Here is a 54,445-nt window from a genome sequence, read left to right as displayed (position 1 = left end):
CATGGAGAAACTCCGGCCTACACGTCAGAACCTCATAGACCTACCTGCTAGGAATGCTAAAAGATCAGCACGTACATTCCTCAACCTCCATTACTCCAACTGCAAAGGATTAAAATATAAGTCCACCTACGCAACCAGCTTCTTCTACATTTGCACACAGCTATGGAACGCACTCCGAAGACCATAAAGACAATGCAAGATCTAACCATCTTTCGTAAACTACTGAAAACGGACCTATTCAAAAAAGCATACAACAAACAATCGTCCTAACCTCTAAACAACAACAACGAAGAATAAGACCGAAACGACATAACCACTGCCCAACACTATTACTCTCACCATAATACCATCATCTGAGCAACTACATAAAGCCAACACCTACACAAGACCACAATGTATTCTTCTACCACACATACATACGCACTTGACTGCAAAACCACGTGTTAACAGTACGCAAGCACACAATGCATTCTTCAACCATGTATGTACGCACTTGATTGGCAAAATCATGTGCGTATCTAAAGTCCGGAACGGCAATCGCCATAACGGCAAAATGTAAGCCACATTGAGCCTGCAAATGGGTGGGAAATGTGGGATACAAATGCTACAAATAATAATAATATAATCCTCTTTCACATTCATCGTTCCAGAGTTCCTTTCAATTGACCAACTAATGACCAATCAACCTCCTTGCTCAACCCAACCGGTTTTACTGTGTTCCACCTAAAAAATGATTCTCTGCTCTTTAAGCTATAACACCTGTGACGTGTCCCTGCCCCTGACTGACTGTACTTGTAAAAACACTACAAACCGCAAATCCGATGGTCTATGGTAGACGCAAGGTTGCTCAAATGTTGGGCAATTCTGTGTTAATAGGGCACACCATCTTTCACTATACACCATTTATAACAAGGGCACACTACTCCATAAATCAGTCAGTGTTTGATCTCAAATAAAATTGTTTCTGGGTAAGGGGAATCGCTACTACTGCAGTCTCCATACACAGATGGCAATAAACACTTACCACACCTCCGATGTCCACATGATTAGAGGTCAGTGGCTCCGAGTGTAAGCAAACCTGGGTTGATTAGCAAACTGCCTATGCAAGGACAGTACGGGCCAGTGTTTACACCACATCTATACCTTATCAAATAAGGCAAAACACAAGTTAACTGCTGGTCACCCAATGTATCCCTGGCACTAAACAGTCAATCCCTATCAGTTTGCCTGTTGATTACTCTAAAGGCTAACTAACCCCTTTCTCAAAACCTCCTTCTCTAGTAGATGACGACGGCAGAAAAAGACTGCACGGTCCATCCAGTCTACCCAACAAGAAAACTCAATGTGCTACTTTTTGTGTATACCTTACCTTGATTTGTATCTGCCATTTTCAGGGCACAGACCGTAGAAGTCTGCCCAGCACTAACCCCTCTCCCAACCACCAGCCTGCAAGTAGGTGGGAAAATGTGGGATACGAATGCAACAATAAATAAATAAATTCCTTTATGTTTATTCCACGCATGTTTGAATTCCGTTACCGTTTACATCTCCACCACCTTCCGCTGGAGGGCATTCCAAGTATCCACCACTCTCTCATACCCCTGGCTTGAATTCTAAAAGTATTATCTTCTGTACACAATCGTTTTAAACGAAGAAATTGTCCTACAGGGATACTTTCCTTAAGCTGCCGTGGACTTCTCCGTCATAGGCAGTCAACTCTGGAACGCCATACCAAGACACATCAGAACAACTAACGAACATCTACCCTTCCGAAAGCTGCTGAAAACATACCTCTTCAAACAAGCCTACCACGACCCAACTTAATTTACGAACCTAACATTAACACACCTCAATCCTTCCCCCCACATCTCTCCCTCTTGTCCTTCTCTACACAATTGTGTTATCTCTGTGATACTCTGTACCCATACATTGTGTTTACCTCTATGACACTTTGTACCCATACATTGAAGCCGCACTGAACCTGCTATCGAGCGGGGTATAAATGCTAATAAATAAATAAATGATAACTCCTAGAAGTATTTCTATCCATAATTTTACAAAAGATTGAGTAATGAATCTGTCCTCAACATATTTAATATTAACGTCCAAATAATCATCTCATCCTACCAATCACATTTCGAACTCAGTCATGTCCTAACGCATGCTTATTAGGTGTATCTTTATGCAAACACTGTATTACATCTCTGGTATTTGAATTCCGTGCTGTTAAATGTGTAGATTTTTGATACTGTTCATGGTAGTTCTGTTTTATGGTTTCAATTTACTGTTTTCAAGTTTAACTCATTTATTGTATTTATGTTTATTCTTGGTTATTTTACTATTATGTTAACAAAATTGTAAGTTTTATGTTAAACTGTACCTACTGTACACCGCCTTGGTTGAATCTCTTCACAAAGGCGGTTAATAAATCCCAATAAACATATTTATAAATGATCTAGAGATGGGAATAACTAGTGAGGTAATTACATTTGCTGATGAGAGACAAATTGTTTAAAAATCGCAGGAGGATTGTGAAAATTGCAGAGGACCTTACGAGATTGGGAGACCGGGCACCAATGGCAAATGTAAGCAAGTGCAAAGTGATGCATGGGGAAAGAACCTGAACTATATCTACGTGTCCCCGACCAGGAAAAGGATCTTGGCGGCGGCGTTGATGATACGTTGAAACCTTCTGCTCAGTGTGCTGCAGAGGCCAAGAAGCAAGCAGAATGTTAGGATTATTAGGAAAGGAATGGAAAACAAAATGAGAGTGTTATACTGTGTGACTGTGCTTGAATACTGTGTGCAATTCTGGTCCCGCATCTCAAAAAGATCTAGCAGAATTAGAAAAGTACAGAAAAGGGTGACAAAAATGATGAAGGGTGTGGGGATGACTTCACTATCAGAAAAGGCTAAAGCAGCTAGGGCCTGTCACCTCTATGGACTGATTGATGACAATTGAATGTATTAGGGTCAGTGCTTCCATGAAAGGTTGGGTTTGGGTGTTTCTTTGCAGTGGATGAATAGTCCGATACGTCTCCTAAAAAGGTTCTGCAACTTCTGCACACTTTCTCCCCCTTTTACAAAGCTGCGGCTGCCGGTGAGGTAGTGCTGATACAGCCCGTTCAAAGCGAATGGGCTGTGTCGGCATTGCTGCAGGGCTTTGTAAAAGGGGGTGGGGTTATTTATCTTTTTTTTTTTTTGTGCAGATTTCCCCTTGTACGGTCCTGTGCCCTGAAAATGACAAGTTACAAATCAAGGTAATATACACAGAAAGTAGCATATGAGTTTGTCTTGTTGGGCAGACTGGATGGACCGTGCAGGTCTTTTTCTGCCATCATCTACTATGTTACTATGTTTTATGTTACTATTATAGGGCTGTCAGTTTCCCATGCCTTTCATTCCTGCACACATACCATCCACCTTTTTTCTAGCTGCACTCCCTGCACCTGTACTCTTATCTACATTTTTCTAGACCGCTTCCCCCCCCCCCCCCTTGCATATTTTTTTTTCTTATTTGTTACATTTGGATCCCACATTTTCCCACCTATTTGTAGGCTCAGTGTGGCTTTCATAGTACCGGAGAGGCGTTTGCAGACTCCGGTGTAAACAAATGCAAAGTGATATTGTGGTAGATCAAGTTCATGTGGCACAGCCACACTAGGGAATCGTACAACGGAAGAGTTGTGTTACGTCCATTACGTTCTTTAGTTTTGTTGTGTTGCAGAGATCAGGCATTTATGTTGGATCGGTGTTTTCCGGAAGTTTAGGTGTTCGTATGTCATTTTTAAGACTTTTGGTAATGCGTTCCACATTTGTGTGCTTATGTAGGAAAAGCTGGATGCATGAGTTGTTTTGTATTTAAGTCCTTTACAGCTTGGGTAGTGCAGATTTAGATAAGATCGTGTGATTCGGATGTATTTCTAATTGGTAATCGATCAAGTCTCTATTTAAAAAAAGAGCAACTGGCAACTTGGATGATTTGTGGTCATATACATACTAGATGACGGCAGAAAAAGACCTGCACGGTCCATCCAGTCTGCCCAAGAAGATAAATTCCTATGTGCTACTTTTTTATTTGTACTGTCCTCTTCATGCACAGACCGTATAATTCTGCCCAGCACTATCTCTGCCTCCCAACCACCAACCCGCCTCCCACCACCAGCTCTGGCACAGACCGTATAAGTCTGCCCCGCACTAGTCCCCCTCCCAACCACCAGCCCCAGCACAGACCGTATAAGTCTGCCCAGCACTATCCCCGCCCCCCACCACCAGCTCTGGCACAGACCATAAAGTCTGCCCAGCACTATCCCTGCTCCCACCACCGGCTCTGGCACAGACCGTACAAGTCTGCCCAGCACTAGTCCCCTCCCATCCCCAGCCCCAGTACAGACCGTATAAGTCTGCCCAGCACTATCCCCGCCTCCCACCACCGGCTCTGGCACAGACCATATAAGTTTGCCCAGCACTATCCCCATCTCCCAACCACCAGCCCGTCTCCCACCACCAGCTCTGCACAGACCGTATAAGTCTGCCCAGCACTATCCCCGCCTCCCAACTACCAGTCCCGCCCCCACCACTAGCTCTGGCACAGACCGTAAGTCTGCCCAGCACTATCCCTGCCTCCCACCACCGGCTCTGGCACAGACCGTACAAGTCTGCCCAGCACTAGTCCCGCCTCCCAACCACCAGCCCCAGCACAGACCGTATAAGTCTGCCCAGCACTATCCCCACCCCCGCAACCACCAGAAGGAAAGAGTGTTCCATATGAATAGTACTGACTAATGGAACCAGGCTGTCACAAAGTGTAATCGGCCTACATATACTTTTAACAGGATGGTTAGTAAAAAGTATGCTGTAGATTATGAAGGATTTAAAATTAATCTATTGTTTCGGATACTCACCAGTCCAGCATGGTAGGAGGAGGAGAAGCTGCAGAGCCACCATGGGGCTACCTTAGGGGAGCCCTGGTGGTCTAATAATGTCCTCTTCAGGGGCAAGAAAGAACCCCCTGTTTTCTGCCCGTTGCTACTGCCTGCCTGGTCGCTGCTTCTTCAAATGGCTGCGGGACACTCTAGCACACATTGACTAATACAGAAATTAAAATAAGTACAACAATATTTATTTACATTTCATTTATTTATATATTCTTTGCTTCATGCTGAGCATTGCAATATTACTACTACTACTACTTAGCATTTCTATAGCACTGCCAGGGTTACGCAGCACTGTACAAGTTTAAACATGGGGAAGGATGGTCCCTGCTCAAGAGAGCTTACAATCTAAAGGTAACAAGCAATGTAGTCAGTGTAGAGTGGCTAGGCGCCAAAAGCAAGGGGAGAAGAGATGGGCTTTGAGTAAGGACTTGAAATGGGCAGGGAGGGCGCATGGCGTATGGGCTCGGGAAGTCTGTTCCAGGCATAAGGTGATGCGAGGCAGAAGGGGCGGAAGTCTGGAGTTAGCGGTGGTGGAGAAGGGTACAGAAAGGAGTGATTTGTCCTTGAGAGCGGAGGTTACGGGTGGGAACATACGAGGAGAGGAGGGTAGAGGGGGTATGGGGGCTGCAGATTGAGTGCACTTGAAGGTCAATAGGAGAAAGCTTGAACTGTATACGGTAGCGGATCGGGAGCCAGTGAAGCGACTTGAGGAGAGGGTGATATGAGAGTATCGGTTCACGCGGGAGATACAGACCGTGCGCGGAATTTTGGACAGTTGGAGGGGGATAGATGGCTAAGCGGAGGAGACCAGCGAGGAGGAGGTTGCCATAGTCGAGACGAGAGGTAACGAGTGAGTGGACGAGGGTTCGGGTGGTCTGTTCATAGAGGAATGGCGAATTTTGCTATTTATAGAGGAAGAAGCGACAGTCTTAGCTGTCTGCTGGATATGGGCAAGAAGGAGAGGGAGGAGTCGAAAATGACTCCGAGATTGTGGGCTGAAGAGACGGGCTGAGCATTGCGATATTGATTAAGCCATAGTAATGTGTGGTAATATTGCTAATTGGGGGCCATTTAGTAAAGGTTTAAAGGGGTAGCGTGGGATTGGCGCGTGGCAAATCTGCTCTACCACTAGGCTCGCACAGGAGCCCCGCAGCAATCCCCCTTTGTCGTGTACCTCTTCTGGCGCTGGGGGAGGGGGGGTGCTGCCTGGTTACCGCCAGGTTAGCGCCAGAATCCTTACTGCCGCCTAAATAGCTTACCGCATGGCCATTTACTAATCCTCCTGAAAAAAAGGCCTTTTAACGACAGCAGTAAAAGGTGGCCTCGGTGGACAGAAAACCCACTTGCGGATTCCACCGCAGGCCACCTTTTACCGCCGTTTGGTAGAATGGCCCCATTATGAGAACAAGGGTGTGCGATGATGGTTCTCATCTACTCAGTCTCTTTGTGTGATGACTGTATTGTGTGAACTGAGCACTGATTTCAAAAATTTTTTAAATGTATTGGATTCATAGTAACATAGTAGATGACGGCAGAAAAAGACCTGCATGGGTCCATCCAGTCTGCCCAACCGAAAAACCTATAAGGTTATACCTTACCTTGAATTTGTACCTGTCCCTTTTCAGGGCACAGACCATATAAGTCTGCCCCAGCAGTATTTCCCGCCTCCCAACCACCAGTCCCGCCTCCCATCACCGGCTCTGGTACAGACCGTATATAGTCTGCCCTCCCCTATCCTCGCCTCCCAACCACCACCCCCCTCTTCCCCCCAACTGCTCCACCACCCAATTTCAGCTAAGCTTCTGAGGATCCCATTCCTTCTGCACAGGCTTCCTCTATGCATATCCCACGAATGTTTGAACTCCGTTACCATTTTCAATCTCCACCACCTCCCGCGGGAGGGCATTCCACGCATCCACCACCCTCTCCGTGAAGAAATACTTCCTGACATCTTTCCTGAGTCTGCCACCCTTCAATTATATGAATTATTAGACGTTAGATATTTATTATTATACATTACACATTTATATTATACAGGACTTCTTGTCAGGAAATACCAGCATTTTAGTTCAGAGTCAAGGAGATATAATTCCAGAAAATACAAAGCCCCAAAGGAAACAAAAGCAGGAGGAAGGTAACATCCAGGGTATTGTGAAATTAAAACAGAATCTGATAAGCTAACTGTTCATAAAGCAATAATTTTTTTAGCTGCTGCGGCTAGGAAAGCGAATAGAATGTTGGGTATCATTAGGAAAGGTATGGAAAACAGGTGTGAGGATGTTATAATGCGTTATATCGCTCCATGGTGCGACCGCACCTTGAGTACTGTGTTCACTTCTGGTCGCGGCATCTCAAGAAAGTATAGGGAATTGGAAAAGGTTGCAGCGTAAGGGCGACTAAAATGATAGCGGGGATGGGACGACTTCCCTATGAAGAAAGACTAAGGAGGCTAGGGCTTTTCAGCTTGGAGAAGAGACGGCTGAGGGGAGACATGATAGAGGTATATAAAATAATGAGTGGCGTGGAAACAGGTGGATGTGAAGCGTCTGTCACTCTCTCCAAAAATACTAGGACTAGGGGGGCATGCGATGAAATACAGTGTAGTAAATTTAAAACAAATCGGAGAAAAGTTTCTTCACCCAAGCATAATTAAACTCTGGAATTCGTTGCGGAGAACGTGGTGAAGGCGGTTAGCTTAGCAGAGTTTAAAAAGGAGCTAGACGGTTTCCTAAAGGTCAAGTCCATAAACCACTACTAAATGGACTTGGGAAAATCCACAATTCCAGGAATAACATGTATAGAATGTTTGTACGTTTGGGAAGCCACCAGGTGGCCACTGTCGTGGACCAGGGTGCTGGGCTCGATGGACTTTGGTCTTTTCCCAGTGTGGCATTTACTTATGTACTTAAATAGAAAAGTTTTGAGAACTTTTCCGAAAACTTGATAATTCCTTATCAAATGAATCTCTAAAGGAAAAAGTTTCCACACAGAGACAATCCGGTAGTACAGCGAAGAATCAAAAGTTTCCTTGCTCTAACAGACGGAAATTTTAGCAACATTTGATTGCGAACTTTCATACTATTATTTGAAGTATGAGTAGAAGTTCCACCAGGTCACACAAAGTGGTGCAAAACGATAAAGTGAAAAGCCGTAGTGCAAAGTTTGAATTTTGCCCTGGCCTCCACCGACAGCCAATGCAAGCTCCTCGGCGGTGGACTGGCTGATGTAAATGGCCAAGTGAGAAAATCAGACGTACTGCTGTGTTTTGTATGAGCTGAAGGGCGAAGGGCGACGAAAATGATAGTGGGGATGGGACGACTTTCCTATGAAGAGAGGCTGAGAAGGCTAGGGCTTTTTAGCTTGGAGAAGAGAACGGCTGAGGGGAGATATGATAGAAGTGTATAAAATAATGAGTGGAATGGATCGGGTGGATGTGAAGCGACTGTTCACGCTATCCAAAAATACTAGGACTAGAGGGCATGAGTTGAAGCTACAGTGTGGTAAATTTAAAACGAATCGGAGAAAATTTTTCTTCACCCAACGTGTAATTAGACTCTGGAATTCGTTGCCGGAGAACGTGGTACGGGCGGTTAGCTTGACGGAGTTTAAAAGGGTTAGATAGATTCTAAAGGACAAGTCCACATAGACCGCTATTAAATGGACTTGGAAAAATTCCGCATTTTTAGGTATAACTTGTCTGGAATGTTTTTACGTTGGGGAGCGTGCCAGGTGCCCTTGACCTGGATTGGCCACTGTCGGTGACAGGATGCTGGCTAGATGGACCTTTGGTCTTTCCCAGTATGGCACTACTTATGTACTTATGTACTTATGTACTTATGAAGATGTCTGATAAGCGTCTTTGTGCAACCATTAAAAATAATATTACAGTAGTCAACCTGGACAAGGTCAAAGCTGAACCAATAATCAGGTTCAAAGTATTTCCAGATTGTTCTCAGTTTTCTCAAGGTGTGGAAGGACTTTACATGGTTTCCAATATCATCTCTATGCTGACGATACCCAGCTCTATCTCTCCACACCTGACATCACTTGCCGGAAACCCAGGCCAAAGTATTGGCCTGCTTATCTGACCTTGCTGCCTGGATGCCAACTGCCACCTGAAACTGAACATGGCCAAGACCGAACTTCTTGTCTGTCCCACCCAAACCCACTTCTCCTCTCCCTCCACTCTCTATCTCAGTCGCTAACACCCGAATCCTCCCCGTCTCATCTGCCCGCAACCTCGGAGTCATCTTCGACTCCTCCTTCTCCTTCTCTGCGCATATCCAACAGACAGCCAAGACCTGCCGCTTCTTTCTTTATAACATCAGCAAAATTCGCCCCTTCCTCTCTGAGCACACCACCCGAACTCTCATCCACTGCCTCATTACCTCTCGCCTTGACTACTGTAACCTACTCTTCACTGGCCTCCCACTTAGCCATCTATCCCCACTTCAATCCGTCCAGAACTCTGCTGCGCGTCTTATCTTCCGTCTGGACCGTTATACTCATATCACCCCTCTCCTCAAGTCACTTCACTGGCTTCCGATCAGGTACCGCATACAGTTCAAGCTTCTCCTACTAACCTACAAATGCACTTGATCTGCAGCCCCTCATTACCTCTCTACCCTCATCTCCGCTCACAGGACAAATCCCTCCTCTCGGTACCCTTCTCCACCACTGCCAACTCCAGGCTCCGCCCTTTCTGCCTCACCTCTCCCTATGCTTGGAATAAACTCCCTGAGCCCATACACCAAGCCCCCTCCCTACTCATCTTCAAATCCCTACTCAAAACCCACCTCTTCAATGTCGCATTCGGCACCTAACCATTATACCTCTATTCAAGAAATCTAGACTGCCCCAACTTGACATTTCGTCCTTTAGATTGTAAGCTCCTTTGAGCAGGGACTATCCTTATTTGTAAAACTGTACAGCGCTGCGTAACCCTAGTAGCGCTCTAGAAATGTTAAGTAGTAGTAGACTAGAAAAAGTGAGTAAACTGTCTACTGCCACACCCAAAACTCTAGAGCAAAAATCAAAAAGAAGATATTCACTTCAATAAAAAATTGCAGAGGAAATTCTGATGAGTCAAATGGACCCAGTCAGAGGAATTTTATTTTTTCTGGTTTTAATTTAAGTCTATGAATTGAGGTCCAATCCTCAATAGCCTGTGCATGACTCTTCATTTCTGATAGAGTGCTACTCTAATCCCCAGTTTTCAGGAGAAAAGGTGATAGCATCTGTATAAATAAAAAATGGTATTCTAAGTCTTTTCAGCAATGAATCCAAAGGCTGGAGCAGCACATTAAACAGCAATGAGGACTGCGGAGAGCCCTGTAGGACCCCACAACCCAGGTTCCAACCTGCCGATAGATTGCCTGCTTTACGCACTTTGTAATTTCACATGGTAAGAAAATCATTGAACCAACTCGAAACGTTCTCCCTCAATCCTATAGCATTCAATCTCGACAACGGTATATTATGGTTGACAAGGTCAAACGCGACAGATAAATCAAACTACACTACAGATATATTTTTGTTAATTTAGTAGTAATCTGTACCATCGGCTCTTTTGTTTCAATTTGGAAGTACGGTTGTTTATTATATTTACTCCTAGTTGTGAATTTCTATGCTTTGCACACCTACACGTGCAAGAAAAACCTTTTCTATAATAACTCTCAAAGTCTTTGCTTTTGTGATCTGAAGCGAGAATGGAAAAGGATTCACTGAAAGGTTGTAATGGCCACTGAAAATGTTTAAAAAGGTCATAAAATGTCTCCATACAGAAGAAGTGAGAGTGAGAACCTCTCTCCTTTGGTTACTAATGGCAGCTTCTCATCCAGGTCCTTCTAAGATAGATAGGTTCATTTGAAACAATTGAATAAAAACAAAATTGAAGAGAAACAGATTGAAAGCAAAAGACAAAATGTAAGCAGGGTGAAGCCTCCTGTGCCCCCTGACCTCCCTCGCATCCATTAAGTCTCTTGTTGAAAACAATTCGCATACATCTGTCAGGGTAGGGGAGCTGCAAGATGAATTGCTCGGCTTTGTCTAAGGAAATGAAAGTGGAGCCTTTCCTTCTGTCTGCCAACCGCAGCCAAGACGGGGCATTTTTGGAGCGCATGCTTGTGCCCTGCCAGGCTAAGCTAGGTCAAAGGTTGCCTTGCACGACCAGTCAAAGCTTTTGCCCAACCCATTCAGCTGGGAGCTTGCTTCTCAGGCCAAGAAGATGATGGGACAGAGCACAGCAGAACCCACGAAAGCCTGCCATCAATCTGGCGGGTTCTCTTGCCTCAAAGATGCCAGGCAACCTGCTCCTTGGGAATTTCTCAGTTCCCTCAGGTACCATCCTGTGCCTTAGGTCTCCCCCTCCATCATAAATTGTATTTCCAGTCCAGGGTGTCCACCTCCCTGTCCCATGTTCAGTGTGGTCTTGTGATCCATCTAAATGCGAAAAAGTTGTTGCCGTATGGAATAAGATTAGCAACTTGACACAGAGATCTCTGGAGACCACAGACTGGCTCCTGCCACCACCCACCCCATTGCTACTGACCATACGACAGGCAGAATTGGGTGGCTTCAGTCAGTAGGAGGTTGCCCTGTCCTTCCAAAACGGAATTGGACCTGGGTAATATCAGTGCTGCAGAGGGTTTAACTGAATTCATATTCAATCATGCTTATGGGTAATTCCCCCTTTCAGCTGCCCCCTGCCTCTACTAAATATATTTTATAACCTAACGGCATCATAAGTACATAAGTAATGCCATACTGGGAAAAGACCAAAGGTCCATCGAGCCCAGCATCCTGTCCATGACAGCGGCCAATCCAGGCCAAGGGCACCTGGCGAGCTTCCCAAACGTACAAACATTCTATACAATCAAGCCATTGTGACATCACTAATGAGGTTGGCTCTTATTGGTGGAATGAGCCACTATGACATCACAATAGGTTAAATCACTGCTCTATGTAATAAAAGTGAGCCAAGTAGAGGACATAAGTACATAAGTAATGCCACACGGGGAAAAGACCAAGGGTCCATCGAGCCCAGCATCCTGTCCACGACAGCGGCCAATCCAGGCCAAGGGCACCTGGCGAGCTTCCCAAACGTACAAACATTCTATACATGTTATTCCTGGAACACGTATAAAGGCATGGAAATGAGAACGCTTCTGTCCACAATCACAATGCAGAATAAATCCCAAGAGGCGAGGTTCTTCCTTCTGGCAAATTCACATGAATTACTTGTGTGGAAAGGCTGTTCATTCAGTCCCACTACTCTGTCCCTTGCTGACCATCACTGGCCCCCGATTAGCTATAGCAATCAAATTTTGTACACATCCTAATTATCCTAAGTTAAGATCCACTGCTTTGTTTTAAGGCAGTCAGCCGTAGAGCTGCCACGTTTCCCAGTTCCAAGAGGGAGATTTTGGGCCAGTCCTGGATTTCTGATAACCCCCCCCCCCCCCCCCCCCCCCCCATTATGAGACCTGCTGCACTGATTTCAATAGAGTCAGGGACTACAAATCCCATGCTGCTGTGGGATGCAAGTTCAAAACCTGGACTGGCTTAAAAGGTCTCCTTCCTTGAACTGGAGAACCTGGCGGGGCTTTGCAGTTAGACCCATGTCCAAAGAAACGGACCAGTGCAGTTCTGGTTTTTGCCTCACTGCATGCATGGACTTGTAGTTCCTGTTTTCCTTAGCAAACTACAAACTACACCTGCATGACTGGAAAAGGGGGTAAAACCAAGACTGGATCAGAATATTCCATATGACATGGAGCTAGTTCACCTCTAGCTAATGTAGAGCACCTGGTTTGGCTAGGACTGCCAGCCTAGCTCCATGTCTGTGGTTTCAGACCATTTACTCTTACACCAATCAGAACTGCACTGAACGAGCTGATAATTATGATGGAGGAGGTAGACTTTACTGGAAATCCTAGCTGCAGCACCCCAAAACTAGACAGTTCCCCTGAAAATAATCCTTTAACAGGCAGGAAATGCACATTCTAAAGTCTTGACTGGGTGCTTGCAAGCTAAAACCTGAATTTAAAACGTCAAAAGAAAATAGGCCCTGGGAGTTTGGAGCCTGATGTGAATGGAAGGTGTGCAGTGAGAGCTCCTCAGACGGATCACTGTGTGAATATTGTAGCCAAACGTCTTGCATTATACTGGCTGTTTCTAACGTGCCTACTTCTGGATACGGCAGAGAATAAAAATCCGAAATCTGATCGACAATTCTCGATATCTTCAAGTTTAAAAAGCCTGAAAACTAATCCACCAACGCCGGATGAGATCATGGCAGATAGAGAGACAAATCAAAGCCACCCGATCCTATTCTTGCAGAAAGTCAGCTGAAAGATATGCTTAAAATGCGACTGGAACTGACCAAAAATCTTCAAAAAGAATGAGAGAGCTTGAATTCAAAGTTTAACCTTGGCTCAACACCAACTGAACAATTTGGAACAAAGAACGGTAACGCTGGAAGTAAATGCGCAACAAACTTAACAAATGGAACGGCTGTTCAACGAAGTTTTGTCTAATCGCAATCACTGAAGCAACATTAGAATTCTGGGTCCTCCTGAAACATCGGAAAGCTGTGATATGATTGTTTTTCTTATACCTTGGCTCCCAAAAATACTGGATCTTTTCTTTGAACCTCGATTGGAAATTGAAAGAGTCCACAGACTTCTGTCGAGGCCTATTCCTCATGCTGAACAAGTTTGAAGTGTATTTACATCTCGATATGTTGCCTATGAGCGAGCCATCTGAGCAGTTTACAACATAGTAATAAAATACTGAAATAAAAGCAAGAAGGGAACTACAGTTATCCTGTCTAGAAGGAATGGATCCACGGAATGTTAGTGGAGATTGGGTGGCAACACCAGTAATTGGGACGCAAAACCATTGCTGGGCAGAGCTACTGTCTACGCCCTGATCGTGACTGAATAGATACGGATGGGCTGGAGTGTAAATTTTAAGGGGCTTCGACGTTAGCTTCAGTACAGAACAGTGTTGGGTAGACGTCAACGTCTATGCCCTGAGAAAGGCAAGGACAAATCCAAACTCGGTATAAAGTATCACATACCATGTAAAATGAGTTTATTTTGTTGGGTAGACTGGATGGACCGTTCAGGTCTTTATTCTGCCGTCACTTACTATGTTACTATATTAAAGAATAAAAGAGGCCAAATGTTGGCAAGAAGTAGTAGCTGATGTCCTGATCCTCAGAGGGGCGAAGTCATGGGAACCAAAAAAAAAAAAGACACAACTCAGGTTTTTATAGTCGACACTTCCAATATGAAACGCGTCTCTGAAATAGAACATGTCTTTAGAGCTGTTTAGAATGTTGAGTAGGAAGTCTGATCATAGGGATGTTGTTAGTTGGAAGTCCATAAAGTTGGATGTGCGACACTAAAAATCCAGAATCGGAATAGCGTCTAATCTTATAATTTTGGAAAGAAGGAATTGTTAAATGATTGCTGTTGATAATGTAAAGAAGGAGTATAGAGTATCAAAAGTCGAAAAAGATATAACGGTTGCTCTGAATGATAGATTTTGTGGGTAAGTACTAGGATCTTGTGCACATCTGCTAACCAATGTTCTTTATACAATAAGGGAGTCACGTGATCAGATTTACAGGAGTTAGCGAGAAGCTTTATCACTGAATTCTGTGTGATCTGTAAATGTTTGTACATCAAAAGCACAAATGCCATGTAAGTGTGTGTTACATTGATGGCTGCCCAAGAGAGGGGGGCAAAATTCCCCTGGGCCCGACCCTACTACCTACTACTACTACTTAACATTTCTAGAGCGCTACTAGGGTTACGCAGCGCTGTACAATTTAACAAAGAGGAGGACAGTCCCTGCTCAAAGAGCTTACAATCTAATAGACAAGGTGATACGGTCGGTCGATAGGGGCAGTCAAATTGGGGCAGTCTGGATTCACTGAACGGTAAGGGTTAGGTGCCAAACGCAGCATGAAGAGGTGGGCTTTAAGCAAAGACTTGAAGAGGGCAGGGAGGGGGCTTGGGTAAGGGTTCAGGAAGGTTGTTCCAAGCATAGGGTGAGGCGAGGCAGAATGAGCGGAGCCTGGAATTGGCGGTGGTGGAGACGGTATGAGAGGAGGGATTTATCCTGTTGAACGGAGGTTACGGGCCGGGAAAGTAAGGGGAGATGAGGGTAGAGAGGTAGTGAGGGGCAGCAGACTGAGTGCATTTGTAGGTAAGAAGGAGAAGCTGAATGACTGCGGTATCTGATCGGAAGCCAGTGAAGTGACCTGAGGAGAGGGGGATATGAGTATATCGGTTCTGCGGACTATGAGACGTGCAGCAGAGTTCTGAACAGACTGAAGGGGGGATAGATGGCTAAGTGGAGGACGGTGAGGAGTAAGTTGCAGTAGTCCAGGACGAGAGGTAATGAGAGCGTGGACGATGAGTGCGGGTGGTGTGTTCAGAGAGGAAAGGGCGAATTTTGCTGATGTTAAAGAGGAAGAAGCGACAGGTCTTGGCTACTGCTGGATAGCGCAGAGAAGGAGAGAGAGGAGTCAAAGATGACTCCGAGGTTGCGGGCAGATGAGACGGGGAGGATGAGGGTGTTATCAACTGAGATAGAAAGTGGAGGAAGAGGAGGAAGTGGTTTTGGTGGAAAGACGATAAGCTCGGTCTTGGACATGTTCAGTTTCAGGTGGCGGTTGGACATCCAGGCAGCAATGTCGGATAAGCAGGCCGATACCTCCAAGGGGGGCCTGGTGCCAGTGTCTCTCTCTCTCTCTCCTGCTCCTGATGGGACCCGGGTGATCGCGTCCTGACAGGAGCAGGAGAGAGGAAACCTCTGGTGCTGGATCCCCCTTGGAGGCTGCGGAGGAGCAGACACAGCAGGGCTTTGGGCCAGGGCCTCTGGTTTGGCTGGCATCAAGCTGTTACTTATAGACATAGGAGCAACTTTTCAAATGATTAGGGGTGCTGAAATTTTTTTTTTTTTTTTTTTACAGGTGGTGCATTCCCCCCTCCCTCCGAGTTCCAGGGTCCCCCCTCCCTCCCAGTTTCAGGGTCGTCGTCCCTCCCTTCGAGTTCCAGGCCCCCCTCCCTCCCAGTTTCAGGATCGTCGTCCCTCCCTTCCTCCCTCCCTTCAAGGTCCAGGCCCCCCTCCCTTCAAATTTTAAAAGTCATCTATCTTACCTCCTTAGGGTTATGGCTGGCAGCAGCGGTTAAAAAGCATGCCTTGAGAGGCTAGGATAGGGGAGGGCAGACTTATACGGGGTCTGTGCCAGAGCCGGTGTGATGGGAGGCGGGACTGGTGGTTGGGAGGCGGGAATACGCTGGCCAGACTTATACGGTTCTGTGCCCTGAAAAGACAGGTACAAATTCAAGGTAAGGTATACACATATGAGTTTATCGTGGGCAGACTAGATGGACCGTGCAGGTCTTTTTCTGTCGTCATCTACTATGTTACTATGTAATAGAATTGCACTGTGCAGTCCAGCACAGTATGATATAATCGTTTGATTGTTTTTGTCTAGACAACTTAGACTTACGTATTTACACTCAGTTTTGGTTAGACCTTTAATCAGCAAATTAATTGTTGCTAACACAACATGTTACAATTTGTTCTGGATTATTGACACTTTTGAGTGCATTATGACATGTGGAGGGGGCATTTTTCGACACGATGTCTAAATCCGATTTTGGACGTGTTGCAGAAGACGTCCAAAAATCCAGTTAGCAAACATGGCCATTTCAAACCAGAAAAACGTCCAACTTTTTGTTTCAAAAATGACAATTTGCTAGATGTTTTTGTGCTCAGTGGGTCTTTTGCAAAGGCACGCTAAAAATATGCATTCACAAAACGCTAGAGATGTCCATATATTCCTATGGATGTATGAGGGGCCAGCATTCTTAGCAGACTAGATACACAGACATCAAGTGGTGTGCTGGAGCAGGCTCTCAAGAGCCGGTGTAAGTTTTTAAGAATTTTGGGAGCCGGTTGTTAAAGTAGGGCCCTCCATGGCTACTTTAACAACTGGCTCCCAAAATGTGGGCTTGAGCACCCTGCTGAATTCTCTTTTACTTTGCTGGTGGGGATGCTGAGCCCTGCCAGCCAAGTAAATACTGCTGCTCCCCGCTCCTTGTTTCAAGCTCTGGGCAGCAGGCTGGGACTTCTCCAGCATGTGAGAGAAGTTCCAGCATGCTGCTCAGAGCAAGACGTTGGGAGTGGTGGCAGTCCATTTATTAGCTGCCAGCAAAAGTATGCCTAGCGTGCCCGCACAAAGGGAGGGAGGAGAGAGAGGCAAGTGTTACTCCCCCCTCCACCCGGCCACCCCTGGCCCTTCCACTGCAGAGCTGGCTACGTCCGGAGAAAGAGCTGTTGTTAAAAATTTACCAGCACACTCCTGCAGACATCCCAGCACAGCAGTGGAGCACCCTATGGGCCACTGCAGTGGACTTCAATAAAAGGTTCCAGTACGCATCTCACCATTAACCCCTTATGGGAAGACTCCAAAAACCCACCCAAGACCTACTGTAGTCAAGTGTACATAGCCCTTACGTCTGCCGGTTTCACCTCTATGTGGCTACAGTAGATTTTGGGTGGGTTTTGGAGGGCTCACACTTTCCACCACAAGTGTACCAGTTAGAGTGTGATATGGGCCTGGGTCCCCTTCTCTATAGTGCACGGCACTGACCACTAGGCTACTCCAGGGACCTGCTTGCTGCTCTAATAGGATTGGCCATAACATCTGAAGCTGTCACAGAGGCTGGTATGTACTGTTTATTTCACATCTTTGGGGGGTGGGAGGGAGTTAGTGACTACTGGGGGAATAAGGAGGGGGAGGGTCATGCCTTAATTCCTCCTTTGGTCATTTAAGGCACCTTTTTTGTGATTTACTTGTGATTGAAACAGGTCTAGACTAAAATGTCTAACTTTTAGCCGTGGAAGTTTTTGCTTTGTTCCATCATGGCCGAAAAATGTCCAAGTTTTAGGAACACCCAAATCCTGCCCCCCACTCCCTTGTGATTTGGATGCACTGCAGATGAACTGCACTGAAAACGGTCTTAAAAATGGGCTTTGAAAATAGCGATTTGGAGGTTTTTGCAAAACAAAAAGTCCATCTGCTGCTTTATGGACATTTTTCAGCGTAAAGATGATACTGAAAACCATGGGATGAGATCAGAGTACCAAGGGAAGACGTATAGATGGAGAAGAGAAGAGGTCCCAGGACAGATCCCTGAGGTACACCAACTGACAGTGGGATAGAAGTAGAGGAGGATCCACTAGAGTATACACTAAAGGTACGCTGGGAGCGATAAGAAGAAAACCAGGAAAGAACAGAGTCCTGAAATCCAAGTGAGGACAGCGTATCAAGGAGCAGGCTGTGATCAACAGTGTCAAAAGCAGCAGATGGATCCCGAACATTAGCGGCAAATGAGAGGAAGCCCATTCAGTTCATATGGGCTTCCTCTGATTTGCCGTGTGGGAATCGCTAGCGCAGCTTTGTAAAAGACGACCTCAGTGTCCTGTAGGGTCAGTAGAATGGGTTTATGCAAGTTGTTTGACAACTTTGCTGTGTTTCATGTTTACAGCTTAAAAATTGCAAGTACCTAAAATGTGGTATGTGATTCTGGGGTTAATTATCCTTTATTAAAAGATGTAATTAGTCCATATCAGAGGATGAAATTTTGCAGGATTATGCAGTTGAAATCCCTGTATCTTGCGGTATAAATAAGTCACGTACCCCACTTTTGATACTTTTTCACTCAGCAGGTCACAATTTAATGATCAACATTTAAACAATGGCCGGTGTTTTGGTTTTTTTTTTCAAACACCAGGCCATGGTGTTAACTTGTCAGGCATCTTCAGCATCATTATCCAGACAGGGAGTGATGCTGAATATTGGCACAGCGTGGTGAGCGGTGATACTGAATCTGCTATCCATACATTGGCTACATTTAGGACCTGCCTTTTTGTGCTATTCTCACTCTAGACGGTGCTGGGGCAATTTGCAATCAGTTGCATTTATCCATACAGTGCCACTGAAAATTCACAGAGAGCGCCTCCTAGGGAATTTATCTGGACAGCAGCTGTCGATTTCTGGTTAAATACTTTTTAAGGTTAAGGCCTTACATTTTGGGCCAGTTGCGTGACTCAATGGCAATGCTATGTTCTACCACATTGCCTCTCCTTGGGACACACCCAGCCAGTCAGGCTTTCAGGATATCTACAGTAAATATGCATGAGATAATCTCTCTCATGTATATTCATTGTGGATATCCTGAAAACCCAACTGGTTGGGGGTACCCTGAGGACTGGTTTGAGAACCATTGCTCTACCGTACGGAGGGATCAGGGTCTGATTCTCATATCAGATCTCCAGGCCCCAGGTTAACCAGAGCTTCAGACCCTGGGAGGGGGGAAAGGGGAGTCCTAATCCTCGTTTAGGGGCAACACTCCAAAAAATCCAAATACAGTGGATTTTATATCCAGGCTGCAAATAATCCTTCAATGTTTGATAAGTAATGTTGGTTGTAATTTAATAAACTATCATTCTTTCATCTTTTATTCTACCCCCACCCCTACCCCCAACTCTGGTCATAGTAACGTAGTAGATGATGGCAGATAAAGAACTGTACAGTCCATCCGTTGCCGTTTTCATCCTCACCACCTTCCATGAGAGGCATTCTAGGTATCAACCACCCTCTCCATGAAAAAGTACTTCCTGACATTCCTGAGTCAGCCCCCCTGCAACCGCAGTTCATGTCCTCTAGTTCTACCACCTTCCCGTCTCTGGAAAAGGCTTGTTTGTAGATTAATACCTTTCAAACATCTGAATGTGTATATCATATCACCCCTGTCTCTCCTTTCCTCTCAGGCATACATGTTCAGGTCCTCAAGTCTCTCCTCATACGTCTTGTGACGCAAACCCCGTACCGTTTTCATAGCATTTCTCTGAACCGCTTAAAGGCTTTTTACGTCCTTCGCAAGATACGGCCTCCAAACAGAACACAGTACTCCAAGCGAGGCCTCACCAACGACTTGTACAGGGGCATCAACACCTCCTTTCTGCTGGTTTTACCCCTCTCTGTGCAGCCTAGCATCCTTCTGGCTATGGGCACTGCCTTCTTGCATTGTTTCATCACCTTGAGATCCTCAGACACAATCACCCCAAGGTCCTGCTGCTGAGCTGTTCTTATCAATTTCTCTCCTCCTATCTGGTACATCTCTCCTTTGGATTTCTGCACCCCAAGTGCATCACTCTGAACTTCTTTGCATTAATGTTAACTGCCAGATCTTTGACCATTCTTTTAATTTTTGGAGATCCCTTCTCATGGTTTCTACTCCTTCCAGGGTATCCATTCTATTGGCTATGTTCAAGTCATTCGCAAAAAGGCAAACCTTTCCTTCTAACCCTTCATCAATGTCTCACATAAATATATTAAACAGAAACAGCCCCAGTACCAACCCCTCAGGCACTCCACTACTTACCTTCCACCCTCAACCAGTCAACCAGTTTCCAATCCAGTTCACCACTTTGGGTCAGCCCTCTCAACTTAGTCATGATCATGAGTGCCCCCCAAATTATATGCTTTGTACCTGGTTACCACAGTACTAAAAATCTATGGATGAGGAAAAGTAATTTTTAAAATACAGAGAAATGCCACAAAGATGATGAAAGAGTTTAAGACATTTATTGCGGGGTGGGGGATCCAGGTATTTCAACAGTGTACGTTCAACACAGCGTTTGATTCTAACAACCACAAATACGGTGAGGTGGGGCTTTCTTTCATTTTCTCATAAAAATATTAAGAAATAAATACTTGCAAAAAAAGACAAACTTGAGATATAAGAAAGAGATAACAGGATGTATTCCACTAGTAAACAAACATGAAGAATACAATTTCACATAAAAGATTCCAGATCAGACATAAACAGTTCCTATTTTCTCCTTTCATTGTTTCTGTTTGGTTTGTTTGTTTTTAAAAAAAATTTTTGTTCTGCCTTCCTTATGTTCTGGAGATAGGGGGCGGTGGAGTGTACAAGTTAAGAGGCAGGAAAAAGCTGAAACGTTTTGAATACCCAGAAACATGGTAGTAGACTTACTACTCTATGGAAGAGTTGATAAGATACACTGCAATAACCCCTAACTCTGGTGCCTTTCACTCAGTGTCTCATCCCTCCCAGCTCTGTGTATTATGACAGTCTAATTCACACCGCTCCCTCTCTTGACTACTAATGTCGGGGGGAGAGGGGTGGGGGGCTATAGTGGCTGCTACGTAGTCACAGTAATGCAAGTGGGGGCTAGAGCGTGAGCATATGCTTGCCCCAACAACTCATACAATCTCACCTTATCTCATCAGGCTCAGCTCTTCTATGGTCACTATCAGGGGCGGACTGACAGTGATCTGGGTGTTTGGGCAATAAGGGTCATGAAGAAAGGCAAAAAGCATCTAGGGCTCTTCAGCTTGGAGAAAATATGGCTGATGGGGAGATTTGATAGAGGTCTATAAAATAACGAGTGCGGTGGAATGGGTAGACGTGAATCGTTTGTTTGCTCTTTCCAAAAATACTAGGACTAGGGGGCATTCAATGACGCTACAAAGTAGTACGTTTAAAATGAATCGGACAAATTGTTTCTTCACTCAGCGTGTAAACAAACTCTGGAATTGGTTGCTAAAGAATGTGATAACGGCGCTTAGCTTAGCGGAGTTTAAAAATGGGTTTGATGGCTTCCTAAAGGAAAAGTCCATAGACCATTATTAAAATGGACTTGGGGAAAATCTAGGATAAGCAGCATAAAATGTATTGTACTGTTTGGGGATCTTGCCAGGTATTTCTGACCTGCATTGGCCACTGTTGGAAACAGGATGCTGGGCTTGATGGACTTTCGGTCTGTCCCGGTATGGAAATACTTATGGCCCCTGACCACCTGTCAAAAGTAATTAAATGAGATGGAAGCTAGGAGAGATTGGGTCCCCTACTGCTGTGGGCCCTCAACCACTGTCCTATTGTTCCAATGATCAGGCCGCCCCTGGTCACTATAGTCCACCCCCTTCTAACTGAAGACCGCTGTTCGTGTGTACCCTCAAGGTGGGACTGCCCTGGCCTTCTACCAACTACTAGCCTAGAAGGAGCTTTCCATGTGATTCTAAACTAGGAATACCGACAAGCCTCACTTCTGCTGCTCAGGCACATCCAGGCCTGGTTTCTCCCCCACTGCATGCTGGGACTTGTAGTCCACATTAAAAATCAGTAACTACATTACCCAGACATGCAGTGGGTAGGACCGGAACTAGATCAGCACTGTCTGATGGTTCCTAAGCAACATTCCAGCTAAGGCATGGGTTATCAACCTAGTCCTCGGCACCACACCAAGTCAGTCTGGTTTTCAAGACATCTATATGCATAAGATTAAGCTGCATACGATGAAGGCAGAGTGTGCATATTTCTCTCTTACATGTTTATTGTGGATTTGTGGATATCCTCAAAACCCGACTGGCTGGGTGTTTCCCAAGGCCTGGGCTGAGAATCCCTGCTCTAAGGCGTGCAGACGTCTGCCACCATTTTCCTACCATCAGAGGAATGACGCAGCGATATTACAGTTTCAATCATGAGGTGGGAGCAGGTCCCCTGAGCATCCCAAAGAACTTGCCTGCTGAATCACCATGACATTGCTGCACCACCACTGCCAAAAGCAGTGGCAACCCTACCATTAGGCCACCAAAGGCATGGGCCTCAGACGCCACTCTTCCCGGAGCGGCATCTCCCCCTTCCTTTCTCCACCCCCTTCCCCAAGGCGGCAGCAATTCCCTGCCGTCAGCACCGGCCTCTTCTATTTACTGTGGCCCCGCCTCTCTGATGTAACTTCCTGTTTCATCAAAGACGAGCCGCAGTAGGAAGAGGCCGGGTACCCTAATCGCTACTGCCGCCGCCTTTTGGAAAATGGGAAAGAGGGTAAACTAGGGAAGGGGGTGGAGAAAGGAAGGGGGAAATGCCAGACCGTGGCCCGGGGGGGAGGGGTTTGGCGCAGCATCTCAGCCATGCCTCAGGTGGCATCTTGCCTTGGGCCACCACTGCATAGCTTAACGGGAACTTTGCACACATGTCATTGAAGACTATCTGTTTCATAAATTGATGTATTCATCATCTTCAAGGAGAACCATGCGTTCATATTTCAAATTTCAATAATCTTTACAAAGAAAAATGGGTGCATGTTTAGTTTTAAGATGAGACCCCCCCCCCCCCCTCTCCCAACAGTTGGAGCAGTTCAGTTCCTGAAATGGGTGGTTCTGGGTGAGGGAAAGCTGGATTTCTCTGAAGAGATACTTGAACGACTTCCATTGCGGGAAGACATCGGAGGATAAACACACTGAAATGATGGTTAGCCACCCCTGCAGCTCCCTGCGAGGCAACAAACGCCAAGAAAGTCCGGCTTGGTTTCGATGGAGGATGGCTGGTGGAAAAAGTGTGAGGGAGAGGGCACTGGTCCTTTTCGCGTGCTGTAAACAGGGCACTCTCTGCAGGACTGGAAGGGTGTGCGGCCTTGCCCCCGTGCTTCGTCACCTATTTGCCTGCTAGTCCGGATATAAATCCTTGTACACACCACATCGTCGGCCACTCATGGTCTGCAAAGAGTCAAGAGAGGGGTATGAACAAGAACGTCCAGTGATGGCACCACAGCTACTGCTGGAGAACAAATTATCGTTACTCACAAAGAAGTTCAGTCTTTAGCCAACTATCAACAGACACACACACACAGCTCAGAGCTAATGAAAGCCATTCATGATCTATTCTAGACAGAAGAACTCCCTAAAGAGGAAAGAAGGGCTAGGAGATACATGATCCAACATTCAAACATTTAGCAGGCTTCAATAACTCCCAGCAGGAAGCATTTTCCAGTTCACGAATGAGGGGTCTTCAGATGACGGTGAAGGGAGGGAAGCTCAATGGGACAGGCACAAGGACCGTGGTGGCAGAGGGAAGGAGAACAATGTAGAGGGAGTAAGATCTGTGAAGACAGTAACGGGCACAACGGTCTCTTTCTGCCTAATCTTCCGTTTTAGAGGTTCATGACTTTGTCTTTTGAAGGGTTTCTAGAGGTTTCCATCATTTCTGCATTAAATCTTCCGTCTTCATACTGCAGAGTTAGATATTAGTAGGGGACCTAACTTGCATTCAAACATAAACTGACTGGCTGGCTAAAAAAAATACTTGAAGGGGAAAGGGACTGCCTTTCTGTGGGTTTTGCAATTACGTTCAAAGCGGTTTACATAGTATATACAGGTACTATTTGTACCTGGGGCAATGGGGGTTTGGTGACTTGCCCAGAGTCACAAGGAGCTGCAGTGGGAATCGAACCCAGTTCCCCAGGATCAAGGTCCGCTGCACTAACCCTAGGCTACTCCTCCACTCCAAAACTGATTCCACTTTGACAGACATTTGGGGAAAAAAAAGCCTCGAGGCTGCTAAGAGCAGACCAAAAATGCCAAACCCATGCTGAGAATGAGTTCATCCATCCCAAATCAGGATTCAAGCTGAGATGCAGGCGGCTCACCTTGTACCCAGTGATCCTGATAGGTCAAGCAATTAAAAAAAACACCAAATCAGATATATTTTTGTATCTCCTTCCAAGTGGATGACTCAGTGAAACTGAAACGAGTGTGGAGAACTGTCAGTACCTCTCTATGTTGTCTGGGTAGTGAATGCTAATTTTACTTAGAGGGGAGGGTGGCTGGGAGTGGGATTGGGGGTATCCTTATCTTGACTGTTGTAGCTGGTGCTGTGACCTCATATACTGTGAGTGAGATGGTACAAAATATATAGACTTACAGATGGATCACCTAAGTTGGGAGGGCAAGCAGAGGCACTAGTCTGAGTCTGATAATCGTGCATAGGGTCTGGTGTAATGTCTGCACAACACTTGCATATTTACTCGTTCCAAAGTACAAAGACTAGGGGACACACAAAGACGTTACACGGCAATACTTTTAAAACAAATAGGAGGAAATATTTGTTCACTCAACGACTAGTTAAGCTCTGGAACTCTTTGCCGGAGGATGTGGTAACAGCGGTTAATGTATCTAAGTTTAAAAAGGTTTGGACAATTCCTGGAAGAAAGTCCATAGTCTGCTATTGAGGGAGGACATGGGAAGCAACTGCTTGCCCTGGGATTTCTAGTATGGAATGTTGCTACTCTGAGATTCTGCATGGAATCTTGTCACTCTTTAGGATTCCAGAATCTTGCTATTATTTGGGGTTCTACCATGGAATGTTGCTACTCTTTGAGATTCTGCATGGAATCTTGTCACTCTTAGGAATCCAGAATCTTGCTATTCTTTGGGGTTCTACATGGAATGTTGCTACTCTTTGAGATTCTGCATGGAATCCCGTCACTCTTTAGGATTCCAGGATCTTGCTATTCTTTGGGGTTCTACATGGAATGTTGCTCCTCTTTAAGATTCTGCATGGAATCTTGTCACTCTTTAGGAATTCAGAATCTTGCTATTCTTTGGGGTTCTATATGGAGTGTTGCCACGATTTGGACTTCTGCCAGGTACTTGTGACCTGGCTTGGCCACTGTTGGAAAACAGGATACTGGACTAGATGGACCACTGGTCTGACCCAATATGGCTACTCTCATGTTCTTATGATATAAAACTAATGATAAGATTTTGGAAAAAAAAGTAAGTCTTTAAACTTTTACGAAAGTTGTTCTAAGAGAAATGGGTAAAGAACATAGTTTGATAGGGAAAGGATAATTCCAAAGACTTCTTATATCTGACCCCCAATAGGATGGAAAATAAAGGAGTCGAGACATGCCTGCTCTTGAAAACAAGGTGACGAAGGAAAAGAAAAGTGAAGATACATACCTGTAGCAGGTATTCTCCAAGGACAGCAGGCTGATTGTTCTCATGATTGGGTCGTCGTCCGCAACGGCCCAGGAGGACCGGCAAATCCCTAGTAAAAAAAACAAAAACTTCTCGAACGCACCGGCAGGCAGAGTGAACTGGCCACGCGCGAACGGCTTCCCGCCCTCGGCACGAGCATGCCCTCTCAGTTTAATAAAAAGCAAAACAGAGAATAGAACAACTCCAAAGGGGAGGAGGGGAGGGTTTGTGAGAACAATCAGCCTACTTTTCTCGGAGAATACCTGCTACAGGTATGTATCTTCACTTTCTCCGAGGGCAAGCAGGCTGCTTGTTCTCACGATTGGGGTATCCCTAGCCCCCAGGCTCACTCAAAACAATGACATCGGTCAATTGGGCCTCACAACGGCGAGGACATAACATAGATTGACCTGAAACCATAAACAACTAACTGAGAGTGCAGCCTGGAACAGGGGGGTGGAATTGGATTCTAAACCCCGAACAGATTCTGCAGCACCGACTGCCCAAACCGACTGTCGCGTCGGGTAGCCTGCTGAAGGCAGTAGTGAGATGTGAATGTGTGGACTGATGACCACGTTGCAGCCTTGCAAATCTCTTCAATGGAGGCTGACTAAGTGAGCCACCGACACAGCCATGGCTTTAACATTATGAGCCGTGACATGGCCCTCTAGAGTCAGCCCAGCTTGGGCATAAGTGAAGGAAATGCAATCTGCTAGCCAATTAGAGATTGTGCTTTTCCGATGGCGACTCCCCTCCTGTTAGGGTCAAAAGAAACAAACAACTGTCGATAGGGCTTTGTCCGCTCCACGTAAAAGGCCAATGCTCTCTTACAGTCCAAGGTGTGCAACTTGTCCTCACCAGGGCGGGTGTGTGCACAGGGAAAAAAATGCTGGCAAGACAATTGACTGGTTCAGATGGAACTCCGACACCACCTTTGGCAAGAACTTAGGGCGTGTGCAGAGGACTACTCTGTTATGATGAAACGATATAAGGTGCATTCACTACCAGGGCTTGGAGCTCTCTGACTCTATGAGCTGAAGTAACAGCCACCAAGAAAATGATCTTCCAAGTCAAGTACTTCAGATGGCAGGAATTCAGTGGCTCAAAAGGAGCTTTCATCAGCTGGGTGAGAACGACCTTGAGATCCCATGACACTGGTAGAGGTTTGACAGGGGGCTTTGACAAAAGCAAACCTCTCATGAAGCAAACAATAAAGCCAGTCCCTTGCTTTTGCTGGGGAGCCGCAGGGGCCTTAGTTGCACGCCGTTGATGGGAATGAGCGTGCTGGGACTGAGCCTGGATAGGCTGCCGAGAAGCAGGAGTGTACTGACGCCTATTGTAGGAATAGGGAGCACTCCTCTTTCCTCTAAAAAACCTCCTAGATGAGGAGACGGTAGCAGAAGATGCCCGGCGGGAGAGAGAATCCATAGCATCATGGTGCTTCTTGATCTGATCGACCATGTCCTCTACTTTTTCTCCAAAAAGATTATCCCCCAGCAGCAAGGAACATCCGCCATTTGCTGCTGGGTCTTAGATCAAGGTCAGAGACACGCAGCCATGAGAGTCTGCGCATCACTATACCTTGAGCAGCTACTCGGGATGCCACATTAAAAGTGTCATAAGTACCCCTGGCCAAGAATTTGCAACTCACCTTCTGCTGCCTGACCACCTGGTGAAAAGGTTCAGCAAGCTTCGGAGGAAGTGCTTCAACCAAACTGGACAGTTGCCTCACCGAGTTCCGCAAGTGGATGCTCGTGTAGAGCTGGTATGTTTGGATCTTGGCTGCGAGCATAGCGGCCTGATACGTCTTTCTCCCAAAAGAATCCAAGACCCTAGACTCTCTGCCTAGAGGCGCCGAGGCATAGTCTCTAGTACTCTTGGCTCTTCTGAGAGCAGAGTCCACCACCAAGGAATCGTGAGGTAGTTGGGCCTTCACCATTACTGGTTCTCCATGGACTCTGTATTGGAACTCAGCTTTTTTAGGGACCACTGGATTAGAAAGGGGGACGACCAGTTTCGTATAAGAACTTCCCTGAGCGTGTTATGCAAAGGGGCCATTGCAACGTCTGTGGGCGGAGAAGGATAGTCCAAGACCTCGAGCATCTCGGCCCTGGGCTCATCCACAACCTCCATAGGGAAGGGAATATCCTTAGACATTTTCCGAACAAAGGAGGAAAAAGAAAGACTCTCAGGTGGCGACATCCTTCTTTCAATAGGTGGAGTAGGATCAGAGGGGACCCCATAGGACTCTTCTTCAGAAAAGTATCTAGGATCTTCCTCTTCCTCCCACGAGCTCTGATCATCGGTATCGGACAAAAGCTCTCTAAGAGCAGCCCAAACCCAAGCCTGTCTCGACGTCGAGGAATGACAGCCTCAAGGGGGATGTCGAGAAATCGACTCCTGCCTGGACTGCGGCGAAGCTTCCTCGCCGACGTCGAGGGAGAATCGACCCGAGTGGCGGCCGATGCTGCAAGCGGCACCGAGGATGGAGACCTCATCACAGGTGAAGGCCCAGATGCCGCTTCCACAGTTGATGCAGAAGGCGCAAGCACCCCTGGCACCGAAGCAGACTGGTGCAGCAATCCCTCCAGAAGCTCTGGAAGAAGGGCCCTGATGCGCTCGTCGAGAGCTCCATCGGAAAAAGCTGCGGGGCTGGTGCAGGAGCCAGTGGCAGAATCTGAGGGGGCTCGAGAGCCGGTACCAAACTGCCAGAAGACCGACGCATCGGCACCTCCTGGATAGAGGATGAGTGGTCCTCTCGGAGCTGACGCTTCTCGGGTGCCAAATCCCTCAGCTCCCCGGAGCTTGGTACTGCACATGGAAGGAGAACGATGACGGTGCTTCTTAGCCTTCACTCGACGCCCGTCATCGTGACTCCTCGGTACTGAAGAGGAGGACGTGGAATCCTCACGCCTCCACGGGGCCGGGTCCGATGAAGGTTGGTCCCGGGGGGCCTGCATAGCAGTAGGCCTTGAGACAGGTGGAGACCCATTCGATGCCTCGCTGCTCCCAGCGATGTGGTCATCAGCCATTATCTGCACTCTCGAAGTCGATGCTTCCCTCGACGACGACCTTGGTACCGATGTCGATGCCGACGTCGAAGGACCGGACCGATCAGCAAGAAGTCTTTCACTTGAGCCCCTGAGACACTTGGGTCCGCTTTTTTCATTAAAGAGCACAGCTTACAAGCAGCTGGCAAATGTTCGGGCCCAAGGCACTGGAGACACCACGCGTGGGGGTCGGTACCCGAGATGGTCCGGTTGCAGCGACTACAACGCTTGAAGGCGCTGAGAGTCCTCAATGACATGGATGGAAAAATAGCGGCTGCGAAATTAAAGGACTCGATCGTGCCGAATAAAAAGGCACAAAAAACGAAAAGAAGACCTGGCCGAGCAGCCTAAAAGGCGGCCGTGACAAAAAAGGAAGGAAACTTAAAGAAGTGACGAAAACTAAGAAATTAAAAGCTAACTCTTTTTTTTAAATTTGTAATAATCTACTAAAAGAAAGAAAAAATGGGGGAGCGGTAAACGCTAAATAAAGTCTCCTGAGCCGAACAAAATTGAGCGCAGTCGAAAAATACGTGTCACTCAAGATCACGGACAAAATGAAACTGAGAGGGCACGCTCGCGCCGGGTGGGTAGCCATTCGTGCGTGCGCAGTTCACTCTGCCCGTGCACCGGTGCGTTCGAGAAGTTTTTGTTTTTTACTAGGGATTTGCCGGTCTCCTGGGCCGTCGCGGATGACGACCCAATCGTGAGAACAAGCAGCCTGCTTGTCCTCGGAGAAACAATTTTACCAAATATTCTGGACTAGATCCATCGAACATTTTGTCAATCAAACATGCCAGTTTAAAAGAAACCCTCCCCCCCCCCCCCCCCAAATTTTGGGTTCTGGCCCCAAAGGTCTGCTAGTTTGGCTGGTGGGGGTCCCCAATCCCTGAAGCTTTCCTGCGACAATATTCGGTGCCATGCTGCCTATCCTGCTTTCTCCCTCCCCCACGCACATGCTCGGTTTTAGTGAAATTGAGCACGCAAAGCTTCGTGCATGCTCAATTTCACTAAACCCAAGCATGCGTTGTCATGGCGGGCAAGCGGGACCCCCACCAGCCCAGGTATGTGGGGTTGCAACTGGGATGAGAATGGTGGTAAGGCGGGACAAAATATGCTCCCCCGCTTTGGGCTCAGGCCTCCCCCCCCCCCCAAAAAAAAAAAAATTGAGGTATGGCTACACCTCTGGTTGTTGCATGCCGTTAAAACCGAAAATTAGCAGAAAGAAACACAAACACTCACGTTTTCCATTTACTTACAATAGGATGCAGTCTTTTGAAAAAGGACGCACTATTTGGAAAAGGACGTATATTTCTGATGGAGCACAAACTCTTTTCCGATAGTGCACCACTGTGCATGATGTGAACCATTGCACACGTGCAACACTGTGCATGTACATGATACCAGGAAAGGAGTGTGCCTGTTTCTGAAAGAATGCGTCCTTTTTCCAAGAGTGCGCACTCCATGACTTTGCCTCCCAAGAAGAAAAACATGGCCAGTGAAAGGGTCGAATTAACACTCCAGAAATTACAAAGGAAACAACGTGAAAAAACATTTCTGGCTGCCCGTTGCTACTTCACATACAAAAACGAAAGCAAAGGTCTACATAAAACAGATTACTAAAGGTCTGAAATGTCAGAGTAGGTGTGTGGCTGATGCTGGAACTGTTGAAAAAGAAAAACAAAACTAATAACGTTTCAGACAAAGCAGACTTTAAGAGAAACCAACCCAGCAAGCAGTGCCCAAATCAATCACCTGCCCACATAAGAGCCAACTCTGTGGGTGCTGAGCACCCCCCAGTGTTGGGCAAGCTCCTTAATTGATTTGCATTGTGTTTGGTACCCCCAGTCCTTTTGAAATGTTGGCGGCCTACAGTCTGCCTGCCGGCTTCCCCCTTCCTTACCAGGATCAACTCGCCATCATTGGTCATCTCCCTGCTCCAAGAGGTCTTGGGCCCTTCGCCTTTCAACAGTCGCTGCTCGCCTTTCAACAGTCGCTGCTCGCATACCATCTTGTTCTCGCTTTCCCATCTGGCTAAACTCTACAATCAAAAAGAAATCCCCCCACCCACCCCCAAAAGAAAAGAAGTCAAAGACAATCCAAATAACTGAGGCACATTTACATAACAAACAACCCATGCAGTACCTTGCCCAATCCATCATTTCTGAAGACAGATGGCTCCCTGTGGACTCCTTTGCTGGAGAATGCTAAGCTGGCGAAACCCACTTCCATAATGTGAAAGAGCAATGGGGTGTCAGGAGGGGGGGGGGCGGGAGTTAAGAGACCTTTATGGAAAAGGTTAGAGAGAGGTTGACTGTATTAGGCACAGCAGAAACATCAAAGATACAACCAGGAAGAGGAAAGCCGAAGCATGGAAATGTAGATGATGGAAGGGAGGATGGGGGAAGGGAGAATGAGGAAGGGGGCATAAAGCGCCCTCCTTCCCCTACATGGACCCAACTGCTCTTCATACCAATGATTAGACTTGTTACTGTCTTTTTGCATAGATACAGGCTAGGGGGAAAAGAACGGCTTAAGAGTCAAACACCCTAAATGTAACTGTCTGGTTTCATTAAGTTGGGGAAGACGCAGCCAGCTGAAAACTGTGCAAAGGAAATGGATCTGTCAGTGCTGTCCGTTTATAAAACAGACCCTGTTGTATTCTAGCTGGTATTTGTAAAGTGTGGATAATTGGGGGTTTTAAGGGGAGGGGGGGGGGGGGAATGAGACCGTTGTGCTCCTACCTTGCAGGGTCTTCCATCTACTGTCTGCTCCTCAAATCCTCGCCAATTTTAAGTTGATCTCAGTGGTTCGGACCGTCGTAGAAGTCTTGATGTAGAAGCTTTCCCCTTCTTGTTTAATCTCCACGGCCGGCTTGGAGGCTGCTGCCACGGCAATCTTTCTCAGCATCACATTCACTCCTTAAGAACATGAACCCATTGCATTACTCGCTGAACCTCTTACACGTTCACTGAGTTAAAGTACGTTCACACCTGATGTGTTGCCCAGAATGCGCCAACCCAAAGTGAGGCACCCTGGTACTGTTGTAGCAGTAGGTGTAGCCAGAGTTTAATTTTTAGATGGGCCTGGAGGTGGACTGGGTGGGCACAGGCCTCGCATTTCCTCTCCACCCGCTACCCTCCCCCCCCCCCGACAGTCCCCTGCACATGGTCAGTTCTGGTCATTTTTACTGACCTGAAGCGCCGTTCTCCCTCCAGCACCGGCGATTCCCATAGCCAGCCTTCTGCCAGCGCGCGTCGTCGGCGCCTCTTCTCAGGCGCGTCCGCCTACTCTGCAATTTCCTGTTTTCCGCAAAGGTGGGACGCAGGAAGTTGAAGAGTAGGCGGGACGTGCCTGAGAAGAGGCCCCAACGATGCGCGCAGGCAGAAGGCTGGCTATGGGAATCGCCGGAGCTGGAGGGAAACGGCGCTTCAGGGCAGTAAAAGTGAGCAGACCACGCGGACGGGGACAGCGGGCAGAAGAGGCTGGGCGGGCCTGGAGCAAAAGTGGCTGGGCCTGGGCCCGTCCAGGCCCACCCATGGCTACGCCTCTGTGTTGTAGTGGGAAGTACATTTGTCACCACTAAGGGGCCCCTTCAGGAAGAATAGGGAGAAGGAACCCCAGTGACTATACATCAGTATCCTTTTGGTGCTGTCAGTGCAGGTACAGTGTACACCTTTGATGATCAGCCCCGACAGAGATCCTTGTCTCTTGGTTTTAGAGCTACCAAGTTCCAGGCAGGAGATTTTAGTCCAATCCTGGATTTCTGACAACCTTATCCTAGGTAGAATCAGGGACGACTACAAATCCACTACTGCTTTTGGGAGATGTTGAAAAACTAGGAGTGGTCAAAACGCTTCCCTGTTGGAACTTGATAACTTGGGCAGCTCTAAAATTTCTCGATGTTGACTCGGGTGTAGAACAACAGATGCATTTATAATAGCCAGATCCCAAATTCTCCGCTAAGAATGTCAATGTAACGCCTCTAGCACACCTGTTGGTCATTTGGATGTCTTTCTATTGATATAAGCAGAAACCTAGATTTGTGTGAAATGAGACAGGTAGAACTTTTCACAGAAATATGTGTGCAGTGAGGCAGGGAAAGGGGAATAAAGAGGAGAGAGGACATTATTATTTATTTTTATTGCATTTGTACCCCACATTTTCCCACCTTTTTGCAGGCTCAATGTGGCTTACAGAGTATTCTTATGATAGAGTCGTTACATGATTTAAATACAGTCAATCATAAGCAGAGGTGAAAGAGGATTTAGATGGAAGGTGTTAGGTAGGTCGTGTGAGAGGTGTTTTTGGTGTACTTGGGTGGTTTAAGGAATGATTTGTTCATTGAGGATGACTTTTGTAGGCTTTGTTGAAGAGGTGTGTTTTCAAAGCTTTGCGGAAGCTGGTTAGATGTTCATGGTTTTCAGGGCCTTGGGTAACGCATTCCAAAACTGTGTGCTTTTGTACGCAAAGGTCGTAGCATAAGTCTGTTTGTATTTCATTCCTTTACAGCTGGGGAAGTTCAGATTGAGGAATTTGCGGGCCGATCTTTTGGCGTTTCTGGGCGGTAGGTCCACTAGGTTTAACATATAGAGTGGGGCATCTGCGTGAATGATTTTGTGTACGGTCGTGCAGATCATGTGTATATGTGTGGTGTGTGTATACGTGCATGTATGTAACATAGTAGATGATGGCAGATAAAGACCTGTACGTCCATCCAGTCTGCCAACAAGATAAACTCATAGCATAAGGTGATACTATATATGCGTACTTGACCTTGATTTGTCATTTTCAGGGCACAGACCATAGAAGTCTGCCCAGCACTGGTTTTGCTTCCCAATTACTGGTGTTGCCATCTAATCACCGCTAACCTTGTTTGGATCCTTTCGTGTTTACCCTCACATTTTTGAATTCTGTTACTGTTTTCATCTTCACCACCGTTCACAGAAGGGCATTCCAGGTATCTACCACCCTCTCTGTGAAAAAGTACTTCCTGACAACCTCAGTTCATGTCCTCTAGATCTACCACCTTCCTGTCTCTGGAAAAGGTTTGTTTGTAGATTATGGACCAAGAAAGGGATCTGGGTGTCGTCGTTGATAATACACTGAAACCTTCTGCTCAGTGTGCTGCTGCGGCTCAGAAAGCGAATAGAACGTTGGGTATTATTAGGAAAGGTATGGAAAACAGGTGTGAGGATGTTATAATGCCGTTGTATCGTTCCATGGTGCGACCGCACCTTGAGTATTGTGTTCAATTCTGGTCGCCGCATCTCAAGAAAGATATAGTAGAATTGGAAAAGGTGCAGCGAAGGGCGACTAAAATGATAGCGGGGATGGGACGACTTCCCTATGAAGAAAGATTAAAGAGGCTAGGGCTATTCAGCTTGGAGAAGAGACGGCTGAGGGGAGACATGATAGAGGTATATAAAATAATGAGTGGAGTGGAACAGGTGGATGTGAAGCGTCTGTTCACGCTTTCCAAAAATACTAGGACTAGGGGGCATGCGATGAAACTACAGTGTAGTAAATTTAAAACAAATCGGAGAAAATCTTTCTTCACCCAGCGCATAATTAAACTCTGGAATTCGTTGCCGGAGAACATAGTGAAGGCGGTTAGCTTGGCAGAGTTTAAAAAGGGGTTGGACGGTTTCCTAAAGGACAAGTCCATAGACCGCTACTAAATGGACTTGGGAAAAAGCCACAATTTCGGGAATAACTTGTATAAAATGTTTGTACGTTTGAGTAGCTTGCCAGGTGCCCTTGACCTGGATTGGCTGCTGTCGGGGACAGGATGCTGGGCTCGATGGACCTTTGGTCTTTTCCCAGTATGGCATTACTTTTATGTACTTATGAATGTCTGTATCATATCACCCCTGTCTCTCCTTTCCTCCAGGGTATACATCTTCAGGTCTCTCAAGTTTCTCCTCATATGTCTTGTGACATAAATCCCGTACCATTTTTGTCGCTTTTCTCTGAACACCTTCAAGTCTTTTTACATCCTTAGTAAGATACAGCCTCCAAAACTGAACACAACACTCCAAGTAAGGCCTCACCATCAACACCTCCTTTCTTCTGCTCCTTTCTATGCAGCGTAGCATCCTTCTGGCCACGGCCACTGCCTTGTTGCATTGTTTCATCACCTTGAGAGCCTCAGACACAATCGCCCCAAGGGTCCCTCTCCTGAGCTGTGCTTATCAATCTCTCTCTTCCTATATGGTACATCTCCTGTGGATTTCTGCATCCCAAGCTCATCACTCTGCACTTCTTGGCATTAAATTTTAACTTATACGACAAAGCTCAGTATTTTATCCCTCTAATCTAAATAAATTAAGTAAAATGAAAACGTGCTTAGGTCTAACACATTCTTACCATTACATCTCCAGGGGAACATTTGGTAGAATCAAAGGAACCAACATCGCACATTTAGACATTCCTGCTTCATAATAAAATAATGTTGCACGTACAAGTCTACCCTCTGCTAACTAGGATGCAATGAACAAGTGCATTCATTTTTGTTTAGTACAATGCAATGCCTAAACTTTTGTGCTAAACTATCATACAGTGGCGTACCGGCGAGTGGTTACAAGTCAAAAGCAATGTTAAAGAGGTGGGCTTTCAATCTAGATTTAAAGATGGTTAAGGATGGGGCAAGACGTAGGGGCTCAGGAAGTTTATTCCAGGCGTAGGGTGCAGCGAGACAGAAGGAGCAAAGTCTGGAGTTGGCAGTAGTGGAGAAGGGAACAGATAAGAAGGATTTATCCATGGAGCGGAGAGCACGGGAAGGGGTGTAGGGAAGGACGAGTGTGGAGAGATACTGGGGAGTACCTAAATAAAAAATAATCTACTGATGACATGTACATTGATTAAACATCAAACAGAGTGCAGTGCCTAAATATTGTGCTAATCTTAATGGAGGAATAAACCTTACATGTTGTACGTTACAATCATAACTTTCTGTTATCTCATAAAATCTCCCTGCTGTTACAATCCTGATGTTTTTATAGATTCCATCTTCCCCTGTGGATGTTTCTACCCTTGATTCAGTGAAAAAACACCCGCGTTGGGTCCAATGCTGCCAACGCCTTCATTCATACACCATAACGTGTCCCCTTGACTCTGGCCGAGTTTTGCTCTGCTTTTTCAAAAGGGAACCTATGTATAAATATATATTAAAATTAATCACCTCATCAAACTCTATATAAACTTAACTTAAATCGCACATATGTTTTCTCATATAAATTTTCAAATGACTTACAAACTCAAAACGTCTACGTGTATTGGTCAACATCCCAAAGGGAATCCCAAAGCGCCACCCACACCAAGCGCACTGCGTGCCTATGCCTTCCCGCGTTTGCTCCTTTTGTGCCCGATTACAACCACTCAATGTCTCGATTCAACCCTTGGGGTTGGAGAGTGTCCCGGGAATAAATAAATCGTTGTTCCTTACGAATCAAGATGTCACTGAGCAGACCTCCCCTATCCAAATGGACTTGTAACAAAACTGTATTTTGCAAATCTGATGTTTCACGATTGCTTTCCCTCCAGTGTGCCACTAGAGGCCCTTCCAGTTTTGCTATATTTATATTGCTAACACGTTTGTCCAATATAAACCAACCCACATGGACACCACGCACATAAGTACATAAGTAATGCCATACTGGGAAAAGACCAAGGGTCCATCGAGCCCAGCATCCTGTCCATGACAGCGGCCAATCCAGGCCAAGGGCACCTGGCGAGCTTCCCAAACGTACAAACATTCTATACAATCAAGCCATTGTGACATCACTAATGAGGTTGGCTCTTATTGGTGGAATGAGCCACTATGACATCACAATAGGTTAATCACTGCTCTATGTAATAAAAGTGAGCCAAGTAGAGGACATAAGTACATAAGTAATGCCACACTGGGAAAAGACCAAGGGTCCATCGAGCCCAGCATCTTGTCCACGACAGCGGCCAATCCAGGCCAAGGGCACCTGGCGAGCTTCCCAAACGTACAAAAATTCTATACAATCAAGCCATTGTGACATCACTAATGAGGTTGGTTCTTATTGGTGGAATGAGCCACTATGACATCACAATAGGTTAAATCACTGCTCTATGTAATAAAAGTGAGCCAAGTAGAGGACATAAGTACATAAGTAATGCCACACTGGGAAAAGACCAAGGGTCCATCGAGCCCAGCATCCTGTCCACGACAGCGGCCAATCCAGGCCAAGGGCACCTGGCAAGCTTCCCAAACGTACAAACATTCTATACGTGTTATTCCTGGAATTGTGGATTTTTCCCAAGTCCATGGAATTGCAATCTGTCCTGGACTTTAAGTAAAAGTATCGGGAGCTGTGAGGCATTGGAACCCTATTACCTTTCTTCACGTACTGACAATAGAGGCATTTAACGCACTTGTAATGTCCTGTTTGCAAAATACAGTTTTGTTACAAGTCCATTTGGATAGGGGAGGTCCGCTCAGTGACATCTTGATTCGTAAGGAACAACGATTTATTTATTCCTGTTTTGCGCATGTGATGAAGGTGAAGGGTGCAAAAGCAGGTGTGGCAAGGGACTTGGAGTCGAGGTAGGTGTCGGGTTTTTCTTCATCACAAAGTTGGCAACTCTTCTCCTTGGCATGGTAAACCTCACTCTTTGGGATGGTTCACCCTTGGCATCTCTGCATTTGCATCGCTTGCTTTTCTTGTATGTAATACATATTCATTTTGGACATCTTAAAACCAGACTGGCTGGGTCACGAAGGGCTGGCGGAGCTGGCCTGACCTTTTCCACTACGGATGAATCCTGTACTGGCTCATCCTGTTCCTTGGCACATTTCATCTTTTGATCAAAGCTTCCCAACCCTCTCCTAGCCTGTCAGGGTTTTAGGATTACTACAATGGGGCCTTGAGGCAGGAGTTCTAATCGTGGTTTGGTGGCCCCAGAGTGTGGCCACCAGCTCCTACCAGTGGCCACTCTGACAGTTTTTCCCAGAAAGCTCAGTTATAACATTTACTGTCGTTATGTTTATAAGGTGAAAGGAATTTGGTTGAGGTGATTAGGGGATGGGGAAAGACAGAAGGAAGAGGTAAATGGCAAGGGCTAGGCATTATCTTCATTATGCCTCAGTGGGCAAAACGCAGAAACTATGCAGACCCTCTGCTCAGGGCATCAAAATAGTTTTGCCCTGGCCCTTTATAACTTGGCAGAGGGAATGAAAACGGAGTTCACACTTTCTAATTTCAGACCAACACTGCTGGGGCTGCAGAAATGAGCTGAGAATAGGAATAACAATTCTGATTGCCTATCTCCCTTCTCTTCCCTGATCTCCAGCGATGTCACTGTAGTCCCCTCACCCCAAAGGAAGGATGATATGCTCCCACTCCTCCTTGGAAACTTAAGTGACAATCATCCACCCCAGAGGGGGCTGCATGGCATGCCAATCCCCATCCCTTTTCCTATGTCTCAGGGTATATAAGCATGATCTATATTTAAGAAAGATAAAATTAGAGGTGGGATATATGATACATAAACCACAATTCAGGCCCCTCCTGTATGCAATAGCAAGCCATGTCTTGCTGTAGTCTCATTCTGGGAATTGAATCCACAGGCAGGGAACTCCGAGTCCCTAGATGCAATGAGGAGAAACAAGGATTGTCCCTTCGGATATGGAGCCATTGAATAACCCTCATTCAGATATGGAGCCATGCTAGAGATTTTATGTCAGCAAAACCAGTGTCAGTCCGAGGGTGTGCCACCAGGCCTGTTCCCCCTCCTCCTGTGGATTCAATTCCCAGAATGAGACTTTCACAGGCAGCCAGGCTGTTTCTATGTGAGGAGCTTCTTCCAAGGGGGTGCGTCGTGTATATGAAACAGTAGTTGGCACAGGACAGCAGGCCGATCGGCACAGACCGAGTCTAGCCGTGCCGAGACTGCAACCCTGCTAAGCTATTTGAATGGCTGTCTTTGCAATGTAATTCCAGAACCCAAGAGCAGGTGAAGCACCTGTCCTAAGCAGCAAGAAGAAAGAAGAGGAGGGGGCAGGCAGCGAACTCGGCTGCGCCGGAGACCGCTGAGCGTCAGTGTGCACAAGAGGAACAAGAAGAAAGAAGGGCAGGCAGCAAAAGCGGCTGTGCCGGAGACCACTGAGCGTCAGCATGCACAAGAGGAACAAGAAGAAAGAAGGGCAGGGGGCAGGCAGCAAACGCGGCTGCGCCGGAGACCACTGAGCGTCAGCATGCACAAGAGGAACAAGAAGAAAGAAGGGCAGGGGCAGGCAGCAAACGCGGCTGCGCCGGAGACCACTGAGCGTCAGCATGCACAAGAGGAACAAGAAGAAAGAAGAGCAGGGGGCAGGCAGCAAATGCAGCTACGCCAGAGACTGCACTGAAGAAGGCTTCGGCTGGTGGGGGTTGGGGACCCCTGCCAGCCAAACAAGGGGCCCAGACGAAATTTGCGGGGACCCAGGCCCCCATGGCCCCCCATAGCTATGCCCCTGGTCCTAAGCACTGCCAAGTGGTGGAACCAACAAGGGCCACTTTTGCCTTGTGCTACTTAGGGTGCCCGTGCACAGGTTTTTCCAGCACACTAAAGCCATTTTTACCACAGCCGTAAAAATGGCCTTTTTCTACGTTTTGTATTAATTGCCATGCACTAATGTTGCCATTAATGTGTGGCCATTAAAACAATTACCGTATCTGCACTTACTGACACTCATTTCGTAGACGATACAGGCTCACGTGCGAGTGGAGTGGCCTAGTGGTTAGAATATCCAGAGGTGGCCAGTTCAAATTCGACTGCTACTCCTTGTGATCTTGGGCAAGTCACTTAACCCTCCATTGCCTCAGGTACAAACTTCGATTGTGAGCCCTCCTGGGACAGAGAAATATCCAGAGTACCTGAATGTAACTCACCTTGAGCTACTACTGAAAAAGGGGTGAGCAAAATCTAAATCCTGCACTAACCAGTTAGCATTCGGTAACTCCTGGGCACACATCTGACCTATCCATGCCCCTCCTGGAAGTTATGCATGATAGAATTTGCGTGTGAAACTTCTGGAACAGTGACTAAAGGCAGCTGGGCGCTCAACTGCTAATTGCTGCCAATTATGAAGTTGTGTACAACAAACCTGACTCTATAAATTTCATGTGCAAATTTATGCAAACGCAGTAAATGGCAAGAACAGCTCAGGATTGAGGCTGGAGTCGGCTTCAACAGCAATACTGGTAGTTGGGATATAGTATTGGTGCTTGTATGGTTTCTGCCGCAAAAATGTTACGGATAGACGAAAATTAAGTATACCAGTGTTTAAGCATGAAGAAGTGCAGACTGGTTGGACTGTGTGGATCTTTATCTGCCGACATTTACTTTGTTAGTGTGTGCGTTAAGCATTTTTTTTTTTGTTACATTTGTACCCCGCGCTTTCCCACTCATGGCAGGCTCAATGCGGCAGGCAATGGAGGGTTAAGTGACTTGCCCAGAGTCACAAGGAGCTGCCTGTGCCTGAAATGGGAATCGAACTCAGTTCCTCAGGACCAAAGTCCACCACCCTAACCACTAGGCCACTCCTCCACTGTTGCTACTATTTGAGATTCTACACAGAATGTTGCTGAGTGGAGGAGTGGCCTAGTGGTTAGAGCACCGGTCTTGCAATCCAGAGGTGGCCGGTTCAAATCCCGCCGCTGCTCCTTGTGATCTTGGGCAAGTCACTTAACCCTCCATTGCCTCAGGTACAAACTTAGATTGTGAGCCCTCCTGGGACAGAGAAATATCCAGAGTACCTGAATGGAACTCACCTTGAGCTACTACTGAAAAAGGTGTGAGCAAAATCTAAATCCTGCACTAACCAGTTAGCATTTGGTAACTCCTGGCCACACATTGGACCTATCCATGCCCCCCCCTGGAAGTTATGCATGATAGAATTTGCGTGTGAAACTTCTGGAACAGTGACTAAAGGCAGCTGGGTGCTCAACTGCTAATTGCTGCCAATTATGAAATTGCGTACAACAAACCTGACTCTGTAAATTTCATGTGCAAATTTATGCAAACGCAGTAAATGGCAAGAACAGCTCAGGATTGAGGCTGGAGTCGGCTTCAACAGCAATACTGGTAGTTGGGATATAGTATTGGTGCTTGTATGGTTTCTGCCGCAAAAATGTTACGGATAGACGAAAATTAAGTATACCAGTGTTTAAGCATGAAGAAGTGCAGACTGGTTGGACTGTGTGGATCTTTATCTGCCGACATTTACTTTGTTAGTGTGTGCGTTAAGCATTTTTTTTTTTTGTTACATTTGTACCCCGCGCTTTCCCACTCATGGCAGGCTCAATGCGGCAGGCAATGGAGGGTTAAGTGACTTGCCCAGAGTCACAAGGAGCTGCCTGTGCCTGAAATGGGAATCGAACTCAGTTCCTCAGGACCAAAGTCCACCACCCTAACCACTAGGCCACTCCTCCACTGTTGCTACTATTTGAGATTCTACACAGAATGTTGCTGAGTGGAGGAGTGGCCTAGTGGTTAGAGCACCGGTCTTGCAATCCAGAGGTGGCCGGTTCAAATCCCGCCGCTGCTCCTTGTGATCTTGGGCAAGTCACTTAACCCTCCATTGCCTCAGGTACAAACTTAGATTGTGAGCCCTCCTGGGACAGAGAAATATCCAGAGTACCTGAATGGAACTCACCTTGAGCTACTACTGAAAAAGGTGTGAGCAAAATCTAAATCCTGCACTAACCAGTTAGCATTTGGTAACTCCTGGCCACACATTGGACCTATCCATGCCCCCCCCTGGAAGTTATGCATGATAGAATTTGCGTGTGAAACTTCTGGAACAGTGACTAAAGGCAGCTGGGTGCTCAACTGCTAATTGCTGCCAATTATGAAATTGCGTACAACAAACCTGACTCTGTAAATTTCATGTGCAAATTTATGCAAACGCAGTAAATGGCAAGAACAGCTCAGGATTGAGGCTGGAGTCGGCTTCAACAGCAATACTGGTAGTTGGGATATAGTATTGGTGCTTGTATGGTTTCTGCCGCAAAAATGTTACGGATAGACGAAAATTAAGTATACCAGTGTTTAAGCATGAAGAAGTGCAGACTGGTTGGACTGTGTGGATCTTTATCTGCCGACATTTACTTTGTTAGTGTGTGCGTTAAGCATACATTGGGTGCCCAAGTTTCTTGAATTAGAGGGCTGGTAGGTAATTCTATGAAGCAGGTGCTAACATCTACCCTCCAGATGCATGCATTAAGGTTTACAATACTAGCATATGTGTACGTACGTGTCAATATCCTGCCTAAGCGTTAGTTTAAATCTACAAACACACACGTAAGAGCCTTACCACACAGTCTGCAAGTGAGCACACCCCCCTGGGCGGAGTCTGGGTAGGGCACACAGCTAGACACATATACTACACTATATAATTATGCACACTCTTTGCAATCTAGACGTGAGCTTTACAGCTGGCGTTGTGCTGACCCTTAAGCGCTTTCGTGCACATGAATCCGGTTACGCCAGAGGCTCCCCCTTAAAGAACTGCCCTGAGACTGTACTTCCAGGCTCAAACTCTAAATCAGATATTTTTCTGATTGTGTGTGTGTGTATGGGGGGGGGGGGGGTTGCACAGTAATGTATGTTTTTAAACAAGTTCCGTTTACAGAACCTAACATTAACTTGCCTGGCCGGATAATTCTACCAAGTCGTACAACAGAATCAGTCCAATGCAATGATAATAAATATTGCAATTACAGAACAGTCTAGAGGCTTCCAGATATCCTGAAATGAGCTTCATATACGCTATAGCTGGGTCTCTAGGATGGCTCCATCCATGCATTAAGGATGAGTTTTAATGCCAAGGCTATTATTTCTTACTGTAGACAGAAGGAATGAAAATCGATTTCCAAATACAGTAATAATCTAACGAACGCTCACAGTGAATATTCCTTATATCCTAAATTCTTTCCCTTATCCCAAATACAGTGGGCCAGAAATATAACATGTAAGCCTTGCTGAGCTCCAAGGCTGGAAATGGAACAATGAAATCTGGATGACATGGAGACCAGGAATAACTACTACTACTGTTACTACTTAACATTTCTAGAGCGCTACTAGGGTTACGCAGCGCTGTACAGTTTAACAAAGAAGGACAGTCCCTGCTCGAAGGAGCTTACAATCTAAAGGACGAAATGTCAAGTTGGAGCAGTCTAGATTTCTTGAATAGAGGTATAGTGATTAGGTGTCGAAGGCGACATTCAAGAGGTGGGCTTTGAGCAAGGATTTGAAGATGGGCAGGGAGGGGGCCTGGCACAGGGGCTCAGGGAGTTTATTCCAAGCATGGGGTGAGGTGAGGCAGAAAGGGCGGAGCCTGGAGTTGGCGGTGGTGGAGAAGGGTACTGAAAGGAGGGATTTGTCTTGAGAGCGGAGGTTACGGGTAGGAACGTAGGGGGAGATGAGGGTAGAGAGGTAGGGAGGGGCTGCAGATCGAGTGCATTTGTAGGTAAGAAGGAGAAGCTTGAACTGTATGCGGTACCTGATCGGAAGCCAGTGAAGTGACTTGAGGAGAGGGGTGGTATGAGTATATCAGTCGAGGCGGAAGATAAGACGTACAGCAAAGTTCTGAACGGACTGAAGAGGGGATAGATGACTAAGTGGGAGGCCGGTGAGGAGTAGGTTGCAGTAGTCAAGGCGAGAGGTAATGAGAGAGTGGATGAGAGTTCGGGTGGTGTGCTCAGAGAGGAAAGGGCGAATTTTGCTAATAACATGCACCATGAACAATAGCCCATTGTTTACATTACATATTGGATCCTTTTCCAAGCCCTTGCAATCTCCCTTTCCCCCTTTGTCCAGAAATGGGTCCTTCAACGGTGACAGAACCCCAAAAGCACTTATCACAGGTTTTGAAAATCTCTGGCACATTTTGCTGCGAATGAATATCAATTTTCCCTGCTGAAGCCACTGACATTCAAAGCACCCTGCCAAGTTAAATGTCATTCTTATTTCTTGGAAGGCTATAAGCTCTGTACTCTTTTAACACCTGCTCTGCCAGTGCCATCCAGGCCAAAAGCTGTTTCTTTTAAACACCGCGGGAGCATGCTGGAAGCATGCCTTTCCACTTCATTCTCAGGGACTGCCAATTTGCAAAATTGCTCTGCAGGGTGAGAACAAGTCTGTCTTTTCCTTAAATCGTTTTTGTAAGCACAGAAGTACAGAGACAACCAGGTCTCTCCATTTCCAGCCATCGAGGAGTGCTGACTCTCCCCTCTTTTGTCACCAGATCATGCAGAAGAAAGTTGGAGGTTGACTGCAGTGTTCTTTAAAAAGCTGCAGGAAGGTTACTAAGGATTGGATGGTAAGCTCTTTGGGGCGGGAACCTGCCATCAATGTGACTTCTTAGAACTGTAAGAAGGCTGTATTGTCTGCTGCCTTCAAATCTGTCTGGTAATAAGAGTCATTTTATTGTCTCTCTTCCCATCTCCCCAGGCATCTTCTTGTACCTTAGGATAACATCTGATCCTGCCTCTGCTCTAATGAAACAGGCCCAGCTTTGTTATGCAATGGCAGTACTATATATATCTAGATACTAAAGACTCCAGAGCTATGAAAAAAGCTTATTTTATTAACAAAAATATCAATCATTCACACACCACAATATTTCACAATACAATGTTACCACTCATTCACTTTAACATGTATCAACCAATTATCAAAATTCGGAAAAAACATATATAGCTGTGCCAATTGGTCTTTACATATTACTGTTCTTCTTCGATGCTTATATATAGTACTTTGGAACAATGTACAACTTATGCATTTGATATTATAAATTCATCTTCAACTCTGGTTCTAAAAATAGAACCAGCGCGTAATTAGTGCTGAATGTCCTGCACTAAAACAGTCAAAGGCAGGGCTTTCGGAGGAACGTATCACGGAATTACTGGGTGGTGTCCGATTGTTCTCAGGTGCACGGACAGAACCTGATAGCTCTTGGGATGAGGTGTTGAGGGTCCATAAGGCACTGGTTCGTGCCGAACTCCACTCAGCAGCACTTATAGAGTATTGCCATGTACAACGGGTCCCTAGGGGCTTACGAATCCCGAAGGAACCCAGATTTTTGGGTAACGATCAATACGTGGCAAGGTGGAATTCGGTAATTACACAGTGCTCATTGGACCTGATGCTACTCACTATAGACGCGCTTCAAGAAGAGATTCATGACATTAAAGAAGATTTAGAGTCTAAACAGAATGCTATGTGTATAGCACAGGAACAAAGTATCTTCGAAAAAAATCTGGAAGAGCACAATTTAAAGATTGATAATTATACTAAAGAACAACGTACTATAAAAGTAGCTAAGTTTCGTCGGGATGAATATGATTATACCAAAGGTTACATCTATAGTTGGATGGACAAGAAGAGAAGGGGTCGTAGAGGTAAGGGCGGAGGTAGAAAGGTGATGTTTAAATTATCATCTAGTGAATCATCAGGCGATGAATTACAGTCAAATAAAAAAGCGATTGCATCAGCCAATACGAAAGGGGTGTTACAACACTCTATGGCAACATTATCTGATTCTTTTTTACGCATTCCGCAGCAGCCTCTAGTCAATGTGAAGGATCCCAAAGAAAACAACAAATCTGCCAAACCCAAACGAAATCCCAGGAAATAAATACGGTTATTAATATATCAAGTATTAAGTTAACCGAGAAGCAGGAGGAGATTTTGACCAAAGGGCTATCATTTGTGCCATCTAATAGGTATGACTCTTTTGAAACTAGACGAGGTTTATATAGATTTTTCCGTGATTTAAGGCTAAGGCTCCATTTTGGTAATCCCACCCATCCACACGATGATAACAAACCCCTTGTTAAACCTGGGGCTAGGTCTAGATGGATGCCTCCTGGAGCGATAGATTCTTCCATCGCTGCTTATCAGAGGTTAGTACTAATGGCGGTTGACAACCTGGAATCTAAAACGTATAACCAAGGTAGTAACTTGTCTCGAGTACAGCGTCAAAGCATTGTAGATTTAGCTAATAATGAGAGTATTATTATTCAGAGGGCGGACAAAGGAGGATCCACGGTGATTATGGATAGAGACAAATATATGTATGAGGGTATGAACCAATTAAATCAGACACAATATTATATTCCTATCGATCATGATCCTACCAAGTGGTTGCAGGAACAAATTACACAATGTGTTGATAAAGCAGTAGTAGATGGAATTCTATCTAGGATGGATCAAAAATATCTGTGCCATCCAAGTCCAAAGGTCCCATACATATATTTTGTCCCTAAAATCCACAAGTCACTGTTGGACCCTCCTGGTCGCCCAATAGTGTCTACACGTGATTCAATATTGGAACCTATATCCAAATATATAGACAAGATCCTTAATCCCCTGGTTAAAAAAGCTGAATCTTATGTTCGAGACTCCATTCATTTTATTCAAATACTAGATCAGTTGGAATCGTGTGGGGGTGAGGACTTCTATATGGTGGGGTTGGATGTCGTTGCTTTATACACTAACATTCCGCAGGAGCAGGCGATAAAATTGGCTAGGGATCAGTTGATAGCATCTCAGATACCTTTATCTAAAGTAGAGGTTTTAACATCACTATTAAAGTTGGTGATTGGACATAATTATTTTCAATTTAACAACCAATTTTATGTTCAGACCCGGGGAGTAGCGATGGGAGCCACTGTTGCTCCTTCCCTGGCATGTCTATACATGACTCAATATGAGAAAACTTATGTCTACACTTCCAGTTGGGTCGATCACGTGGTCATGTGGAAGAGATACATAGACGACGTCATCTTGTTTTGGCGTGGTCCACTTAGAACTCTTAATGCTTTTATAGCATTTCTTAATCAAGCTGATGTTAACATTAAGTTTACTTCTAGAATAGCTATACATGAGTTAGAATTCTTGGACATTAAGATCATTAGGTCACAAGATGGTGGATTTAATACCACCATCTATCGTAAGCCGACAGACAGGAATACTCTTCTCCACTATCAGAGTTTTCACCATAAGGCTCTGAAGAGAGGTGTTCCTGTAAGCCAATTTTTGAGGTTGCGTCGTCTGTGTTCCTCAGTCGGTGAATTTAAAGTACAAGCTCGAGACATGAGCAACAGATTCATAGAGCGGGGTTATCCTAGACAGGTCATACGGAATGCATACAAGAGAGCATTGTATGCATATCGCCCTTGGCTATTTCAGTCGGGTCAGGTCTCCTCCAGCAATACTGTGGCATGCGTTATATCTTTTTCAAATAGAGCAGGAGGTATTTCCTCTATTATTCATAAATTTTGGCATGTTCTGTCTGTGCATCCTGAGTTCACGGAACACCCGAAGGTAGCGTACACAAGGCAGGCAAATGTAGGTGAGCTGCTTAAACGCCCTAAACATTATAATACCACGGGTAGACATTCCCCTTGTGGTAAGTGTGTATATTGCTGCTACTCTGTAGACACCAATGTTATCGATATCCCTCACAGTGCAAGACAATTTTATTTAAAACAGCACACAACATGCACTAGTGAAGGGGTAGTGTACTGTATTTGGTGCCCTTGTGCACTATATTACATAGGTCATACGAAGAGACAACTAAAAAAACGTTTAGCAGAACATATTAGTAATCTACGTTTGGGTAAAAGGGAGAACCCTCTGGTGTCTCATTGGCAGCAATATAAACACACTATTGATCAACTTCAATGTGCCGTATTAACTCAGATTTTACCTGGTAATAGAAGTGGGGATATAAGCGCTCGCTTACTTGCACTGGAGCAGCGCTATATTTATACATGGGACACAGTAACACCACGTGGCCTTAATTTGGAGGTCGAATGGGTGTGACGTTTGTCAGGGCGCCAGTTACGTTCCGAAGTGCTGGGTATTTAATTCATGCGCCTTTTTTGCCATGCGTATAGCAACTTCCGGAGATGTGATTCCGGTACGGAAGCACTGCCGACCGCCACGCTGGCGAGCAGCCAAGTGTTAGATTATTAGTAAGTATATTTCAATATGTTAATGCATGTAAAAATTCATACATTTTGCATGAAGTGAACAATGGATCATGTGCTGTAATATTGTTACAGTTTTGGTTCCTCCTGAAGAAGGAGACGAAATGCCGATCAGCATCGGGGAACCGGCGATGTGAAAATTTCAAGCACGCTTACATGTTTTCAGCCATTTCAACTTTGGAGTGTTTTAACATTCTTAATAATTGTTGCTAGTAAGCAAGAAAACAATTATGAACTTTTATGGACTGAGCATACTATTACTATTACGGTGCAATATGGTTCTAAAACTGTTTTAGTGCAGGACATTCAGCACTAATTACGCGCTGGTTCTATTTTTAGAACCAGAGTTGAAGATGAATTTATAATATCAAATGCATAAGTTGTACATTGTTCCAAAGTACTATATATAAGCATCGAAGAAGAACAGTAATATGTAAAGACCAATTGGCACAGCTATATATGTTTTTTCCGAATTTTGATAATTGGTTGATACATGTTAAAGTGAATGAGTGGTAACATTGTATTGTGAAATATTGTGGTGTGTGAATGATTGATATTTTTGTTAATAAAATAAGCTTTTTTCATAGCTCTGGAGTCTTTAGTATCTAGATGTTTAAATAGACTCTGGTTTTTGAGTGTAATCCCTATGGTTAGATAGTTAGTTACAAGTACTATATATATACCATCACAGGCACCCCTTCCCCCCTCCCCCCCCCCCCCCCCCCACAAACACACGCGCGTGTATTGTGTCCCATATCTGTATGTGTGCTGTAGGTTCCATATGTGTGTGTACTTCTGTCTTTCCTGTGGAGTTCAGTTCCTCCCCTGTGCAAACAGCAAACTGAAATGTTTCAGTTGGAAGGAGGGAGGCTCCCAAACCTCCAAGAAAATTGCATATTGGTTCCTCCCTGAAAAAGAGCAAGATATAGCTTTACTGGCTTGATTCCATCTCCTGTTGGTTCTCATTGATGAACAGCCCAGCAGCATCTTAACCATGTGAAAGCAGCAAAAGACAAGCTTTCAAATATTTATTTATTTAGATTTTGCTCACACCTTTTTCAGTAGTAGCTCAAGGTGAGTTACTTTCAGATACTCTGGATATTTCTCTGTTCCAGGGGGGCTCAGAATCTAAGTCTGTACCTGAGGCAATGGAGGGTTAAGTGACTTGCCCAAGATCACAAGGAGCAGCAGTGGGATTTGAACTGACCACCTCTGGATTGCAAGACCCGTGCTATAACCACTAGGCCACTCCTCCATAAGGATCTTCTCCTACCATACTATGCTTCTTCCAAACCCCCTCGGACTTTTCAGACACTTTTTGATGGAGACTCACCAGTTTAGCCACAGAAGTCTGAAATAACAGTTTTCTCAGTCATTGGAAAACAGTCTGAGCAGGAACCCACCAAAGGTACTGAAAATACTGAGGGGAACAGGGTCAGACAATAGAGTGACCATCATCTTGGCGGTCTCAGGTCCTTACCCCTTGGCCACCGGCTACAAAGAACCCAGCATAGGTTTTGAAGTCCATTTTTATTGTGCCAACTCTAGATTTTTACAAAGCAATGCAGGAAGATGGTGGATGTGGATGTAAGTGTGTGTGGTGTGGTGTGTGTGGTGTGGTGTGTGTGGGGGTTATACAATTCTCTGCAATGTACCCCCTTTCCCCACCTAATCCAGCCCATCATAAATACCCAGCAGCAAGGATGACCTTAGAACCCACATTCTGATCATTTTCCAAAACACTGATTACGTTTTTATTACTAATTAGATATTGTGATGGGGCTGTATAGGAACATCGGAAAGGAGCTTTGGGAGATTGTCGTTACAAGAATAAAGGTTAAACCGGGGTGTCCCTGCCTTGCCAATACCTTTCAGATAAAAATAAACGCTTGGCACAAGAACATAATCTATAAAAAGGACATGGAAAAACCCCCTGATATTTGAAGACAATACATTAGAGCAGAAATGGAAACAAATGACCTGATTCAATTTAGAAAATTTAAATTAAAAAAATGTTTTTTCCATCTCTTAGATACAGAATAAAAGAAAAACCTTAGGAAATCAGGGTCCACAAAGAGTCGACAAGGAAAGTCAAGTCCTTATCCTGGGGACTGATTCCTTCCATGGCACAACGATCCAGGTTGCTTTTACTAAGATCGTCCTTTGTTTGTTTGGGGGGGGGGGGGGTTGTTAATGAAGCAGCTTTTACTTCACTGACTCCCTCCTTTCAATCTCCTTTACTGAAGACCAGGCAGCAGCTGGGACCCTCTGTGTTCTGGAGAGCTCAGGTAGATCCTTCCTGTTCCCATTGTGAGTTATGGTGTGTTATTATACATAAGTACATAAGTATTGCCATACTGGGAAAGACCAAAGGTCCATCAAGCCCAGCATCCTGTTTCCAACAGTGGCCAATCCAGATCACAAATACCCGGCAAGATCCCAAAAAAGTACAAAACATTTTATACTGCTTATCCCAGAAATAGTGGATTTTCCCCCAGTCCATTTAATAACGGACTATGGACTTTTCCTTTAGAAAGCCGGCCAAACCTTTTTTAAACTCCGCTAAGCTAACCGCCTTTACCATATTCTCTGGCAACGAATTCCAGAGTTTAATTACACGTTGAGTGAAGAAATCTTTCTCCGATTAGTTTTAGATTTACTATATTGTAGCTTCATCGCATGCCCCTTAGTCCTAGTATTTTTGGAAAGCGTAAACAGACGCTTCACATTTACCCATTACGATTATATTTTGTTATTGCATTTGTATTGCATTGCATTATACGGCTGGCTGCTTTTAGATGTAATTGGCTTTAGCTATATAAGGGGAATAAAAGCAGTGAATCCACTCACCTAAAACTTTCAACAGCTCCTCGAAATTCTCCGAGTGTTTCATCTTCCAGGTGCCAGAGAAGTTGGGCATTTTCCTCCAGATCTTTGGGCCCGGGAGGGAGGGAGGGAAGGCAGGCAGGTGGCAAAAATAGATTTCCTCCAAAAGGCAAAGTCCTTCCAGGCTTACAAATACAGTCCCTTCATGCAACCTAAGCCCTGCTTTCAGCCTTGGTTAAATGGTTGTAGAATCCTTTTTTTTTTTCCTTTCTCTCCCTCCGTTTCAGCTTCCTTACCAGGTTGGAGAATGAATGGCTTGTCCACACTCAGCACTGGCACTTATAGGGAAGCATTCCCACCCCCTTCCCTCTCCGCTCAGCCTTCACACAAAGTCACTCCCCTTTCCCTCCTGCATCTGGGATGCACCCAGTAACAAAACCCCACCTGTGGAGTCCACTTCAGTTCAGACACCCTTTCTCTCCCCTCCCACCTCATAAAGCGATCCAATTTGGCCCGAGGTGTCATTGGGAAGCAGCCAGGGCTTTATGTTATGCAAATTCTCTCTCCCCCCCCCCCACCCCCCATCCTCTCATTCCTCCTAGAGAGATCTCCCTCTCCCCCCACCCCCACCTGCTTCTTCTAGCTGCTGCATCTCCTTCCCCCTGGCTTCTTTGTTCCCATCTTTCTCAGACTCTTCACTCCATTTCTCTCCTGTGTCCTTTCATTCCCTTCCCCTCTTTATTTTCTGCCTGTCTCCTCCGTGTTGTTGTTTTCTAAAGGTGCTTGTTTTGATTATTCCTTGACGAAGAGTTGGAATTTATTTTCCCAGCCAGCGAGACCAACCCCCCTACCCCTGGATTGTTGGGAAAACAGATGCCACCTAGCAAAACCTTCCAAATCCAAGTTCATTCTGTTTCTATTTTAAGTTGTGTGTGTTTTTAATTTGATTTTTGTATTCTTAAAAAAGCACTATAACAGCATTTCAAAAGATTTCCTCCCACCACCCACCTCTGAACGGATTCTACTACTACTACTACTTAACATTTCTAGAGCGCTACAAGGGTTACGCAGCGCTGTACAAATTAATGAATAAGGACGGTCCCTGCTCAGAAGAGCTTACAATCTAAAAGATGAAATGTCAAGTTGGGGTAGATGAGATTTCCTGAGAAGAGATGAAGTGATTAGGTGCCGATTCACTGCTTGGATCATTATTCTGCCCTGTATTTTATTTATTTATTTATTTATTTGTTGCATTTGTATCCCACCTCTTTGCAGACAAAGTGGCTTACAATACATCATGAGTAGTGGAAGAATGTTAGTAAATGAACATTTAGTATTGCAGGGTTTTGGTCGACATGATGATAACAAAACAAAGTTATAGTATACAGGCAGATATTAAGAGACAGTTCTGAATAAAGGTGGGCGAGTTGTGCATATTCACATTGGTTGATCTTTGTGGTAGGCTTTTATATATGAGCTGGACCTCTTGAGGGGAACGGGGAGTTTCGTGTCTGGGTTTCAAAATACCCAAAATACAACAAAAACCTCAGTAGGACCTTTTCTATTTAATATTTTGTCCATTACACTCTAAGCACCTGCCTGACCAAGACCTTCATGTCACAATAGCGCCATCTGCTGAAGGAGGCAGCGACCAGACTAATTACCTTATCCCCCCCCCCTCCATTCTATTCCAGAAGCCTCCTGTTTAAAAGTCTCATTCTTTGCACTTAGTTTAATGGGCAGCGGGATTGCGAGCCTGTCCCACTACTGTCATTGTATATATACAGTGTGTTCTTGTACCAGATTGTAGCCGAGCTGAGCTGGAAAGTGTTTGCATAATGATAACAGAATGCATGCAACCCTAAGATACACAGTAAAGTACAAGGGGTTATCTGCATTATCCCAGCTGCAAAGGCCTCAAATATAAATCAACTTAGCCAGCGGTGGGAGGCAGGGCTGGTGGTTGGGAGGTGGGGAAAGTGCTGGGCAGACTTATACGGTCTGTGCCAGAGCCGGTGGTGGGAGGCGGGGCTGGTGGTTGGGAGGCGGGGATAGTGCTGGGCAGACTTATACGGTCTGTGCCAGAGCCGGTGGTGGGAGGCGGGGCTGGTGGTTGGGGGGCGGGGATAGTGCTGGGCAGACTTATACGGTCTGTGCCAGAGCCGGTGGTTGGGAGGCGGGGCTGGTGGTTGGGAGGTGGGGATAGTTCTGGGCAGACTTATACGGTCTGTGCCAGAGCCGGTGGTGGGAGGCGGGGCTGGTGGTTGGGGAGCGGGGATAGTGCTGGGCAGACTTATACGGTCTGTGCCCTGAAAAAGACAGGTACAAATCAAGGTAAGGTATACACAAAAAATGGCACGTGAGTTTATCTTATTGGGCAGACTGGGTGGACCGTGCAGGTCTTTTTCTGCCGTCATCTACTATGTTACTATGTAACTTACGCATCCAGCTTTTCCTACATAAGCACACAATTGTGGAACACAGTGGCATAGCCACAGGTGAGCCAGGGCCCACCTATTTTAGGGTTCAGGCCCACCCAACAGTAGCACACGTTTAGTGGTAGCTGGTGGGGATCCCCAGCTCCACCAGCTGAAGACCTCCCCCTGATGGTAATGAAAACGCTACTCTCTTTGATACTGTCACCTGCGCATGCTCAGTCTTCAGCGCATGCCTGCTGCAGACTGTCAAAGTGGAAAGAAGCGTTTTCTCGCCAGCTGAGTTTTTTTTTTTTGTGGTGGTGTGTGTGTGGGGGGGGGGGGGGGGGGGGGGGGGAAGAACACTTGGTGCCCACCCACTTCTTGCCTAGGCCCACCCAAAATCTGCTGTCTGGCTACGCCCCTGAACGCATTACCAAAAGCCTCAAAAACACTACACGACCATCTAAACTTCCGGAAATCACTAAAAACTATCCTGTTTAAAAAGGCATACCCTACCCTACTGACCCAACCTAAATGTCTGATCCCTGCGACACAACAAAACTAAAGCACGTAATGGACATAACTCAACCCTTCCGCAGTCCGACTCCCATTTGTGGCTGTGCCACACGAACTTTATCTTACCATAGCACCACTTTGTAATTGTTCTCACCGGAGTCTGCAAATGCCTCTCTGGTCCCATGTAAGCCACATTGAGCCTACAAAAGCGGGAAAATGTGGGATACAAATGTAACAAATAAATAATCTTTAAAACACTAATTGACAACTCAGCCCTAGAGAACAGCAACCTAGCCAGGCTGGTTCTCAGGCTGTTCCGCATGACTCTGCATGCACTGGGATTTAAGAATGCATCGAATACCTGACTTCAAAATACCTTGTGGGAATTATGAGCTCCTCCTTGGGATACTGCTGAAATCACTTACTCTGATCCCACAAATTCTAACAATCTTCAAAAATTGTCTCTATCACCTTCAGCAGCTACAAAATCCCTCTCCATATATTGAAGAGTCGGACCACAGTGGTCCATGCCACGATAACATCACAACTAGACTACTGCAATGCCCTGTATACTGGCCAAACCAAAAAGAGTTTGTATCAGCTCCAACTAATTCAGAATGCTGCAGTACGACTGTAACCACATCACACCCATCCTGCACAAATTATACTACCAGTACCTTACAGGGCTAAATTTAAAACTCTATGTTTGATTTTCAAGGCCCTCAGATAAAATGGGCCAGAGTACTTAAAGAATAAGTCAGCCCTTTACGTGCTTTTGAGACATCTAGAGTCCTCTCAAGGATCATCACTATCTGTACCT

At 45.7% G+C, this 54,445-nt stretch overlaps 1 protein-coding gene across 1 annotated transcript; it reads right to left on the bottom strand.

Moving 5' to 3' along the window:
* Positions 1 to 23,303: 23,303 nt before the first annotated feature.
* LOC115458141 (cellular retinoic acid-binding protein 2-like) lies at positions 23,304 to 50,943 on the bottom strand. The gene is given in 6 exon segments (XM_030187992.1): positions 23,304 to 23,539; positions 30,477 to 30,483; positions 30,760 to 30,897; positions 31,601 to 31,643; positions 31,645 to 31,777; positions 50,717 to 50,943. Coding segments are annotated over 6 exon segments (627 nt in total). The 5' UTR covers positions 50,787 to 50,943.
* Positions 50,944 to 54,445: the final 3,502 nt, after the last annotated feature.

This window comes from Microcaecilia unicolor, chromosome 14 (genome assembly GCF_901765095.1).
Source record: "Microcaecilia unicolor chromosome 14, aMicUni1.1, whole genome shotgun sequence".
In the NCBI taxonomy this organism is placed as follows: domain Eukaryota; kingdom Metazoa; phylum Chordata; class Amphibia; order Gymnophiona; family Siphonopidae; genus Microcaecilia; species Microcaecilia unicolor.
The sequence above is the reverse complement of the archived record's forward strand: the minus strand, read 5'-3'. Positions and strand labels throughout refer to the sequence as shown.